General features: G+C 36.5%; 2 protein-coding genes and 1 long non-coding RNA gene across 4 annotated transcripts; all 3 read left to right on the top strand.

The window, feature by feature from the left end:
* Positions 1–6,181: 6,181 nt before the first annotated feature.
* LOC137851498 (uncharacterized) lies at positions 6,182–7,966 on the top strand. The gene is made up of 3 exons (XR_011093245.1): positions 6,182–6,347; positions 6,481–6,560; positions 7,909–7,966. It is a non-coding gene; the product is annotated as an uncharacterized lncRNA (long non-coding RNA).
* Positions 7,967–7,970: 4 nt separating this feature from the next.
* Positions 7,971–18,609, top strand: TMEM71 (transmembrane protein 71). Its single transcript, XM_068672834.1, has 11 exons — positions 7,971–7,994; positions 8,534–8,552; positions 9,501–9,558; positions 10,272–10,484; positions 11,261–11,430; positions 11,937–12,116; positions 12,647–12,722; positions 13,235–13,284; positions 13,468–13,540; positions 14,799–14,823; positions 16,240–18,609. Exons 1-10 carry the CDS (start codon positions 7,971–7,973, stop codon positions 14,806–14,808), a joined length of 873 nt encoding a protein of 290 aa, XP_068528935.1. The 3' UTR covers positions 14,809–14,823; positions 16,240–18,609.
* A 4,455-nt stretch (positions 18,610–23,064) lies between these two features.
* Positions 23,065–54,017, top strand: DNAAF11 (dynein axonemal assembly factor 11). 2 transcript variants are annotated; one of them, XM_068672678.1, is made up of 12 exons: positions 23,066–23,493; positions 27,057–27,224; positions 31,377–31,454; positions 33,840–34,012; positions 34,927–35,126; positions 36,262–36,450; positions 36,555–36,632; positions 39,091–39,156; positions 39,995–40,064; positions 40,906–41,001; positions 46,494–46,573; positions 53,497–54,017. In XM_068672678.1, exons 1-12 carry the CDS (start codon positions 23,151–23,153, stop codon positions 53,681–53,683), a joined length of 1,728 nt encoding a protein of 575 aa, XP_068528779.1. In that variant the 5' UTR covers positions 23,066–23,150; the 3' UTR covers positions 53,684–54,017. The 2 variants fall into 2 exon arrangements, with proteins under 2 accessions (XP_068528781.1, XP_068528779.1); XM_068672680.1 differs by lacking the exon at positions 40,906–41,001 and having other exon boundaries at positions 23,065–23,493.
* Positions 54,018–54,695: the final 678 nt, after the last annotated feature.

Raw genomic sequence — 54,695 nt, 5'->3', positions numbered from 1 at the left:
CTTTGTTTTTACCCTTATTATTTTACCTAAGATGTGTTTAAAGTGTCTGCTGGTGCTTCTGTTTTAATGGTGCTTGCATGGCTCCAGTCTAGCAAACATGCAGCAATACCGCTGCCCCCTCTATCCATTTGTGTAGGTGGCTTAGTTGTAGCCTAGCTCTGCGCTGTCATCATCTGTCCCTTTTCTGCCACTTCTTTTGCCCATTTTAATACCATCTGTAATTAGTTACTCTGTTGTCTTCAATTTCTCTGTCATTTTTATTTCATCCCAGAGGCGCCCCCCTCTCCAGAAATTCCTCCTTCATTTTGTGAAGATTTCCACTATCTCATCAACCATATCTTCTTTTTTTCCTCTTAAAGCCCTAATTTTTCCAGATGCTAGGAAGTAGGTGGCTGTTTTGGAGCACCTGACCTTGTATGAGAAAAGAAAGTTGCCAGCAGCCATTGCCATGGACACCAAACAAAATAGTAACTCCATGAGTCTGGACACCAAACCCAGTCTTTTCCATTTTTTCAAGACATTGAAGCTGGAATTATTTATTTATTTCTCTCCTCAATTGCTCTCTTGTTCTTTGCAGAACATATGTAATTCAATAAATTATTTCTCCCAGAGATCTGGCTATTTGCTGTACAGGTATTGAAGCCACAACACTGTATTTTTGTGCATGTTGGAGTGAAGCTATAAGCCAGGAATCATGTTCCCTTGTAGTAATACTGTATGTGAAATATGGTAAAGATGAGGATGCTCAGGAGCGAGTACTGCTAAGGCCAGGTTAGTAACAAAATTTGAGGTCATGCAAGTAGTAGTAATGTGAGTGAGAGTCCCAAATCCACAGAAAGAAAGAAAAGAAAGAACAAACACTGGCTGTTGGTGGAGGATAAGGGAAAACCTGGGAGGCAGGTGTGGGTGGAAGGGAGCAGCTCTGGGTGATGGCAGCTTTGCTGAGGCACATTACATCCCAGCTGAAGCACTCTCTGTGCATCCGTTTGATGTTTCTTGTGGGCACACTCGACATTCGCTGTGCTCTGAATATTGTTTTGCAGTGAATGTTAGACCTCTCGAGATTTAATTGTGTTTGTGCCTGGGAAGCAGTGCTGTGCAATGTGTTGCTTACTTCTGCCTTACATATTGCAGCCATATGTTTGGGGCTCTGTTATGGTTTTGGCGGGGCCTATAGATTGGAACACATCAATAAATATTGTATTGAACTTTGTGAAAGCTTTGGTAAGAACTGTACTTAATGGAAACTGTGCTAATACCTGCTCTGATTGTACATTGATTTCCTAGGTTATTTCGCTGTGAGATTGAAATTCAGCGTATAATTTGTGGTGGATGAGCAGAGCACTTGACTCACAAGCATATCCCAGTGGTAAATTTGTCATGGTCTGCCATTTCTGAGAGTTGACCTCATGGTGGGTGAGGGAAAGGGACAGAAGGAATGTCCTGCCAGGACAATGACTGTATTGGAGTCACTGAGGCCTCAGCAGCTGGATTTTTATCTCAGTCATGAAGACACTGGGGAGTGCTGTAAGAGAAAAGGAGAGATGGCTAAGTCACAGCAAAACATGTGTAGAGAGAATTTGCAAGTTGGAGCAAAGGAAGGTATAACTCCAAAACTCACATCCGTCCAACCAGGTGGAGGCTGGCACTGAGAATGAAAACAAATATGCCACATCTGCCAGCATGCACTACTGGTCGCTTTGTAACACTGATGGGATGTTTTCCTCTCTCCTTTGTAGTCCTGGGGTGTCTGTAGGGGCTGAAGGATGGTTGCCAACCCAACGACTAGCCCAGAGTGTCCAACTCTGCCTGTAAATTCTTGCAAAACATTTGTTTATGGGAGAATTTTCTTGATACTTGGCCATTAGGGCTATTCTGGCATCCCATGGACATGTTCCTGGAAGTTCTGGTCTCTGTCCTCAGTTGCCCAGTTGCCTACTAGGTCACATTCAAATTCTTGATTTTATGCAGTGCTGGAAAGCTTCCAACCTGTAAACCCACTTCACCTTTAGTGTACTATAATCCTCCATGGCATACCAAGCCTGCATGTACCTTTTCCTCTCCCTAGCACTCCAGGATAGCACTTTGAATTCAGCTGGAAATGTGACAAGTAAGTACGGCACAGCTGGAAAGACTGCAGACAGTTCCAGAAAGTCCTGTATGTTCTCTGTACAAGCTTCACAAATTTAGATTTTGCTTAAATACAGGCAAAAAGGGACTCCGTCACCATCATTCTAGAGTGGTTATTTACATATAAATAGACAACTGGTAAGGGTGCTGTGTAAGCCACCATGTAAGACAGGCATTTTAAAGAACATTATTAGAGTAACACTGCCAGTTGCTATCTGTCTTCATTTGAGCATTCACCAGTACAATTTGTTATTGAAAGGACCATGACATCAGTAATGTGAGTAATTTGTCAGTGTCCATGCCTTAAGAACCAGTGGTACTGATACCTTCTCAACTACATATTTTCAATATACACTGAGATTACTAAATCCTTTTGAATTATATGATGTCCAGAAGACTTCACTGCACAGCAGTGACCTTCCCCTATTATTCTGTTCCGATCACATTTTTGTGACAAGACTGTCACAAAAAACAGCCAGGAGCTCAGGTACACAGATCAGCAATACATCACCACCTCCAGAGAAACATTTGTTTTCACTGTGGGACTCGTCAAGCAGCAAGGAAACTCCCTACCAAAGGTTCAGAGTGTATCTGTCTAGATAGAGCACCTAGGTGGTACTCTAAAGCTGTGCTTATCTAGGTAACATTTGGTCTGTCCACCATTACCCAAGGAGATGTGGAAAACAAGGAATGAAGGCAATCGAGCCTTAACCACCTCTCTAGGTTTCTTCCTACTTTATGTACTTTCATAATCCTCAATAAAATTAAATCAGCCAAATGTTAGCAAAGATTTGTTTGTTCATTACCTGCCTGTTCAGCAACGGTCACTGCTCTTGGTAGATGGTACCCTTCTTGTAAGGAAGTTTACAAAGAAGTCTAATGAGGAACTGTAACTTCTTTTAGGGATGTCGACTAAACTCTGCTTTGACTGATGGATTTGAGTATTAGCCTTTCTCTGTTAAAATAGTTGTTAAAGAATCAGTATTTTTGGTTGCAAGGGGAGTTGCAGATGCTTACGGAAGAGCTTCTCTTCTCCCCATGTATGCTTTTCCACTGCTCTTGTATATTGAAGTGATATTGTAATAAGTTCCTCTCAATAGTATTTCTGCATCTGCATCAAGTTACATATCAACTAAACTTACTTGTGATACCATAAAATCAAAGAGCAAGGAGATGCAGCACGGACTAGTCATGGCTTTGTACAGAGAAGTATTATTGTGCATTAAAGGTTTGATAGATTTGAATCCTTTGTAATCCTTTTTTTTTTTTTTTTTTTTTTTTTTTTTTTTTTCTACCTGGACTTTTTGTGTAGGATAATACAAAAGTAACTGGCAGGTAAGCACATGTTGAGATCCAAGCAGTGTGGATGTATCAGCAAGCTCAGAGCAAATGTATGCGTTGTACTCCACCATGAAAATAGGAATGCTCTTTTTTGCATGTGTAGCAGAAGTGACTAAGCTAAAAGAACTAAGTTGGAAAAAAAAAGAAGAAAAAAAAATCAAGCCTGAAATTTTTTATTTAGGTGGTGTGGGATTTCCATCTGATAAAACTAAAAATGAATTTGTTCCTCTTTTCAAGCAAATTACTAAAGTCATATATAATGTGACATTTCTGTAAACTGCAGTGAAACTCTGGTTATATGAAGGAACAGCCTTCTCTTAAAACTGAAATAAGATAGCTGGATTTGTGAGAATTAGGTTTTTCAATTACCAGGACAGTTCAGACGTTGCTAATTGGTTCTACTGCATAAAGCAATACACTTAGCTTAAAAGGTGATGATTTACAAAGGTGAATTAAAATGAGTCTCAGTTTTCTCTGCAGCAAGCATACAGACAGGAGGAGTTTCAGGGAAAGGTGTAAATTCTCATCCTGCTCCTTACGCTGCATGTCTGCTTTTGGTGCCCATGGGTGACAGGATAGTAAGCAAGATTGATCTTCAGTTGGACCCCATGCAGCTGGTCTGTGATTTTCTTTTCCACCCAATTCTCTCCTAGTTTTCTGAATGTTTCAATTAGTTCTTAGATATCTCAGAATCTTTTTTGCTTGTTGAATGCTCTATAAAGGGCATTATCGAAGAGCTGTGATTTGGGACAAATGGTTTGATATGAGGGTCACTGAAGCTGGAAAATCTGAACATTGTGAACTTTACATTAAATCAGTAAGCACCCTCCACCCTCCACGACATTTACTTAATTCACTCTATTGGGCACTTCACTGCTAAAATACCCTTTCTGAGAGGAGGGCAGGTGAGAACATGAAGTGAGGACTCAGAAGAAGGGGCACCCTGTCTGGGCCCCAGGTGAGCCTCAGCCCCAGTGTCCAGGTATGAAACCCACCCAGATGGGTCAACGCCAGAGCATCTTTGGGACTGAGGGGGCTTGCTGCCTGGCAGCATGGGACACGGTAAGGGGTGCAAGGGGAGATCATTTGGGTATGGCACAAGGTTTATTATGTGATTTTTAGGTGAGAGAAGAAAGGTGTGGAAAGGTACGAATTTAGGTGATTTGGGGAGGAAGAAATGTAGGAAAATGCAATGGTAAAGATATTAGAAGGGCTGTCTGATAGTAAACTCTCTGCTGGTCAGTATGCTGGTCTGACCATGCCCTGCGTCTGATCAGCATGGTCTGTTCTGTCTCCTTAATAAATTCTTTCCTCGAAAAGGGACTTGACTCTGTGTGCAGGTATGTGGGGTGTGAGTATAGCAACAGCAACTGGGGAGACTGGGACCCAGGGGCAGCTACTGAGTAGACTGAGGGCCTGAGCCCTGCAGGTGGAGGCCTCCCACGGGCTGTCAGACCCAGCGTGATGTGTTTTCTGCTGGCAGTATGTTTCATACTGTATTTGTAGTGTTGTTAAAGGTACAGTAAGTGTAGGAGAAGAGTAGAAATGTATGTGGTACTTAGTGTTGTAATTTCTCGTTTCCTTCCTTTTGTGGGTTAAACTTGCAATGTATGCAACTGACCTGAAACTACTGCACTGAAACTACTGCACTGCAGACTGTTGGCATATTCATTTCCTTATAATTTATACTTACAAGGCTGAGATGCAGCTGGGGTGGGGTAGGTATTTTGAGGAACAACAGGGAGGGCAATAAATAAACTATATATAAAGTTATATACCATATAACCATAAACCATAAACCATAGGCTAGCACCTACCTGTAAAATATTCACCAGTGCACGAAGTGCGTGCATCAAAAGCCTGTGGGATAGTGGCTTTCAGATATGAATGCTACTGAGAATTCTCCATTACTTTGCTATCAGTGGAAATATTTTTCCTTCTCCAAAGAGAAAGCGGTCATTAAAGCACATCAGTCATTCTTTACTAGATTTATGGTTTCTTTTTGTCAGTGATGCATGCACACATCAGGAGAGATGCATACCAGCATCTTTGTTTTTCTGCAGATGAAGTTTTTCTCCCTACAGCTGTATAGTTCATAGGTGTAGAGCAGTCTGGTTTAAATTACTTCTGTATGTAACAGTTCTGCAGCCAATCATTTTGAGTGCCAGGCCATCTTAGAAAATTCCCTTTTTCAAAGGAATTTATCTTAACATTGCATGATCTATATTTGCAATAATGTTTTTGACCATGGAACTTAAACAACTGTGAACTCTTACTAAATGCTTCTTCTGTACAATAACACTTTTGCAACGTATCTTGTTACTGTGCATGGATTTTGTGGCAGTTGTCTCACTTTCCTACATCAAACAAAGCCCGTCAGGCTCACAAGTGAGCTCACTGGCTCTTTCACTGGTCTGACTTGGTTATACCACTGAAGTTTTCTGAGTACGATAGAAAAGTAAAGCTGAAATTAAAATCTGTGCCACTTTGCTGTATGAGAAAAGGTTTTGTCTTTCTTCTCCATGTCATAACTGGAAAGAAATGTTATTTATCATCCGTCTGCCTGTGTTTCACAACGGTCTGCAAGTGTGTTCCCCCAGCTAATCTTAATCTTCAGTTTGCTCTTCAAAATGAATGCTTCTGGTGTGAGGCTACTTTACAGGAAGCATGACCTCATTCTGCCTCTGTGCTGCTGATTGCACGGGCTGTTTTCAAAAGGAAACAAGGGACTTCATAGACCTGCCTTTCCGAAGACCCAGTGCCATTCTGCGCCAGGAAGCTGCAGAAAGAGCACCCTACACTTACGTCTCAGAGGCTCTGGTGTTGATGAGAAACTTTTTTGCATGCATTTGTTAATAGTGAAATGGATTTTCCAGGTTTGGAAGATTTTACAAGTATTTATCTCTTAATACTTTTGTCAGCTGAGAAATAATTAAGCTTCAGAATCATTTATATGCTGCTCTTCGGGAAGTTTTGTATTTTTCTGAATGTTTTTATCATTACTTGCAGGGAGAGAAGACTAAAATGCTCTTCAGTAATGACTGATTTGTGTGAACAAATAAAAATATTTTTGTAGACACTTATCTTTGGTAGGTACTACAGAATAAAACTGGTTGCCTGGACTTCAACTATTCTACTAGTTAGCTCTATATTTTGGTACATCCTAATGTAAATATTTACAGTGTAAACATGCACAAGGGCTTGGTGGCTATCAGTTCAGGACATAGTTGGTTTAAAGATTAATTTAATTTGGGGAGGGAAAGGTTTGGTTTGCACAGTGACTTTTTCTTTATATTATGACACGCGCTTGCAGGTGTTTTGAAATTCAAGAGGGTGTTGCCTTAAACTTCGGTTTGGATTCTTGCCATTGTTTATTGCTATGTTCATCTTAGATTCACTTTCAGTGAATTTTCTTAAAGCTGTTGGCCTTTTCTCATGCTGCTAAAGGTTCTATATGGATGCTTATTTTGTGATTTACATATACTGCTCTTAATTGTACAGTGGTGGTTCAAATGCTGTGTTTCGGCTTGCTTGTGTTGTTACTCTAGCTGCTCACGCTGTTAATAGCCCACAAATGGAACTGAATATTAAATACAGCTAGGACTCTGTGCAGCATTGCCTACAACATGATGTTTACGTGCTTTCTCCAGCATTGAGCTAATTATGACATTCAAGAGCCCTCTTCACTAATGCATAAGCCACAGATTTTCATGATAGTGAGTGGAGAAAAAAATTGTTGGACTCCCTTTTACATGACTGTTTATAGAAGCTTGACATTATCATAACTTAAAATGGGTTAAAAGCAAATTACAATTGCTCAGAAACTGTTCTTTAAAAGAGAGAAAGTCATCACCTCCCCAGTAATGTATTTACATGTGTATAGCTCTCACACTATGTTATAAGCATATATTTATACACTATATTTTACCTGAAGATTGCCTTCAGTGGAAGCTTGCAGTCCTGCAGAGCCATACCTCACACACCTCACAAATTTATGAAGTAATCCAAATTAGCAGCAGCAGAATTGTGGTTTGCTCTGCTGCTTTCTTCAGTTTGTGTCAAAGCTTTCTAATGACAGCACTATCCGTATGTAAGCCACTATCCTTACAGTTGTTCTTTGTTAGTGGCTGCTACTCTGTGTTAGCATAAGTGAGAAAATCAAGTGCAATGCAACCGTGATATGGCTGTCAGTTGCTGGAAAGAAGTTTTGCTGTCAGATTATTAGAGAATTGTAATAGATTTAGTTGATGCAGTTATTCCTTTCTATCCCTTTTCAAACACATTTGCACTACAACCAATCAGTTTTGTCTTAGTGAGAATATTCAGTGGACTGTATTATAACTAATACTGTGATATAGGTTCATGATGGTATCCTTCCTGATTTTAAAACAAAGTAAAACAAAACATTCCTCTCTTTCTTTTTAAACTCTTTAACAGATAATCTATATTACCTGTTATCCCAAGGTGTATGAACTTTTCCAAGATGTATGGAATATCACATGTTGCATCAACACCAAGAGCAAGTAAGTTTGTGCATATTTGCCTGTGTTTTTAATAAAAACAACCTGGTGTGGAGGGAATCCTGGGAGACTGACAAAATTTGGGATTTAGTCTTTTTTAGTTTACATCCAGGTCTACTAACCACCTGTTGATTTTTTTTTTCCTTTTTTTTTTTTTCCTTTTAGTGTTCAGACACATTTCTTTTTTTTTTTTTAGTACAATATTTTTGCATAATTGAGTATCATGATTGTAAGCATGATTTTACCTAAAATAAGAGAAGTTCTTTCAGACGCTGGTTGTGTGTGAAAAAGTAGGTCTACAACATGTAAGTCAGTAAAACACACATAACATTCATTTTGGGACTTTTTGCTGTGTGACAGTCTGACTGATGTTGCTTGACATCTTGTACCTCCACCACGTTTCTACCAGTTGTCTCTCTGCAAGTTGTTTTTGCCAGGGTTAGAGCATAATTTTCCCCACAGTAAAGTGAAATGTGTTTGTTGGTTGTTTTTTGTTTGTTTGTTTGTTTTTGTTTTTGTTTTTTCTGTTTTTTTAATGTCAGAGAAACAGTATCTATGGGAGTAGGATAATAGGATTAATTTGCAAAAAATACCCCAGAAAGTTTTACTTCCCTCTTTGGCAACTCTGCTGGCTCCCAAGGCTCAGTATCCAGGCTGTGACTGACAACCCAGCTCCAAATGAGGGTAAACAAGACTACCAAAGTAGGAACACTGACCTTAATGTCTTTCCCTTGCTTCAGCTCAAAATTGAACATTAAAAAAAAAGAAAAAAAAATCCTCTTAGGCCTATCTTCTCTCATAGGTGAGTGACAGGCATTTAATAACAGTGTTGTAAGAATGATGCTCTAAAGACACTTTTAGGTAAGGTTCTATAGGGAAAGGTCATATCTTTTATGATTCTATGTAACAACGGATATAAATTCTCCCTATGGATAACCATTGCTTGCATTTCATAAGATTGATTCTGGCAGCTGCTGAACATCTGGCAGTACTTTGCAAACTTCAGCCGTAATAATCCAGACAAATCCTATTTATTTCCTTAATTTTCTGCCACAGTATTATTGTCATTTTTTTTGGCCATGGTCTCTTTCCCCATGCCTGCTGTGCCATGTCTGCAAATTTTATCCAAAAAATGTGTTGCAATGATAATGGTGGCCTTTCCTTTCTACTCTGTAATGCATACTATTTTCAGCATGAACCAGATTTATGGAAAAATACCATTAAAATTACTAATAACCTGTGCAAGTGTTTGATTATGGTTGTCTCTGATTCTATGTTGTCCTGGTTGACGTGATATTAAACAGTATTCCTGTAGTCACCTCATCTTTCCTATGCTCTTTTATTTTATTTTTTTTTAACCTCTTTCAACCTCTCTCTTAATTAATTTTTCATTTTGTTTAACTTCTTTTCTGATTTACACAAAATACCTGTCAGTGACGACCTGTCAGCTGTTTAAGCTGTCAGTGGATACGATAACAACTCCTTCTTACTTGGCCTTTGCCTCTGCAGGTTCAACAGCGTTTGATGGAGAACACAGACGCAGCCTCTCAGAACATATTTTGCGGAGGTATTGAGGAAAATTATACTTGTTTAATTTTGTTTTTATTTTGTTGGAGATTTTGTAAAATCCCCCTTGGCCAGACAGGATTCAAATGCTGATACTAATTTAATTACTAATTTAAAGAGAAATTAGAAGTACTGCAATGGAGCATTAGAAGCAATAGCTTTGCAATTATGAGGTTTTAGAACACCTCCAGTCCACCTTCTTCCCCCTCCTAATGAAATCATTCTCCCTTTTTGTCACATTCTGTATGGGATACTGAAACCTGCTGCTGAAGCCTATTTCAACCACTCAGTCAATACAATGTCTTTCTTTTCTTTCATGGATGTCACTGCATGGCCACTTGGAAAGTCAAGTTGTTGAGGAGAAAGGGCTCACCATAAGTAAAAATAAAAAAAAAAAGAGTAAATTTCCTACCACAGAAAAACCTCTACAACATTTTGATTCTTCTACCCATGTCACTACTCACTCCATACTTAAAAGATTTTATTTCCTGTAATCTGAAGCTCTGGAAAGCGTGAGGCAGTCACACCGTAGTTGGCTGAAGCCTCCTAGGTCCAGAAGTAAAAGCATTATCTGCGTATTTTAAATCCATCTCTCATTGCCAGCTCCCATTAACTGAGAGTTGATGGCATATGTAAATTTGCTATTATTAAATCATGCTTTTGCACTGTCTAGACATTCACTTAATTGGGGGTTTGGGTTTCTCTCCTTTTCAGTTATGCTTGTGCCTTTCTGGCTGATGACACTGCCTGCGGGTATTGTTCCACCGACCCTCTCAGAGGCTCCCTTTTCACATGTCGCCGCAGCCCCCGACTGCTTTCTAACGGTTATTACGTTTTGACAGAAGACAGTTTTCTGTCTGATGAAGAGGGCAACATAACATTGACACCATCCCAGACAAGTGTTACATACAAAGAGAACTTAGTTCGGTAAGTGAACTACAGGCAGGTTTTACTCCAGGCTGGCAGTTGGCTCAACATCTCTGCGCTTATCTGGAGATACCTGCATGGCTGCCTACGTTTTGGTTGGCTTAAGATTTCTTATTTTTTTCCTCTATTTATGTATATTAGTGTTGTTTCTTAATGGGAGTATCTAAATTGATCTAGTTTGCAGAGTGCAGTGATTAAAATCCTTTAATTTTCAGTCATAACTAATTTTACTACCCCAAAACTGTTCAGTGTACAGTTGCTATAATTGGAGTTGTGTGAAATAAAGAAAAATGAGGGTTACAACTGATTTTGCCAATGGGGTGTTATCATGATAAGGAATAAAATAATTAAAAAATAATAATAATAAAAACGTCTGGTCCTAGCATTCCTCATTGGGAAAACTCCCTCTCAATTTCAGAAGAAGCATTAATCTAGGATGGGATATAAAATGCAGTCCAAAAAAGTACAAAGTACGGTGGATCTGGGGATCCAGGCTATATCACATGAAACTTATGGGGAGCATGAGAACACTGGGAGTACTATCAAAGTCTGTCAACAGTAGTACCATTTGGCACCACAATACCCAACATCACAGTAGCCCAATACATTACCATGCTGCTGATACATCCTTGGTGACATGCCCAGGGTCAACAACGGAGCTGGGAACCATTTCCAAACCTGGTTCTTGCATCTCAGTTCTGCAAGCTTCAGAGCTCTGTCCCTGTTCATTAAGACTAATTAATTCTATCCCTCGACAATGTGTCTTTTCTTTCTAGCATATTCAGGCGGAGGAAGAAAATCCGCCGCTCTCTTGCCAGCTTGTTCAGTCTCAGTGCCTCCAGCTCATGGCTCAGCAGCACCGTCCTCAGCAATACAGAGTCCTCCCATGGGGATGATCCCTGGCCTGATGGATGCGGTAAACTAGAGGCCAGTCAGGCTGATATTGGTAAGCTCTGACCAGTTACAATATTATAGCCTATATTTTCTGGGAATTTCTTAGCTCCTTCTATGGGTTTTGTTTAGGTTGTCTCCCAAAATGTGCAGGTAAAGGTTAGATGAACAATGGAATTATAAGTGGTGAGTTGAGCTCTTGGCATTAAAGTTCATGGAATGTGAGTCCACAAAGACCTTTGTGTCAAAAGGACATTTTTAGACTGAGCTTGAATACAAAGACATCACCAGTGACATTTATCCCGGTGCAATTAATATCTGGAGCTGGCTGCTTTCACCTGGCTCTTTTAATAACATCATTGTGTTATGCTCTATGCAGCCTTGTCTTTGCTCTGAATATTTTCTTTTGCATACATTGAACCTGCCAATTGCCTACTCCTAAGAATCTGAAAACCTCCCTATGATTAAGTATTTTGTGTGTGTGTGTGTATAAAATCTATTACCACAAATTCTCAAAGCTCATCTTTTGTGTGGTCTCATTTATACATGCACTTTTGGCAGGCGATTCAGACTTTTCCTCTGAATATGATAGTCATGTTCCACAAGGGCAAACTCCAGCATCTCTTGGAGCTTCTCTCACCAAAGATGAGGAGTTTATTCAGCCTGGGAAACCATTTTGTGCTTCAGCGTCCTGCTCTCAGTTCATGATAAATGCAAATGAAGAAACATTGATCAAGGCAGGTATGTTACACTCTTATCCTAAGATACTGCATTTTTAGAGTAAACCAAAAATACACACATTAAAAATGTTGATATAGATTCTTGAAGAACAAAATTTATTCCAAAAACATGCATTTTAAATGACTCCTTAATAAAATCTTGAAATCAGCATTGTTCACTTCTCCCTGCTCACATCTTTTCCCCTCCTATTTTCAGTGACAAATGTAAAAAGAAAAAAAAAGTGAAGAGGAAAATAGAGGAAAGGGCATGGGAATAAAAACTGAAAAGGGCAATTATTCCGAAACGTTTGTTTCCTGCAAGCATTGAAGGGCACAGTGTCTCTATGGTCGTGGGGGAGAAAGACTCCTGAGAGACACCCAGAGCATGAAAATTAGGTTTCTGCTTTGAATCACTCTAAGTGAACTCTTAAAAACAGAGAGAAACTGAAGAGACTGCCCTTATGGGCTGAAAACAGTCTTTGCAAACACCTCCTACCATGTATTTATTTTCCTTAAAACTCATGAGAATTATTTTCCATACTTTTGTTTTAGAATCCAGCACAGTGCGAAATGTTCTTGCTCAGATGGCTGCACTGATCTTGTGTTTAATCATTTCAATATGTACAAGGTAATTCTTTTTTGGTTATTATTATGTGTTGTTTATGTTAATGCTTACTCCATTTTCCTGGTTAATAAAAGATAAAATAAGGGTCTATTTTTCAAAGCTAAATGTATCTTACTGTGAAAATGTATTTTCACATGATAGCTGATGCAGACAAGCATCTCAGCTATGTAGGTATGCAACAAAATGAGAAATATGTATGCAGATGAGGCACCTACTTTGTCAAGTGTGTTTGGACAAGGGTCATGGAAGCCTGAGAAGAACCAGAATGGATCCATGTCTTTCCAAATGACCAATATGGGTGTTTCTCTCAGTCAGGGAATGTTGAGATCTTTATTTCTAGGACATTATCCACAATAGCTTAAGTAACTTAAAGTTTCAAATTGCAGTTCACCTAGGATAGTTTTGTTGGTTCATCTGCAAGAACCTTCTGTTCTCCTCGCACCCAGTCTTCACCTCTGTTACCCCAATATGCGTTCCCTGCCTATTTCTAAACTTTATGGGTATTATATTCTCAGGTATTTTCTGGGAGGATTGTCTGCCACTTTGTTGCTGATAATTTTAGTTTGTAAGTACAAACTTTCTTTCTACTTAACACATAATCTTTTACTAAGTCACATATGAGGACAAAAAAGTGTCCTTAGATGTAAATCTGCGGCTCTTATTGATGCTGATAAGAGCAATATGTGGGCATATGGGGACAGAATGTAGCCTTCAATCAATTACAGGATTTTGCATTTAAACTTCACAGTTCTTTTGTCCCAAGATGCTGCTCTGTCATCTTTTTTCGGTCTTGTCACATCTTTCAAAACAGCTAAGTTTTGGTAAGTAGCAATAACATCATGTGATAAATAGAAAAATTTAGGAATTTTATATTGAGAGGAAGGAGAGATTCCTTCTGTTGTTTTCATGTCAAAAGATAGAAGGCATGATACGAATTTTTTGATAGGGATTTGGCTTCTCCTGTTACTGATTTGTATTCACAGAAAATTTCCATTTATTTTGAAAAACTGAGTTTTAATAATGTGCAATAAATTTTGTAACAGTTAACTGTTCACAGAAAAGGAAGATGAACCTAATACGCTATAATATGAACATGCAGAGACATGAACATAAGACATGCCCCACTAACGCAATGCACCATTAGGTTCAGCACAGAGCTTTGCCTTTGGCTCATACTTTAGTCTGATAAATGTTTTAGAAATATTAAATCTGATGAGTTGAAGAATGGTGCTAATGTGGCTCTGTTTCAGACTGCTTTATTTAAAAGTTTTGCACAGAGTTGTAGCTTCTAAATCCTTCTGGAGAAAAATACTTGCAGCATCATAGATCTGAATTACTACTTCAGAACAGCTCATGCATAGGCCTCTGTACTGCAAGCACGTGCTTGATTGATGAATTATTATTCTTTCACCTTCTATGAAGCAGAAAATTCTTCTGAATGTGTCTAAAATGCTGCTAATACTAAAAATATTTGGGCTTATCTGAATACGTGGTGAAAGTGAAGCTCAAAAGGACACTGTTTGTTTCTGATACTGTGTCAGAGTTCAAGATTTTAATGTATCCCAAGGGCAACAGGACAAATCTGGCAGATTTGCAGCATTTGAATTGAGTAAATGGGAAGCTAGGAAGTAGGCAAAGCCTGGAGAGCGATATTGCAGTGATAGCCTCAGAGTTTGATCAACCAAGGGTCTTAGCACAACACTTCAAGTACCCAAGGATAGTATATTACACTTTGTCACTATGTCCTTATTCCAAATAAAATCAAGGCCACCAAGTTAGGACTAGCATGTTGCAAAGTACAGTTTTCAGACTTCCTGAATAGTTTAGTCCTGAGTCATAAACAAAGCTGTTCCTCACAAGAGGCAAACAAACACACTCTGAGAGCTTTCCATTTACTGGGGTACAAAGAATACCTCTTTTACCCTCAACACAAAAGAAAATATACCTGTTCAAACAAGTAATCCAACAGCATAAGGAAATGTGGCAAAGCAGAACCTACACAATATATTGAACATAATGAACTGTTTGAATCAGGACATACAAAAACATACACATTTTATTTTTATTTCCCCCCCACAGGAACAACTGAAAAGCAGGAATATTGGTGAGTATATGTTTAAGTTTGAAAGAATTCCACACATTTCTGGGAGAGCACCATTATGAAATAGGGTTCAAGCACAACAGAAGAGTTCCCTGAGCTTTTCATTAAAAGCAGGTTTAGCTGTAGGACTTTTGCCAGTTTCCACAGTGAATTATTCCACTTTGCTGTCTAAAACTCCTCTTTGATTTTATGTGGATGAAATATTTGTTATTGTTTGACAATAGGTGTTAAGCTGTTAAACAGCCACTTTGCTTTATCCCAGGGGAAAAAAAAAAAAAAAAAGTATATATTTTCAATAGTGGGCAAAGTAAGTCCTCTTCAGTTTAAACTGAACAGTAGGGCCAGGTGCTGTACTGCTCTAGTCTGATACCACTCAACGAGTGAAGCAGCATCAACCTGTATCTGTCCAAAACATTTGAAAAACCCGTATAGTTTCTTCTCTTCCTTAATATTTTTCAGTCAAGTTTTTTTCTCAGTCCCCAGTTTTTGTTTATCAAGCATTTCAAAGTCTTGGTATAGCTCTGAGCCCTTAAAACAGGAGCACTCACTTACTTCTACTGTAAGTTGGCCATCCCAGTCCTGGTTCATTGTTTCTTTCATTTCTCTAAGTTGAAAAGCAAAAAATGAAAAGAAGAACCTAAGTCGAGCTGTGCCCAGGAGCTGTGTTCCTTGTAGAGTGGATAAAACAGCCTTGTTCATCAGTTCTTGGATGAGTGCAGCTCAGCTTCTGAGATCTAAGGGCAGCTGCACAGCTGCAGGTGCAACCTTGGAGTCATTCCTCAGAAAGAGGTTGTTCATCCTGAGAACAAAGCATTTTAGAACTGCGTGTAGGCATTTGATCACTTTGCAGAGTGTGAAAGCCTATGATGAAAAATGCATACTGCTCATCCACAGCCAAGCAGTGGACACTAGATAAGGCACTTCCTACAGTCAGTGGGACTATTTATCCATGGCTACAACTCCAGAGGTTTAAAGCTGACTGATTTTGAAAGCCAGCATCAATATTAACCAAAGCAGGTACTACAGGATGGAATGGAGAACTTGGGACTTGTTGCCTAGCAGAAGTGAAATACAGGTTGGTCCAGGACACTGGAGATAGCATGCCAGCATTTCAAAACAAGCTCTTCTCCTGCCTTCCACAGGAACTTAAAGTCAGAGTGTTTACTTCTATATATTTCACGATCAGTTCACTAGCAGTTTTCATTTTTCTTCCTCCTCAAATTTGTTTTCCTCAGCATCAAACTACTAGATACCTCCTTGTGGCCACTGTTACACATTTTCCCAAGGAAACAAACAAACAAAAACAAACAAACAACAACAACAACAACAACAACAAAATCAAGACAATCAGAATTATTGGTGTTCTTCCTTTAGAATACAATTCATTTTAGCTTTATTTTTGTTCTGGTCAAACTACAGGTGATGCCATACTTCTTGGTGAACTTCTGCAAGCAGTAATGCAAAAAGATTGTGGTACCTCCAGTCTCATGTCAAGGAAGTCCTGCGTAAGCATAAGTCTTACAAGCACTTTGATAGTAAACCAACGGTGAAAGTGTTTAGCAATCCCCATTAATTTTGCTTTTGGTAAATAGCTGATGTCTTCAAATACTTTATATGTATTAATTTCTTGTAATGATATGCTGTCAACAATAATTGGTTTGGATAATGAGTACATGTGGTAATATTTCAGAAGCATTATTGTATCATGTGTGCACATTGTTTTTTGGCAGTTATACCTAGCACTGTAAAAAGAGAAAAAAGGAAGAAAGAAACATCACAAAAAGTATAAATAAATGATGACAAATCAGTGCCCAATTATTAGAAGGAAGGGATTGTTCAGAAAATCATCAGTCAGTATGTGGAAAAGCAATAATTACTCTGAATTACCTGGGTTATGATACAAAACAAAACAAAGAAACAAAAACAAACAAACAAAAAACACCCTGCAGCTAGTAACTCTAATTTGGAAACATTAAGCCTTATTTTTCAACTTGTATCTTTGCTACCACAGAGACTATATTACACATGGATCCTGTGGGTAACCAAAAACTGCTGTCTTGTGACTCCAAGCATTTAATAATCTGCTACTTTAAATATCTCCCTATATGCCAGTTTAGCTAGGACAGAATGCATTTCATCTTCCTGTGCAACAAAATGATGATAATGTGCAAGCAAGCACACTCTTGACCACCAAATCATTCTATAACTAGTGCTCCTTCTAGTCTACTTGTCCCCTGTTGTGCTAAAAGTGATGTTAGCACAGCCCCAGCTGGTAAATCAGATGTGAAATACTGGCTGTGGGAGAGCTAGGTCTGCTGACGGGATACAAACAGGCTGGCAGGCATAATGACTGGGATTTCAAAACTGCAATGAAAGCACATACATTAAAGGTTCTGGTGGAAAAAAGAATCTACAAAACTGAAACACCACTGTCTGTCCAATTCTATGTCCAAGACAAGATCAAGCACATTATAGCCATATTTCTAGCATCAAAAATCCAAAGAAATGAGGCAATGAAGTAAAGTGTACTTACAGCAATTTAATATGTATGTTTCTCTTTCAAAGGGTAAATAAATATATGCTAGTAATATTTTGAAGCGAAGCATCAATAGCTCAACATTAAGAGCTCAAACAGGGAAATTTCACCCAAATTAGCAATTTATGATAGTAATTTACATTTGCTCAGATCATTACATTGGTCTTACATGAAGGCAGACTATCCGATGTAACAAAACTTGGGTTTGCAGTTTCAGTAAAAGGTGACAAGGGAATGTTCTTTTTCATAAAACTTGTTTAGTTGTAGTTAATGCACTTGAGTATTTTTGTCAGTATTATTCTGCTTTATTTTGTTAAACTATAGAGAGCACTGAGAGTCTCATAGTGTAATATTTATAAATATGCTGTGTTATCTATTTTATTGGTAGTTATACCAGATCCTTTACTAAACAATTTTTTTATTTTTTATTTTTTTAAGAGGATTAAAAGATCTTTAGTATTTAAATAATTTCCTGGAAGAATAATCTGGAAGAATAATATCCTGTACTGAGACAAAAGTCTAAGACTGCAATTACTCTGCAGTTACAGAAGTGATACACTGAAAAGCAAGAAAGCTTAAATTCACTGTAAGCTAGTTGGTCAACATACAACAGCAAGTTAAGAAGAAGCTGATTTAGCTTGCTAAAAGTTTAGTGTAATATGAATTGCTTTAATCTGTCTATGAAAAAATAAAAGCTGTAAATTATGAGTGTTCTTATCAGGAGAGGGCGAAGCTCTGGAACAATTTTGTAATTGGAGTTCAAGGCTAAAAATAAGATGCGTGGGATCTGCTAAGAGATGCCCTCTGTGATATTCATTAACGTTGAATTAACTAAGTTCTCTTCAGTTACCAGACTGATTGCCTTTGACAGTTCCCTGCAGTATATTCCAATGGACAGGAAAGCAAACCTTATATTGTTTCCCTGAAAAGAGGCACAATACTGTGCTAAGTTCAATCCCATCAGAAGAAAAATTGAAGTCAAAATCTATCTGATGAAAAACTGAAGACAACATTTTCTAATCTAAATGATTAAATCTGGACTGTCAGATGTAATTAGTATTTGCAATTTCTGTTAACTAGGGAATAAAGCCTAGAATAATTTTGAACAGTAATTCTCATCAAGTAAAATCATTTGTTGGGCAGTGATTAACCAACGCATCTACAAAGAGTGAGGATTCCTAGAATTTTCTTTCTGTCCTCAGCGATTAAAGTGATTAAACTCAGTTCTAATATAGCACATTATATATATATATATATATCAAAAAAAAAGGAAATCAAAGAAGAAATTCAAGATAGAGATTTATAAATCCCTGTACATTATCTGATACCTTTCCTTACAATTATTTTTTATCATTATGACTTGTCTTATATTTCTTGGTGTGTTCAGCAGAATTTCAAGGTCATTCTTGATTATATATCACATAGTGCTTAATAGTGTGGATGTTCATGTTGAAGTGAACAGCAGCAAGCAGAATTATAATAGTTATGGAGTCCCTTAGCTTATAATGTTCCTAATGTGTGATCAAGTCTGTTTTGTATTTCTCCTGGAAGTATTACAAATAGAACTCAAACCATATGGACTAAGATTAACATTTTGACTTAAATGGTATTGAATAAACCATGGTGATACAGGAAATAGGTATCGCCATTCAGCCTAGTTGTTCCTTTGTGTATTTTTTTGTGAATTAGCTGCAGAGTTTTGTAAACATCTTTGTATATTTTAATATATTCTGAGCAAAACTGCTAGTTCATTTCATATTATTCTTTTTGTACGATTTCTTATGCTGCCTTTTGCTTGTCCTCTTTATCATTTACTTTTATAGTTAAGTTGTTCTTGTTTACATTTTTCCTATATTTATGAGTGTCATCAGTACTGAAATTGTTTATTAGGAATTGCATATATTATGATTAATTTGTTATTTGCCTTTTTCTGTCTTGCCCTGTAGGTTATGTGCTCTTTGGACAGGATTTATTGGTACTTTGGTATGAAAATGAAAGCCTAATTTCATTACAGTTAGTTACTAAGTAACTGTTAACACCATAGAATATAATGATAATGATAATAGTAACAACAAAACTAACAACAGTAGAATCAAAGAATCATAGAATCACAGAATGTTTTGGGTTAGAAGGGACCTTAAAGATCATCTAATTCCAACCCTCTACCATGGGCAGGGGTGCCACCCACTAGAGCAGGTTGCCCAGGGCCTCAATTAAATAAGAAATAAATAGAAAGACATAGTTCCAGATTCTGAGTGCGTATCAGTCAGTTGATTTCCATCTATACTTCTGATTTGCAGAATTCTAGCAGCTAAAATTTATCCATGGACATCAATTCTCTAGGGCTATAGCACCTTACATGAGTATATTCTCATGGAGTGAGCACATATTCAAGATATTTCTTATGCACTGTGATGATAATGCTGTAAAACTTATTTTGTTATGACACAGAATGGTATTTTATATTGTACTGTTTTATGCATTTAACAAATAAACATGTAATGTATTAAAGCAGTAAAGTGAGTTTATCCAGGGAATTAATTCCAGATGGGACTCTTGTTCTTACTCAAGTCCATTCTCCTGTTTGTAATGTGGTTTATTACATTATTTGTGCCATGGACATTGTCTCACGCTAAGAATGCAGATTTGCATTACTTGAAGCTCTTAGTACATAATTAGAGTAAAAAATAACTCATAAAATAATGAACACAATAAGTGCTGTAACCTCCAAATTACATTTTTAAAAATATGTACATTGTGTTAATGTCCTACAGATGGCAAATATTTTGTTGCATGAAGCATATAGTAAGATGTAATCCTTGTTCTGAAGAGCCTGCAGTTTTAATGAAGACAAGAAAGTCCCCAGTGTGATTATCCTAGTTCAGCATCTAGAATTAACCTATGTGTGCTAAGTAACATAGTAGTCAAAAAAGCCAATGTTCTGTGCAGTTAAGCAATCCTTTCAGGTTATGGGATACAAAGCTGACCTCCACAACAAAGAAGCTTGGAGGCAGGAGGCACAAGAACAGTGCCAGAGCCCCATTAACAGAGACACGAGTCCTTGCCCCAACCCCTGCCAGGGCTGTCCCAGAAGAGCTTTGGTCCTGGGGACTGTGCATCATCAGAGCAATCTTCTCATTAAATCCCATTTCTAACTCCTTCTGGTTGAAGGCCTCTCTATTGGTAAGCATATGCGTGTATGGGGAGTCCGAGTGCAGCAACTGGAGTGAGACCAGGGGTCACACGACAACTGGAGCGAATGAGGGTGCTCCAGCATCAGCAGGAGTCTCAAGGCAGACCAGCCAGCAAGAAATTGAAATGTCTCCCAGGAGCTGGGCGTGCATGTGTGATTCTCTCTGAGAGCGAGATTCTCTGAGAGCTTCACTTGTGCATGGAGGAGTTGGCTCCTGGAGGGACCTGCTTGGTCCTCTGTGCCTGCTGGAAATATATGCTCAGCCTCACTATTGGTTGGACAGGGGGGCTGTAGCAGCCTTGCAATGTCCCCTCTGTAAAACTGACAAAGTTGGCAACCTCCCAAAAAAATTACAAGATAACTGCATTAATGGAAAAGTAACAGAAAATCAAAATGAAAAACAACGTGGTATAGACAGAGGAAAGCATCTTCTGTAATTTTACCCTAACTCACAAAGTCACCTCTTTGGATCCATTTCTGCCTTATTTACTGGTGAGTTACTTCAGGATTTGAAATACTCTCAAGAAATCCACTTCAGCACTTCTACTTCCACAAAGATCTTGCTAGACCACCTCTTTGCAATCCCCCATTTCTATTTGCTGCTGTGCCCTGGCTAGCAGCTGGACTCCCACCCAGACAATCTCTCACGCCTCCTCCCCAGCAGGACAGGAGGATAAAATAGCATGAGAAAGCCTATGTAAGATAAAGACACTTACTAAGTAGTGTCTTACAAACACTTACTAAGTGATAAAGATCACTTACTACTTATTGTCAGAGGCAAAACAGATTCAAACTGGGCAAAAATGAATTTATTGACAATTGAAATTCATTCACGTATAAGAAACAATGACAAAAAACATCCATAGGTAGCATTTCAGAGCATGGTCATCTCTGGTTATTACTCTCATTTACAGGAAGACACACACCCATCTAGTGCTCAACATTTATTGATAACATAAGAAGATAGTAGAGACCAGTTCTAGAGCTGCATAGATCTGCTTTGATATAGGGTATTTAACTAGCGTTCATATAGACAATTAAAATATTGGAAATGAAAGGAATTAAAGGATCCATCAGACTACTAACAAAGTGAAAAAATTGCTGTCTACATCAGCTTCAGGTAAAACAGGCCTCACCATTTCAGCAGTGGAAATAAAGGTGCTGGCCTGGTTGGTCACCAGCTGGGGCCTCCCAGGTGTGTCACCACCACACAGCCCAAAACCTGACCTAGCAATCCAGCACAGATTTGGCAGAGTTTTAATCACATCTGCATGTAATTCACTCTCCTCTCCTCTGCAAAGACAGACTTTCTGGTCCTAGGCTTATTAAGCAGTGAGCATCCTTTGATCTCTGTTGAAGCCATTTAATTTTGCATAAAATGAGTACATTTTCATTGCTAAGAATGACTGAACTTGGATATTCTTTTCCTTAAATGAATACATGAACTTTAAAGCTTTTAAACCAAAGCAATATTAATCACTTAGACATATGGAACAAGGGGTGCAGGAGATGCTAAACTGTCCTGATATGATTTCTCCTTCCTACACCTATGTAGCTTGTAAAAGACTACTTGAGGTCTTCCTCCAGGGCACGAAGGTATTTATTCTGAATCTTTAGGCTCTGGATGAAGCTTGTATCTTGCTGCTTCCTTTCAGATCTGGCTTTAACCAGGTACTGAGAGTACAGAAGCCAACCTGCTTTCCCAATGTATCAGCTGATAATTGAAGAGATAACAACTATTTAAAAAAAAACAAAAAAAAAAACAAAAAAAAAACTTGTTTCCATGTTAAAAAAGGATTGAAATTTCACAAATCCTGTTTTTCTTTTAGGGTAGAACTTGACCTGGCATTGATCAAACCGTCTTTAATTTTCTGCACAGAGATCATGAAATAAATGTTTCCCTTCAGTATATTGCAATTGAATCCATTGCACATTTTAATTTCATTTATTCAGAACTATCAGATAGACTCTCTGCAAAAGGATGAAAGAACAGGATTTCAGCATAACAAAATAATGGGTATTTCTGGGCAGTACAATGAAGACAGTACTTAAAATATTGAACATAGCAAGAATGAGCTATCTCTTCTTGACATTGATTAGCTTGATTGTGAGTTGTACCCTCAAGTCAGAAATTAATAGTCCTAGTAAAAGGATCATCTATAAAAGTCATCATTTGAAGGGGCCTTCAATTTAATACAAAATAAATGAGTAGATAGCAGAAGGCCTCGCCCCCAGCCTCTTCTCTGTGGCTTTGTAGTGCGGGTTTGAGCCACACGGTGGTGCCGTGCAACCAGCTCTGTCAGCATCTTTGTCCTCAGCGTGGGCTGGTGACTGCCACAGCCAGATAGGACAAATACAGGGGGGTTATAAAGTGCATAAACTACTTCGTGTCTCGTTATTGCCACAGAATTTATTAGTTTTAACTCAATGATACATTCTTACTCCTATCCCCTAAACAGCAAGAACATTAGAAAGCTACACAGTGTTCTATATTTTAATGAATTACATCCTAGGTAAACGACTTAGTAAATCAACATTTCCAATAGATTCCCACGGTCTTTTTTTATTCTTATAAAATACGTGTGAATTTTCTGATAGTAGATGACCTTTAGGTTTGATCGAGCCTTGAAACACACAAACAACCTCCCCAAACCCTTTATAGCATGCTTCCCAGTGGAACAGGACAGCAGCCGGCATCTTTGGTGGAAGGGGGAATCCCCAGCCCTGTGCGTGGCAGCCCCTGGCCGTGCTGAGGGGAGCAGGGCAGGAACCTGGCAGCACCCTGGGGTGCGGGGACCACCCCTCGGGGACCCGGAGCCCCTCAGCCTGGAGCTGGGCTTAGGGGCACCCTGGCTGCCATGTCCCTCCAGGCCCCGTTGCCATGGCAGAGCAGCAGCGTCCTGTAATGGCGGCGGCGTGAAGCAGAGGGCAGCCATGGTGCGGAGTGAGTGTCACCAAGAGCCGCTTTGCTTCGCTTCCCTTCCCTTCCCTCCCCAGGACCCCGTCCCTCCTCTCCACGACTTGACCCGCTCCCCAGCTCCCATATTTCCCCTCCCCATGCTTGCCACCCCTTCCCCATCACCTTCTCCATGCCCTGGCAGCCAGCTTCTCCCCACACGTCCCTCGCTCTTATTTACCCAGCTGCATTAATTAGCTCCCTGGGAGTAACAACCCATATTATTTTACCAAGCACAGCACAGCCTCGTCCCCCTGAGAAGCCCGGCAGCTGCACAGCCCAGGCAGGGACCCCTCCATGTTAGGGATGTCCTGCTGCAAGGGGAGATGCTTGGCGGGATGGTTTGTGTTAGGAGTTAGAGCTGTAAGCCCAGTTCTTACCCTGTAATTACAAATTTTCAATTCTGCATTGAATTTTTTTTAAAATATTTTTTTAGGTAGAGGTAGCCAAAGCAAGTACTTTATCAAAGTTGTAAAACAAAACAAAACAGAAGTGTTGAATAAGGTTAATATCTACCATACCGTTACTTACAAATCTGTAATCTTTTAGAGGTAAAGCGGTGTGACCTAAAAGACCGTGTGCTCGTACGTATCACTCAGGAAAAAAGCTACTGAGGAATTCCGTTCCTCTGTGATTTTCCCTGTGATCTATTTTGATTGTATACCATCACAGGACCGCCAGTCCCTTGCTGGGCTAAAATAATGCTTTGGAAAGCAAATCCTTATCTCTGCATGAAGTTGGCAGATGCCTGCTTTGAGCAGGCACTGCCTGAAGGAGAATGGCTTTATCTCCTCAGCAGCATGGTATGAAATGAGTCTTAAAATAATGGTTGAATACTTCACTTCTCTGAAATGCCGTTTTCCCACATTATTTCTTAATATAACTGCTTATTCTATCAATTTATTTGAAGCTTTCCTTTTTATCTGCTAAATCTTGAACCAGAAGCCCAGCTGCAAGATCTTCAAGATCTGTTTTATCTCCTTTCTACTGATGCCCTCCTCTTAATTCCTCCTGTGTTCATGGGAATGTGAGAGTAGCTGTGATCTCTCAGGTCTCTGGTCCACTCTTCTGTTATAGCACACAGCAACATCAGATAATCTAGTTAATATAATTTTCATCAAAAACTGTTGTTGCAATGTGATTTGTCAGTGCCTGGAAAAAAATCAGATTAATTGTTTTCTCTTGCAAGTTTGTTTCCCTCATTCCTCTTAAATGCAGTAGGTAGCATACAAAATGTCAAACGTTCGCTCATTTCCCTACAGCAGCCCCAAAACAGGTCAATAAAACCCCACTGTAGCTTCTATTGGGAATTATTGTCTCTACCTTACAAACCATCTGGTAATGAAAATTAGCATCTTTGCATAATCATTGCAACAATCAGTTCAAGTTTCTTTTCATCAGCAAATGGAAATCTGACTGTAATAAAACTGTCAAGAATAGTTCATATGAATTCCTTTTGTATAAAGAAAGGGCATAAAGCATAATGCTGTCTCCAAAGTGTAAGTCTGCAGATTGTGGAATATTGTGCTCTTGCTCAGAAATACCAGTTTGCACTGGAAATACGGTCACTAAAAGATCTGTCACTAAAAACATTAGTAAGTATTCTTACTTAAGAATGCTTCTTACTTAATAATACTTACTAAACACATTACTAAGTCATTATTTCTGTTATACCAGCATATTTGCAAAGTACTTTATTAGAAATGGTGATTTTTTTTTTTTTCATATTTTCTGTGAAGACTAAATTATTTAGTCGTGGTTATTGCCATAGTTCTATTTTCTCTAATAATTTATTCAGGTTTAATCAGTAGCCTGTTAAAGAGAAGATGGTTGTTCAGATATAGGAAACCAACCCACAATGACTGAGAAATAAAAAGACACCTTTCCCAATATGCTTTGTATGCAGACAGGATCTACACTCCATCAGTATCAGTACCACTATTACATAATTCTGTTAATCAGACAAAACTTGGGTGAACAATTTATGGTGAACAATTGGTTATGAACAATTGGTTATTATGGTTATGAACAATTTAAAATTTATTCCTGTTCATCTGAAAATAATATAACATACATATAAAGCCTGTTTCACACCTTTCCCAGAGGCTGTGGATTGACAAACTACACTGACATGCACATGTATGGACTGTATTGGTGTGTGGATTACCCAGCTTTTACCAGCCCAGACCACAAGAATACATGCAGCAATTCCAGGACCAGTAACAAAAAACAGATGATTTGAGAAAATCTCCCTGAGATAAAGGAGCAATTAAATATATCTTTCATTATTGCATGTCAGGACCAACTTCTTTTCATAGCATCATAGAATGGCTTGGGTTGGAAGGAACCTTAAAGATCACCTAGTTCCAACCCCCCCTGCCATAGGCAGAGTTGCCACCCACTAGATCAGGTTGCTTAGGGCCCCATCCTACCTGGTCTTGAACACCTCCAGGGATGTTTTCATAGATCTCTGCATTTATTTTATTTATTCATTTTTTAATTATTTTTCTTCAGAGAATTTTTGAAAAGCTTGCTATGCTTCTTTAGGTTTTTGCAGCCATGAAAATACCTATGCTTATTTGATAAAATGCAATTTTTTAATCAGTACTTCACTGTAGTTCACTGCTTATCAAGGAGATGAGAATGCCAGTGTTTTTTTGGTGCAGTGGGCTGGAAACAAATAAAAACATCTAGCTCAAGAGTACTGGTTCTCATAGAATTTCTTTACCTTCATTATACAGAGCCTTTTCACTGTTTGAAAGATTGCCTGGAATTAAATATTAGTACATGAAAATCTTTAACCCCAGATTCTGGTGAGTTTCAGCCACTGAAACTCTTTCGCTTGCTTCTGATGAACTGTTAGTGCCTAATAAATACCCAGGATTAATTTCATCCCACCATAAACATTTATAAGCATGCATTAGTTATGGATTTGCCTCAAGCATGGAAAAAGTAGAAAATATCTGTCCACTTTCAACATTGATCCTGCATATTTCTCAGCACACTGTGCTGGCAGAAGAATATGATGAGAGTGTAGCTAGTTTACTTTTATTTTTTATTTTTATTTTTATTTTAATTTTATTTTTATTTTTTTTTCTTGGTACCTCTGATGTGAACAAGTGTCACCAGGAAATAAGAGTATAAAACACTCCATTGCTTGTCTTCATGAATCACTTTGCAATCTAAGCTATGCCAAAAACAATGCATGATGGATTCATTTTTGCAAGGTTTGCATTACACTTTTACGAAAGACTCAGCAGTTTTTGTATGTATTTTTCTAAATGTTACAGGTGATGTGACTGTGTTTTACAAATCATGTTTACAGTGGCAGAGCGAGCTGATGTTACTTGGCATTTGTTGTCTTTTGTAGCAGATTCTCTTTTTGTTGCTGTTCATACTAGATACCTATTTTGTACGGTGGAACAAAAGACTTTAATGATTCTCTAAGTTGTTCATAAACCAGGTGGAGAATATCTTGAAGGTCTTTTCCAACCTTAATGATTCTATGATTCTGTGATATATTTTCCAATGACTTCAAATATTTCTTTCAGTCACCGAAGATCTTGTTCGAAGACGTGCAGAACATAATAACTGTGAAATTTTTTCACTGGAAGAAATCTCTTTACATCAGCAAGAAATAGAAAAACTAGAATATCTTGACAAATGGTGTCGAGATTTGAAAATTCTCTATCTTCAGAATAATCTAATTCCCAAAATTGGTAAGTGTTTTCTGGATATGTTTCTTATTACATGGAATTGCATGCGTAATCAGAAACAAAAATAAACAAACAAACAAAATAAATCTTTTGTATTATACTTTTGGGGAATGTGGAGTAAGTAACCACAGAACAGTTCTTTGTGAATCTGATCCTACAAGCTTTTCTTTCCCTCTTATGGAAGTAGATTTCTAAAAAGCTCAGAAATTTGTAAGATAAATTTTAAATGAAAAACATAGATAGTGCTGAGATACAAGATGTGAGATACACTCACTAGAATATGAGTGCAGAACACCTTTTTATTGATTTAAATCTCCTGTGTCAAGATACAACTCATATATCGTGTTTTCATGGTATAAGACAGTTTAACAGTTCAAACAGAGAGATAGTTTAATGCATACCATGGACTGTGACATGAGAAGACTAGCTATCCTCATGCTTGCTTTTCAATTCAATTTTTATAAGGTAGCTTTTAACAGTAGCTTTTTTAACATTGAAATAATTTTCATTCATACACAATTATTGCTTTTGTGCATAAAGACAAGTTTTTACAGAGGAATCTCAATGATCTTGTACCACAGGAGAAGATATAATTCCATATGATCTATGTTTTGTGGTGTTACGGTGTAGCTTTAAGTTTGCTAGGTACACAGAAAGACATGACATCAGGCCTTGGGCTGGAAAAGCTTAGACGCTATGGATACTGTGTAGGATAGGATAGGATAGGATAGGATAGGATAGGATAGGATAGGATAGGATAGGATAGGATAGGATAGGATAGGATAGGATAGGATAGTTTGGTTAGGACTCCTTCAAAGATCATCTAGTCCAACTACCTGACCTCTTCAGAGCTAACCAAAGGTTAAAACATATTATTAAGGGCTTTATAAAGGCTGGAAAATCAGAAATGCTCAGGAATGATATTAGCATATTCTTTGAAGTTCCTTGAAAGGTAGAAAAAAATCTAAGGTTTTAGGATGAAATAATGTGCTTAGGATCTGTAGGCAATGGCTTTAAGTCCTTTCAACTCTGTCCTACCCTGAAGGGTCTTGTCAGGGATTTCCCAGGGAGTATTTGTATCGATAAAATCTGCATTTCTTAGAGAGGATAAATATTTTCTAAGAGAGAATACTTTTTTTTTTTTTTTTTAACAAAAACAAAAACTTCTTTATGCTGATCTATTCCATCAAAATTGTACCAAAATAAGTTGTTTTTCTCACTGCTATTGTGTCCTTAAGGCAAAAGATTTCATCCCATTTTTTGTCAGCTGTCATTAAAGAAATACCTTAGGAGAAATGTACAGCCATAACTAAACTGCATGAGTCCTTGCTGAGAAATTCATTTCATCATCTATTTGTGAATTACAAAACTCTCTCTCCAAGGTCTTAGTAAGCTAAGTGGTAGAATTGATGTCACATAACTTTTAGACATTCATATCTTAGCCAGTTACTGTAGCCTCCCTTATGAAGAAAGAATATTTGAGCATGATTTAGTTCACTGGTTTTAGACAGCCAATTTAAGGTAAGACAAATTGCACCTTGAAGAACCTATTTCTGTTTATTGATTATAGAGGAGCCTAGACAAGTAGCTCAGCCGTAGACATGATCTGTGTGTGTTAGATGAATGCTTGAATTTTCTTGTTTGTCTCTGCAGGGAGAGTATGTACAACAGTTAATCAGTGCAGCTTGTAAATTAGACTGTGAGGTAAACTTTTTGACTTCATCAGATAGGTTTCCCAGTCAAATCTTCAAAAAATGTGGTGAATGGGGAAAATTTGGTGAACTGTATCATGAGTTACACTGTGTATCTTGTATCATATTTGTGTCTCAGTCACATCTCAAATGACATTTGCATTTTCCAGTCACTTTTGGGACAGCTGAAGTTTGTTTACTGCCCTATTCCCTCTTCATCTCCTTTGTGTATTCAAAGGAAGAAATGCTAGCCGTTCTGACAGAACAAACCCAGTCACTGTGGACATGCACATTTCAATAGATCATGGTGAAAATAAAACATTTTAGATCCTAGATTATAGAATGTTCCTATCCTTGGCTGAGAGCTGCCTGCTATCTTTTGTTTGGCCTATACAGTCTAGTAGTGTTCTTGGCCTAGAACAGTCTAGTAGATTTAAATAAGTCATTTTAGGTATTCTGGTTACATCACGGTGATATTAAGGGTAAATTTGGATCACTGTATTTTAAAAAAGAGAATCCTCACTCATTTTTTTCTTTCAAATGGTCTTAACTGATCAGAGATTATTCCTGAAAATATTATCTACTAAATTTATTCCTACCTTGAAGCAAAACAATGTAGTTCCTCCCCTTGTGCTCTGTGTACTACTCCATTTTAACCATTCTTCTCTCTGGCACATTTTCTATGATTAAAGCAAATTTCTAGTTCTGTTCTCCTCTTAGAATAAACATCAAGCAGTATTGCACTCCTTCCATGATTTACACTCTGAAAAAAAAGTGCATTAGTTAACATTAGGTGATGTTTAGATTTTACATAATGCTTTCCTGTAAAGAAAGCCCAAAACTAGTACAAAATTATATAAAAGAAAGCCTAAAATTAGTGTAAATTGATTCTTGCCTAATATTTCAGAAACCAGGAAAGAAATTCTCCCACACAGCAACAGTAACAGCGCTGTGAATACTTTTGACACAAAGCGTGATCATCTCAGAGACCCTTGTGTCTTCATGGTTTGCCAGCACCATTTAGCTGGGTGAGCTAGGCCTCTCTGAAGAAGTAGGCAAACATTTAGGATCTTGACCCTTCAGCGTTGCAGATGTTTTGTTCCTCTGCAAATGGCTTTACCTTCCAGCTCCCAAGCCACTAGCCATCTATACAATCGTGTGACTTTTTCGTTATTTACTTACCTCTACTGTGCCTCTGTAGTATGCGAACTAATGTTACCTACTATGGCACTTCCACTCAGTACACGGACATATAACACCACTAAGCTTGAACAATGTATTATGGGAGGAAGAGCTGCAGTGAAGGACAGTGTGACTGGCACAAACACAGCACTACCAAACTTTCTAGTGCAGAAACATGAGCTCTGAGGAATGAAACTGGTAGATAAATTTTGTATCCCAGAATGCTAGTGCACGCCTCAAGGTTGTTTTTCACTTTTACGGCACAAAAACAGATTAATTTGAAGTTGCTTATTATTGCACCATTACTTTTGTTACAATTGTGTGTTCATATATTCACTATGACACTAGTAAAAAAGAAAAAACACAAAAGGTAATAACTAACCCATAACTGTGGGCCATCCCGCTCCTGCTTTCTCAACTGATCATGTATATTTGAAAATTCTGGTTGAAAATGACATTTTCACATCTGATTTCTTAATTTCTCCTTTACTTCCTAATATTAGAAATTTAAATAAATCTTAAGGTTGGTTTGTTTTTGTTGTTGTTGTTTTTTAAAACAATTTTCAGAAAAAGTCAGTTACCACAAAAATTCCAGAAGAAAAGGAAGTTTCGTAGACCACATTTGTGCCAGAATACACCCATACCATTTTATAGACAACGCATACATTGTGTACATTGCTTACATTGTGTAAGCAAGTCTGTGTTACATAAAAGAATAGTTCTAGGCTTTATTTCAAAACAGCATAAATTCTGCCAAATGTAATACAGTATGGATTTATTGATTATTTAAGTTTCTTGTATTAACCCTGTAGATAGAATATCTTTAAAAATTGAATATATACTAAAAGTATACTAAAAATATATACCCAAAACCCACCAACGAGCTTTTCTATATAAGTGAGTGTAAAACTCAAATTTTATAAAGCTTGACAAAGTATGGTCTGAGCATTCATGACTTTCATGATGAAAGGAATATTTCACCATGCTTTTTGGCCAGTCCTCTTGCATTTTATATTTTTGTTATGGAACTTTTGATAAAATGTGTTTATAGCCTTCCCTATTTGACTATACTATTTTCATTTCAATTTATGCTTTGCAGAGAATTTCTGTTTTAATCTTTTTATTAGTATTAAAATATTAATGTCTGATAGTCTATTACATATTCAGGTTTGTCCTTCCAATTTTTCTGCTTTATTGTTTGTTCATAGTCAAGTGAGCAAGTAAAATAATAATGCCCTTCCCATGAGGGAAACTGAAATAATGGATCTGTGTTTTGTTACAGAGAATGTGGGTAAGTTAAAGAAGCTGGAATATTTAAATTTAGCTTTGAACAACATTGAAAAAATTGAAAATCTGGAAGGTAAGGTTTTTAAATGAACGATTTTGCCTTTTCTTATTGCAACACTTGAGTTGTAAATGAATATAGATTAAGTATAAGGGTGGAAGCTATTGATTATGCCCACCAATAAATGTCGATCTGCTTGAGGGTAGGAAGGCTCTGCAGAAGGATCTGGATAGGCTGCACCGATGGGCTGAGGTCAACTGTATGAAGTTCAACAAGGCCAAGTGCCGGGTCCTGCACCTGGGGCGCAATAACCCCAAGCAGAGCTACAGGCTGGGAGATGAGTGGTTGGAGAGCTGCCTGGCGGAGAAGGACCTGGGAGTGATGGTGGACAGTCGGCTGAATATGAGCCAGCAGTGTGCTCAGGTGGCCAAGAAGGCCAACAGCATCCTGGCTTGCATAAGAAGCAGTGTGGCCAGCAGGGCTAGGGAAGTGATCATCCCCCTGTACTTGGCTCTGCTGAGGCCGCACCTGGAGTACTGTGTTCAGTTTTGGGCCCCTCGCTACAAGAAGGACATCGAGGTGCTTGAGCGGGTCCAGAGAAGGGCGATGAAGCTGGTGAGGGGCCTGGAGAAAAAAGTCCTACGAGGAGCGGCTGAGGGAGCTGGGCTTGTTCAGCCTGGAGAAAAGGAGGCTCAGGGGTGACCTTATTGCTCTTTACAGATACCTTAAAGGAGGCTGTAATGAGGTGGGGGTTGGTCTGTTCTCCCACGTGCCTGGTGACAGGACGAGGGGTAATGGGCTTAAGTTGCGCCAGGGGAGGTTTAGGTTGGATATTAGGAAGAACTTCTTTACCGAAATGGTTGTTAGGCATTGGAATAGGCTGCCCAGGGAGGTGGTGGGGTCACCATCCCTGGAAGTCTTTAAAAGACGTTTAGATGTAGAGCTTAAGGATATGGTTTAGTGGGGACTGTTAGCGTTAGGTCAGAGGTTGGACTTGAGGTCTCTTCCAACCTAGAAATTCTGTGATTCTGTACTTTATTGATTGTCAGAAGAAGGAGCCAACTTCTGTGCAGTGTTTCAAGTGGTTCCTACTGCTGAAGTTCTGTCACTGCAGTTTCTTAAGTGCATTTTAACTTGATTTTTACATATTCTCTTACCAGTGTTGTCAGCTATGACAGCTCTATTCTTTAATATTTTGCAAAATAGGAGATCGAAATTTTCAGGAAACCCATAGAGAATTGGTATTTCCTCACTGTAAAGTTAAGATGATCTGCTAGGTAGGTTAGCCAGAGCAATGCAATATTTTTTGATGCTGATGCTATGCGGAATGTAAAGAGTGTCTCTTGTAATGGTTCAGCAGTCATCTTCAGCAATCAAAAGTCTCACAAAGAAGGCTCTCCACTGTGAACAAGTTGCATTGTCAGTCTGGAGTATTTTTATAGTTTTTCAGGTGATTCTTTTTTCTGTCATTACATGAAGTCTTGTCTATCTTATCTATGTTTAACCATTTATCTTGACATGATAATTGCATGTGCAAAGATCAAATCCTAAGACTTAAAGCCATGCATAAACACGTTCCATATTTTCTGAATAAAATCTGACTTTTGACTTATTTCATTATTTTTCTCGCGTAGGCAAGTTGCTGAATATATAAAATGTCCACCTTGGCAACAGAACAATAAAAAAAAGCTGATTTGTTTTGTTTAAACAGTGTGCAAGATGTTTCAGGAGGATGGTTTAAATCAAACAGAAAAATAAACAAATAGGCTAAACAGAAATTTGTAAAAGTTGAAGAAATATGTAGTACATTACCTATTTGGCAATTTGCTAAGAAACTTACATCTGTTTTCATGCCAGTAAATTTTAAGTTCCTCTATCAGGCTGCATTATTTATTACTGTGATTTGTCATTTACTTAGAAGTCAGAACCTTTGGGAATTAGCCGTGCAAAAATTGAGGTTATTTAAATCCCCTAATAAATCATTTTGCGTTGTTTATGCTCTTTCAGTTCCATTATGAATAAACTACTTGCCAAATAGACCTGCAAAGGAAAAGAAGCGATTAAAATGATGAGCACAGAAGTTGAGCTTGCTCTTATCTGAACTTTTTTACTCTTGGAATCAAGGTTATGACTCATGGATATATTATGATAAAAAGAGTGGCTAATGAATTCTGGATCCAAATTTCCCAGAGCATTTTCTTAGCAAATTTAGTGTTTCTGTTTATATTGAATTCTTCTGGTGAACATACAATTTTCTCATCAATATTAACAATTTAACCAGTAATAAAATCAATGTTAGTGAAGATTTAAGTTACAAAGAAATGAAATCCATCAGGATTCTGCTCTCCTGAAGCAATTAGACACTCTTTAGCCACATGGAGTACCCACATTGAATGATGTTTGTTTGTTTGTTTGTTTTCTTTTGTTTTATTTATTTATTTATTTATTTATTTCAAACAGGCTGTGAAGATCTGAAGAAACTTGACCTGACAGCAAATTTCATTGGTGAACTTTCCAGTATTGAAACCCTAAAATATAATATACATCTGAAGGAACTGTTTCTAGTGGGTAACCCATGTACTGAATTTCAAGGTTATAGACAATTTGTAGTGGCAACACTTCATCAATTGAAAGTAAGATTTTTAATGTTAAATTAATGTCCAAATCAATAACCAGCTTTGTTGACTGAACATAGTAATTCAAAACAATTAAGTGCTTGTGGTAGGAAAATTAGGAATATTTTTCTTACTGTTCACAGAAAATTAAATTCTGTTCTGAATAGGTGACTGTATTAAGTAACGTGATAATAAATAATTATAGTAAGCCACATGCATTTGTTAACTTTTCTGTCATTTTCATTGGAGATCCTTAAACAAAGTTCTGAAAAGATAAATACATGGTACAGTTCTGGCTTTTAGCTTTATATATGTGTGTGTATATATATATGCACAGTGTATTTTTAAATTATTACTATGATTTTAGAAAGTTACCAGGTCATTGGTAATGTACCAACAATATGTACCATACCAACAACACAAGGCAGGAAAACAGTAGAAATTGATGTGAAAATGCTCTATATTGTAAATAGATACTCTGAGATGGAGGTTTTGTACAGTGACTGATCTAATGATTTTCTGTCATTGAAAGAGGTAGTCAGAATCCTTAAATATGCTCTTCCAATTTCTCTTGGAGAAGCACAGACACTTGCTTAACTTCTTAAGAGTAATTTAACTCATTTTTGAGTTAAATGAACATATCTAAAGAAATATTTTTGTAATAGTTTTATGAGCTTAATAAAAGGCAGACAAATATCAGAAATGGCTGAAGGGACTCTTTCTACTACATAGCAATATGACTAACTAAAATCCCAGGAAAATGCAAAAGGCAGCTCTCAGACACACAAACATTTTCAGATCTGAATAGCAACTTACTGTTAATTATTTTAATGCAGTACAACTTATGTTATGCTTTAATTGATGTATTGATTTGAATATGTTTTACATTTCTCATATATTTAATTTTTTTTTTATTTTTTCGTTTTGGGAAGTATTTGGATAGTAAAGAAATAGAACGTTCAGAGAGGATTCAAGCTCTTCAAAACTATCCAGAAGTGAAACAGAAAATTAAAGAACAGGAACAATCTTACCTTCTCAAAAGAGCCAAAGAAAAAGAAGAGGCTCAAAGAAGGATGCATGAAAGAAAGGATAGGAAAGAGAAACAAGTGGAAGCTAAGCTTGGATTTGATAGGTAAGAGTAGGCAGCAGCAGTTTGTAAGTAAGTATCACTCGTCTCTTTCTTCACTAAGAATTTTGTTTTTCCTTGTTCAATGTTGTTAATATAATTCCACTTAAAGTCTTCTGTTTGTCTTCATTGCTGATTCTAGCAGGATTCTAGCATTTCAGCTATGGTCTCTAATGAAAAACATACTTAATTATAAACGTTATTAACTACTAACCTGTAGTCAGTACAACAGAAGTTCTGTCCAAGAACTCCAAACTAAATTTTCTAGGTTCCAAAGTGGTGTGATTGATAGCTTCTTTCAGGACAGCTGGAAATTGTTATTTAAGGTAGTACAGTGGTTTCAGAGACAGCAGATGTTCATATATCATTTCTTTTGCTTCAGACGCAATATATATTAAGAAAGACATAGTATTTGCAGATCTTTTGAGATGTAAATGGCTAAGGAATGTTAACTCCTACACTTCTTCTACCTAATACTACTAAGATTATTTAGTTAGCAGAAGCATTTTTCCCTTATGTCATCTTATACTGTACATGTCATTTAACAATTTTTTAGATCAATAGAGTCCAAGTTCCATGGAGAACGTGGTTATAGAACTTTTTTCCACACAGATCACAGCTGTATAACAAATCTAGTTTTCATTTTATATAGCTAGAGACTTTCTGAACATTACAGAAGTTTAGGTCTAGGGGAAAATTTATTTGGGTTCTAAAATGGCACTTGAGGATATGTGTAAGTAAAAAGTTGCTATCTTAAAATTTCTAACCTGCTGCTCTCTGACTTTGGGAATACTTAAACTTAAGAGGGACTGAAGGTTTTCTTTCACCTGAAGGTTGTAAGGGCATTTGAAAATTCTGCTCCTGAAATTAAATCTGTCAGGGTTTTCAGACAGCTAAGCAAAACCATAGTATAACTTCTTAGTTAAATAAATGAAAAGTATTCTGTTGAAAAATGTTTTAATGATTGATGAAAGTTGCAGAACAGACTAAATTATTCAAATCTGTAAATTATTATTCTCTGTAGGAATTACGCAACTATTGGTATTGAAGTAAAAAAAATAAATTATTGCAAGAATACATTTTCAATACAGTTACTCTTCATTCATTTCATTAAAATAACATTTCTTGTGATCTTGTGTAGCCCAGGCTCCCTACAGAACAAAGAAAACCATCAGTCAGAAGGAGAAACAGAAAAAGAAACATGGAGGACAGTTGAAGATGATGAAGAAGACAGAAGATTTTGGGAGGAGCCTACACCTTATACTCCAGAATCTAGATTAGAAGCTCACAGGTATATTGAAGAAAAACGGAAAGCAAAAGACAATATAAGGTATACTTAACTTCTTGCCATCTTCTTTCTTTTTTATTTTACCTATACAACAGAAAATATGAGAATGACAAATTATAAAACATTTTTCTTTCTGTCTTGTTAAGGGAGCCAAAAAAGAGAGAGAAGCTTCTTCCAACACTGGTGACTGCAGAAGGAAAAGTTCTAAATGTCAATGTGCCAAAGTATGTAAGGAAGCAATGTTGCGGTTAACTTCTTTATAGTTGATTTGAGCCACTGTTTGGATATACAGGATGATAATAAGAGAACTGACAAGTTCTCATGTGTAGTATTATATTCCTGATGGTGAAACTGACTCCTGAAATTATATTCTGATGCTGGAAAAATAATTAATTACTTTTCAGTAAGTTAAGTGTTGAAAGTTGTATAACTTAATATCTTGGTGTTTGATGATAGAAGAATTTGTTTTTCAGTAAATGACATAAGATACTTTACTCTTATTACCTTCCATGGTAAGACTCTTTCTTAGAGCATCTTGCTAATAGTGGAAAACAAATAGTGAAAGCTTGACTGCTGAAGATAAATGTGTACAAGTATCTACTTTAAATGTGGGAAAATATGTCCAAGTAATATTTCCAGTCAAAATCATTCTGTCCTCTCATAACAGATGTAAACCTGGCAGAACTGACAAAGTGACAGAAAAGCAAAAGAATGATTTTTTAGTTCAAAGAAGACAAGCCTTAAATAGTTTAAATCTTATATTAATAGAATGTAATTATGCCTCTAAAAAGCAGAGACATTCAGAACAAAGCTCTAGCTATCTTTGTTTAAGCAGTATAGTCACCTTGAGTTCACTGTTTGTAGCAATCCTGTTCATATCACCTGAGTTTTCTGGATTAGAATTTACTGTGTGGATGTGCTCAAGTAAAGTCAGATCACTGAGCAGTTTTTGTCATTATGGCTTCAGCAAGAATATCATAGCTCTTCACTGAAAAGAGTTGCTCTTCACTGAAAGAGTTGCTAATAGACAGGTGGTGCTCTCCAAAGTTACTGTTTTATTGCAAAACTCTAGTATCTAATGCAATGTCCAAATTTATCTAAGGTTCTTTTTGAACATTGGTTATTGAGAGGAATAGCAACATACTGCTGAGAAAAGACTATTTCTGCTCCTTGATTCTGTTCAAGCTTTCACCTAGAAAATTTTACAATTCTCTTTTTTACTGTTAATGTTTTAGTGAATTCTCAAATTTTGTGGTGTAGTAAAATAAAGAAGTGTGTACAGGAAAGAAAGCTGTTTTGTATCATTTGTAGTTTACCATTCAAAAATATCCATTAACCTAAAGTTCTCTAAGCTTTCTTCCAAGTTGATGGTATCAGAAAACAAGAGAGCAAGGAGTTATAAAATGTATCTGACAGATGTTTTTATTGCTGAAAGAATGTATACAAATTTGAGCTTCTTTCTATTATATAAAATATTCTATTCTATTCTTTCTATTATATAAAATATCTAGGTGTTTTAATGTCACTGAAAGGTGACACCTAGGTGTTTTAATGTACCAGATAAATTAAATGAAGCCAAACCCTCTCATTTTAAACTTATACCTAATTTATAAAATCATCTCATTTATAGGTGGGTTTTATTTTGTCTTTTCTCTACTTTAATACTTGGGAATATTTGAGAGTATGAGTAGGGCTAGTAAGTCTAGAATAGATCTCCTTATTCAAGATTTGTTCAAAAATTTTAGAACTCAGCCACCAGATCACAAACACACAGCTAATGCACTCTCATTTTTAATAAATATTACAGAATCACAGAATCATCTAGGCTGGAAGGGTCCTCCAAGATCACTGAGTCCTACCTCAGACCTAACACTAACAAGCCCTCCACTAAACCATATCCCTAAGCTCTACATCTAAATGTCTTTTAAAGACCTCCAGGGATGGTGACTCCACCACCTCCCTGGGCAGCCTGTTCCAGTGCCTAACAACCCTTTCAGTAAAGAAGTTCTTCCTAATATCCAACCTAAACCTCCCCTGGCGCAACTTAAGCCCATTCTTCCTCTTCCTGTCACCAGGCACATGGGAGAATAGACCAACCCCCACCTCACTACAGCATTGAATCAAGGATATTAAGCAAATCTTTATCTTTTTTTTTTTTTTTTTCTTTTTTACTTTGGAAATGCACATGTAGATATTTATGCTACAGGGAACTTAATTGCTGTGAACAAGCATGCATTTTTTTTTCTTTTTTTTTTTTATACAAATGATGAAGTTAGAACCACTGTTTTTCAGGCCATCTGTGCTTTTCATGTACTGTTTTTCTTAACTGCGAAGACATCAACAGATCAGACACTTTGCCAGCAGATGTCTCTCTCTCTGCACTGACAGACTGATCTTAATTTTAACTGACCTTCAGCACTATTTTTAATTCTGTTTCTTGAGTGTTGGGTGGAGAGAATAGAAAACAAATGTTGAATGACTCTAGCTCAAACGTTAGTAATTTTTCCTGTTCATGAGGAAAAGTGCAACTGTTTCTAAAATGATCATGTGATTTTGTCTAAAGGGTATTTGTGTTAAATCTAAAATTGCTAGCAGTTGAATTTGAAATATGCCATAATGTTTGTTTTTTTTTTTCACCCCAATTATGTTGATCCTGGAGATGTTTCTTGTCCTTATTATTAGGCTTCATTTCTCCTTGAAAGACGATGAAGAAAACAACCAGTTCATTTTGGATCTTTCTGTTTACAGGTCAGAAATATTATTTATTTTTCCACTTCATTTTTGCCATTCAGAAGTTCTAATATGCAGAATTTCAATTGTTTTCCTCCTTGTAAATGGGGAGTTTTCAAGTGGAAGAAAAATAATGTAGGGATTGATATAATAAATCTTGAAGCCTCTGCCAAAGAAACGGAAATGTATAAAATAAAGATACTTTGGGTTGTTCTGTTACTCCTAAACAAGCAGCGTGTCTCAGTAGTCCTTTTTTGAATTGATGATTTCTGCAGTCCACAGGCAGGTTTCTTCCAGTGCTGTCCCCGTATATTTACATAAAATATTTTCCATTCTTCATTAGTTGGTTAGGATTGTAGGGAGTGGGGTTTTATGTCTATTCTCTGTCCCTAGAAGTGCTCCAGTACAATTCATATCCTTGTATAGTTAAATTCTTCTTGAAACAGAGTAGGGCAACCTTGTCCATAGTGCTTAATGGAAGGAGTCTATGATCTGTCCTATTTCCTAAACTACAACAGAGCATTACCTGGAAGAAATGTGGATGAAACATGCCAAAAAATGACAAGAAGATTTTATAACTCTTATAAGTTAAATTATAACTTAATTTGTAACTACTAAGCACAACAGTGCCCTTGCTCGTGGTTCGAAAAGGGGTTAGAAATCCACAAGCTTTTTCAGCTCTGATAGGAATTAGTTAAAGTTGGAATGCTAATAATATTTCATTTAACTTAATACCTGAAATTGAAGCTGTATTTTACAAACTGTGAAGTCATAATAAAATAATTGAGTAGTCTTAACTGTTTATATACTGGACTGTATAATAGATTGATTCATTTATTCATATTTTGTTTCAAAGACATCTGGACACATCTCTGCTTGATGTTGATGTTCAGACGACTTACATACGAGTACTGGTGAAGGGAAAGGTTAGTGTTTTCCTAATACATTAATTTCAAATCAAGACTAAAAGTTTACGATGGTTATTCAGTGAACACTGGAGCTTTCACAGATTATGAAATTCCATGCACCCATGCAGAAAAACCATTATTTCATACTTGCATTATTCTGAACCACATATATGCTGTTGAAGTCCTAACCAGAAGAGGTGTAAAGCCTGAAATGAAATTCCATTCTCTGTTTCACTCCTTATTTCTTCTTATTCCCTCAAAACAATGTACAATAAATCACTGAGGAAAGGAACTTGTTAGTTACCCTAGGCTAGAACTTAGTAATTTCACAATCTGGAATTCATAGTAGACAGAAACAAGTGGATGTATAGTCTTTTGAAAGGGTGTTTAAAATTCAAGTTTACTTCTTTCTCAGTGGTTATAATTTTATCATCAAATTTTTGAAAAATTCTTAGTACTTAAATGGTAAACCAAAATCTGCATTTATGACTGTAACAACTGCATAAATAAAACTTGAAAATTATGTTTAAAATAGACTAGATAATCTTTCTCATTTAATTGCTAATATAAGTCAAGCATCATTTTATAACCTTCTTTAGAAATGTCACTTCAGAAATGACAGCAATTCAGGAATATACATATAACCATACTTCTAAGTAAAAGCTGTTTAGCATGTTAATCATTTATTAGGATTAGTAATACTGTATTTATAGTGATAGGATTTAGACGCATACTGTTCTATAGATCAAAGGAAGTGATAGTGATATTTCTGCATGTGTTCTGTCTAGGTCAAATAAATAAATAAATAAATAGATAGATATTTTATCATGATATACTTCAACTCCTTATTTTGTCATAGCCATTCCAGCTTGTGCTCCCTGAGGAAGTGAAGCCAGATAGCAGCTCTGCTAAAAGATCACAAACAACCGGTCATTTAGTTGTCAGCATGCCAAAGGTATGTTAAATAATCTGAGGAGGCATTATAGAAAGGTATTTAAAATATTGTGAGTACTGTGAGAATATTTCTGAGTTACAGGTAACACTTGACTAGCTAGTTATTCAGGCTAGCCTTTCCCATTAGGATGTATTTCTCAAAGAAAGAAGGAACATTCCAGAATGACAATTTAATCATAGAGCCAAACCATTGGATTTAGGATTCCTTTAAAGGAACACTATGGAAAACAATATTAATGGAACTGTTTCTATTTCCTATATTTTCAATAGAAACAGCTTTTTATACATGAAAATATCCTCTGCGAAACCTGCCATATTGTGCAACAATATAAGATGTACTTTTAAAAGAACTGAAAATAAACAGTTTTTCTATCTATAACAGAAACAAATCAGTTTTTCAAAATTGGTGTGGCACACACCTGTATGAAAATTATATTATGGTTCAAGGATAGGCATTATGTACTACTACTCTCACATCTCAGGTGATCAGAACAAGAGTTGCTTAAATCACTTTCCCTTCATGCTTTCCCTAGATGGAAATGATACACTGATCAACTCTACCAAGTATGTGTAGTCACAGGGTAAGAGGGTTGTGGCAACATGGTGCTTCAACTGAGAAATGCTACACAGCAGGCCTCAGTACTTAAAGAAGCCTGGTCAGAAGTCATATTCCCCTAATATTCCTAACTCTGTGTTCTGTCTCACTTGTGCTCTGATTGCCTGCATGGAGTCATGCTGTCCTTTGTGGCACTAAGGGATGTGGTGGTTTAGTGGCGGGACTCAGTAGGTCCCTGCAGGGACAACCTCTGATCAAATCACAAGCTGTCATTTTAGCATCAAGCATACAGTTTCACCAGGAGTTTGAGGAATGCTGAAAACTGTACTCATTTGATTAAGATCCATATTTAATTAATATTCAAAATTTACTGATACGAGAATTTACACTTTCCTACACTTATTTATTTGAAACTGAGGCCTTGACATTTGCCATTTTGGATAATGTTATTTTAAAATGCTTTTGAACAGAGTTTCTATTAGACTTTAATAGCATTTTTGTGGATGAGCAGCACCCTAGAAAACATAAATATTTCAAGGAGCCTCTGTGTACATTCAAATCTGCTGGCTTCCAAGAAAGCAGTACCTACATGAGCAACATGAATATTTCCTCTTTCTATTGTGATTAAGAATTGCCTTTATTCCATGATTAAATTCATTTTTTACCCATGTTTCACCTATCTTGATATTTTACCTACACCTATATATTTTACCTAGACTGAGGGTCTTGAGCCTGCCTCATCTCAGAATGTCATGGTTCAGAGATACTTGTGAGACCTGAGGAGGTCTCTACAGAATAACCAAGGTCATGTTGTTCAACCTAGAGAAGAGAAAGCTCAAAAGGGTCTTAATTGACTGGGGTGGGGTTGTGGTGGTGAAGGGGGAGTAATGATGGAGCCAAGCTCTTTCCATAGGTGCGTAATGACAGGGCAAGAGGCAATAAGTACAAAGAGAAACACCAGAATGCTCTGTCTAACATAAGGAAACATATTTTAATGGTGAGAGTGATCAAACACTGGCACAGGTTGCTCAAAGAGGTCATGGATTCTTCACCCTTGACGATCTTCAAAAGCCACCTGGATGTGGTCCTGGGCAACTGGCTCCAGGTGGCAGTGCCTGAGCAGGGGTTTGGACTAAATAACCTGCAGAGGTCCATTCCAACTTCAACTGTTTTATGATTCTGAGATATGTCAAGTTTTGTGGATTTGTTGAGCAAAGATGGATCTGTGCTACTTTGCAGCAATTCCACTTGGCAGGTACAAAAGAATTGTTCTGTGTTACAGTCATGCAATCTCTTCCCTTCCTTCAGAACTAAATTGGAGTGCACAAGCTATATTTTGAGGGATACATATCATTTTCAGATGTCCTCTATCCATACATATTGTATTGATATTAACAGGATGTATTCTAGGAAGCTAAGTATAATGAATAAAGGTTAGCAGTAAGTGGAATGCCAATAGTTATTTTTCCTTGAGAACATTATGGCTGAAGTTATCAACAATATTTGAGATTATTAATTTTATATCATCAACTTAATATAAATTCCTTTTTATAAGATGATAGGAATAACAGAATTCATGCAACTTCTTTTCAGTTTATATCAGTGATAAGACAAACCTAATGACTATATTGTGCTGTTTAACCTTTGTGTTCCTGATAAATAATTATTCTCAAAATAAAATTATTTGCAACTAGATAAATGACTTAGCACATTCTTTAAGTAACTGACATTCTAAGAATACTATTAACCAAAAAAGTAAACTTCTGCAGTAGGGTTCTTGCAATAGTGTCCTGAAAATACCTCTGTCTTCTCAGGAAGGGAACAGAAAACAAACTGAATTCAGTGTTTTTCATTTGCTTTAGGGAGTTTCTGATCAGGTTGCTAAACTTTTCAGCATATATCTTCCAGCCTGTTCATAGTTCCCTAGCCTTTAAAATGAAAAGTAAAACCTCTTCAGTTGCATCTCTGATAGCCTTGCCATACCACAGATGTTAGAGATAGTAAATTCCACATAAAGGAAAGAAAGTAAATCATTTTCACCATCTTTTCAGATTTTTTTTTTTAAATGTACTGTTTATTGCACAGCAAATCATTGTAAAAAGGGTGTCTTTCTAAGGCACTGTCTACCAACAGATTTGGAAGGTCATCAAAACAAATTTGAAGGACACAACATTCAGTGAATTGTGACACTTTTCAAGTGTGGTGTTTATACTGTAATAACCTTAATCGTCTGTACAGAGATTCTGTATGAGTAAGGGGTTGATAGCAAGTACATTGTAATGCTTCATTTTCTGGGAAAAATATTTGTGACACGAAGCTTTTCAACCTTTCAGCCTCTATGCTCTGGCAGTGTCATCTTTGCAGATGATGCAGGAAAGTAAAAAACTGAATGTTTCTTTATTGGCTTTGACCAAAATTGGCATATTAAATCAGTGATCTTGCAAAATGCCATCCATAGATTACACCAGTAGCATGTTAATTACTGTCTGAGAAACAGCATCAAAACCAGTGTTATTACCAAACAGTTTTTATTTAGGGTTCTGAGACATTCTGTGTCATGTTTTAATAGTTGACTTTCCTTATTTTAGTGAATCAGAGAAGAAAATTTTGACTTTTTGATTAATCCTTTATTATATAAGCAGTAAAAAATTAATTCTGACAGCTTTTTATAGCCTGGGTCTTCGAAATCATTTAGAAACTTTAAGATCAATGAGAGTTAGATTCCTTAATTAATTTAAAAATAGAGGGGTATACATTATGCATGTCAGTGTAAGGGTTATTTGATGGAATTTCATTATAAAATTCTCACTTTTCTAGGTGTGGCAAATGCAGTAATATTTCATTACTGTCAAAGGCATATGGAGACATACAGCTGTGAAACCCCAGAAATCTTTTTTTCCTTCAAAATAAATGTGTTTCAGGGAAACTCTGTTACTCAGTGGAATTCATGTTGCAGAAGAAGAAAGCCATGGCAGGAATAAATTGTAGGCTGAAAAGATGACTCAGCTTAAAAATATTGTTTTCACAAATTCCATCTGTTTTCTCAAATATATTCCAGATTCTATTTAACACATCAATTTCTAGACTTCTCTGCTGTCTGTGCTTCTCTGTTCCTTTCTTTTCTGATTTCTGATTACACTAATTACTAGCAATAGGTTCATAGAATTACTTGCAGAAAGCTTTGTTATATTCAATTAGTCCCTCTTCCTGTATATTATAGAGTTTAAATTTCATTCAATGAACTTGCTACTGAGCCCAAAGTCTTATATTTGTCCACAGCTGAAGCAGTGGCTGTTCCATTTTCCAGATCGCTTGTCCTAACTTGATTGGCATCTCTGAGAGATCAATATGTGATCACTGTCCTGGTGAAGTTCATGTGTCATTGTTACACATTGTTTCAAAAAAAAGAAAAAAGAGAATATCACTTAAGATTTTTCTTGAACAGAGGTAGGAGGATGTCTTTTGAGCGAAGGAGCTTTTGAGTCAAATGATATTTGACAATAATAGATGCTCCAGTACACAATTCCTAACCCTTCCCTAATTTGAAAGCCCCTTGACAGAATCACAACCCATCAAGGAGACATTTCTGTTGATTGCAGAATCAGCAATTTTCCTCACCATCCTTGATGATATGCTGTGAGGGCAAAGCAAGGAACCTTAGCTTCAGATGGATCAACAGATTGAATTACTGAAGAACAGAACACTGTACAGCCTACTGAGAAGAGGGAAAGTTCAAAGAAAAAGACTTTTCTTCACTAGAGGATGTATAGAGTCAGAAAGGATCAGCCCTTTGACAATGCATTTCAGAAATGAATGATAGAAGCAACGAGATCTGTCTTATTTATTGAACATTTTAGAGCAGGTCTGGAACAGCATGTTTTCAAACCAATGTCACTAGAAAATACTTGATACTCTTTGTCATAGTTCCTGTTCATCTCCTTCCTTTCAAACTTTAAGGAGTCCCTCTCCCTTGATGTCACTAAGTAGGGAATGAGGAATTTCTTTTGCCATAAGAAATAACATACATGTCCTCCAAAAAATGGTATTTTCCTTGAGAAAGGGAATTTACCTTGTCTTCAATCTTGAGATTCTGTTTTCAGCAAAGTTGCTGAGGGAGTTTGTGGGCATTTGTCCCTTTTAAAAAGAGTGAGAAGTCCAGAGGGCAGCAGATTCTTTAATAAAAATATCTGAACTAGCACATGGACACTGAGACTGAAATATAAGGAGACATATCATGAACAAGTTCATTAGCAACAGAGAAAATCAGTAATGTGCATTATTAGCATTGTACTAAAAAAATACAGCACATACATATATATATATTTAAATATTTAAAGATATATAAACTCATATATATAATTGAATATAATTCCATTCAGATCATTTGGTTAAAATGGTTTTATGCATGTTTCACGCTGAGTGAAGAGTGATAAAATCTAACGTAAGTCACATAGAATCATAGAATCATAGAATATCCTGAGTTGGAAGGGACCCTTAAGGATCATCAAGTCCAACTCTTGACACCGCACAGGTCTACCCAAAAGTTCAGACCATGTGACTAAGTGCACAGTCCAATCTCTTCTTAAATTCAGTCAGGCTCGGTGCAGTGACCACTTCCCTGGGGAGCCTGTTCCAGTGTGCAACCACTCTCTCTGTGAAGAACCCCCTCCTGATGTCAAGCCTAAACTTCCCCTGCCTCAGCTTAACCCCGTTCCCGCAGGTCCTGTCACTGGTGTTAATGGAGAAAAGGTCTCCTGCCTCTCAACACCCCCTTACGAGGAAGTTGTAGACTGCGATGAGGTCTCCCCTCAGCCTCCTCTTCTCCACATGAGAAAATTTATTTACACCTTCTTAATTTTTTTTTGATAGATTATTTAGATGCTTTTTAGCATAAATAACTTTTGTGGGACTTATTTTTCTGTATATTTGTATTTTAGGCTAAAGAAATAATCCTGGCTAAGCAAAAATTACAAACTTCAATCAAACCTTCTGACACAATGCAAAAAAATGCAAGAAGGTAATTCTTTTTTTATTTCACATTAGCGTTTTTTATTTATTTATTTATTTGATACATTAGTTATTCACTTGTCAGAATATATGTTTTTTATTGAGTATCTTATTGTGGAAAGTATGAAAATATTGATTTGTATAGAGTAAAACTATGTATGAAAGCTTTAGACTAATGGCCTGTCTGGTGCTGTTTATAAAGTGATCTGCTCCACTGGCAGAGCCAAAAAAGCACTTATTTCCGCAGATCGGTTCTGTTTCATCAGCTCATTCAGATATTGATCTAGTATACACTAAAACCAAATCACCTACTGAGAATTGCCTCTGCAGAGCTCCTTGCTACATAGTCTAGGTCTCAAAACCATTTAGAAAGCAATGATTTTGAACATCTCATGAATGTATTTGCACAGTGATACAGTATACATATTGAGCTACTGCACCAATAAGTAGTTTCAAAAAGCAGTTCTTCAAGGTTTTATAACATAGCTCCATCCTGTTACATGTGATGTAAACTCCAGCTCTTAAACTCTTTCAGTTAGTGACTGCCAGTAAGAAGTAAATACCAGGGCTGTACTATTTTTTGTTTTTCCTCTTACCAAGTGTTACTAGCCATTATGGTAGGCAGACAGTAGGGCTCATAGCCACTTGGACTTACTAAGTGATGCCACAATATGTATTAAACTATTTTGCTTTTCCTCTTGTTATAGGCAGCAATATTCACACCATTATGAGATATGGTAACAGCAAAGTTTGTTAAGCATCTTACCTGTTTGTATTTTAATTGTTATATTTGTTTCCTTGTGTGTTTTCATTGTGATAACATGTTGATGGAAACACTAAGCAGTTAGTAAAAATTAGCATTATTGATCACAACTGCTCTTCTTGCTCTCGATATTTCGGACATTGTTCAAATGGCACCACAAGAGTTACTGATGTCATTATTTCTGCTTTTTATTTGGTAATTTTAATAAGGATCTGTTGTGTCTTTTCTTGAGTGGCCTGCCTAATGAGAAGACAATAGGGTGACTGCAAAACTTTGTTAAGATTCCTAATGAGCCACAACCACTGCACCCTTACTTTAGGCAGCAGTGCATCTTCTTAATTACTGAGTATTTCCATAATTTTTCTTTAAAAGGTCCAAGCCAAATGGCGCAAAAGTGATGGTTCTTGGCAGCAGAAGCACAGCTAAAGCCTTAGAAACATTAAAAGAAATCAGTTAAAAGAAATGTCTGAACTTTTCTCCGGGATAAAACTAGATCTTCCTTCTGTAGATACCTGATGTTATCTCTCATCCTGATTCTGCCAAGCAGCAAAAGAGCTAGCAACTATGGGGTTAATAATACATATGTACTTAGAGCTCTCTGTGTGTATTTAGTTTTGGCTACACACTAAGTGATTAAATTGCCATAATGGGGAGTTGTCCCCTTCCCTGCCAGTTGATGAACTAAAGGTACCCCATGGCATAACAAATGTTTAAGAAGTTGTGTTTGATTTCGTACAGCTTTAAGTAATTATGAAAATGCTTACTGAATATTTTGAAGGAAAAATACAAATTTTACTGTTAATATATTACCGGAATATGTATTGCAAAAACAGAAGTAGGAAAGAAGTGTTCTGAATTACAGCTCTTACTACAAATAGTAAATTTTGACCTCTTTGGTTGAAAAATTGCTGACTAGCCAGATGTTAAAAATTTGCTGAATAGTTCTCTTAGATTACAGAAGAACATTCATTACAGTGATTACACTTGACAGCTACAGATGTCTTAGCTAAATTCTGTCAGACAATCTTCTACACTGTGGTATAGTGCTTTAAATCTCTTAACTTGTTAGCTAGATTGCATGATGATACTATTATTACTTCTGCCACACAGGAGAAATTTCTTCTGTGACTGTATACAAAACTATACTTCAAACCTTTTAAGAGATAAGTTTCCATAGCAGGAATTTGACATATTTATTTATTATGCATCCAAAATATCTTTTAATATAGTAGCTGAGTATGTCAGTCTTTACTGTGACTGACCTCATTCATCTATGAGAAACAGAAGTTGTGTTTTTTGCAATTGCATAAATAAGTATATATATAGGTAGAAATAAAGTCATACGATAATTTTTAAGAGTAACAGTTACAAAAGTAACATATGCTCAGCTTGAGACTGTTCCTCCTATGTCATTGTAAAAGAGAAAAAAAAAAAAAATAAAATAAAATAAAAGAAAACTCAAAATGTCTCTAAATGTTAATATACACATACCTGAAATCTTCCGGTAAAGGATGGAGGAATACATGGAAGATTCCCTATTCTTTGATTTGTACTGTAGTTCTTTATGTACAGAAGTAGAGAAATACAGCCAGAGAATAGGTCCATTTAAAGAGGCGAAGGAACGGAGCATCAAATTCTATAATACTTATCATAGAATCATAGAATATCCTGAGTTGGAAGGGACCCTTAAGGATCATCAAGTCCAACTCTTGACACCGCACAGGTCTACCCAAGTTCAGACCATGTGACTACTCACAACATAGAATTAAAAACAAATCAACAAATTCAAACATTAAAATATCAAATACATCTTTCACAATGAAATAAGGAATGTGAAGAAAAGGTTACCTTTTCTACCTAACTAGTTCAAACATTGCAAATCCTACTACCTTTTAGCTAAGTACAATTGCACTATTGCACTGGTTAACTAAGTATTATTTGTTTTTCTCATCTGGATTCTTGAGAGGAAAAACAAAAGAAAAGCATATGCTGCTGGAGTATCCACCACTATTTGCTAGTGCACTCATAAATGCTTTTGAACAGGTTATCTAATGCCAGCCAAATTTGACTTGTTGGCAGATACATCAGATGCATAAAATGTTTGTAAGTTTTGTTGAACTATAGGCCAAGAGATCTTGGATATTTTAAATCACTGCATTGTATTTTAATTCCACCCTTTTTCTAGCAAACGTTATCATAAGTAAGGAGTCCTAATTTGAATCCTTGAAAGAATCCTTGCAACACCCTCTCCTTTCCACAGACTTAATGGCTGAAGATCTCTCACAATAAATTTCTAAAGTTCACAGAGAGACATAGAGGTGTGACAACTTGGAAAGGAAAGAAATTCATGTTGCAAAGAGAAATACAGTAGAACAAAATTAATTTCCAGTCTGGGAATGTGAGGTAAGATGAGGCCTGAAGTTGAATGGATCCATAGACAAACTAACCTGAAGGAATTGCAAGAGGATTTATGCGTTTTTTCAAAACCCAGATTCACTATCATTTCTGCTCCTAAACCAAGAACAAATATTTTAGCTAAGAGATAGGTAAGTGCAGCTCTGGTCTGGCTTGCATAAGAGATGAATATATGTATGAAAAGATCAAACATAGCAAATCAGGTATCAGTTCTACCAAGATGTCATGTGTGCCATCTACAGAGACCTAGAAGTAGATCACAAATTTAGAGTTGAATAGATTTGCAGAAATAATATTTTCAGGCTACATAGTTTGATAGCTTTTATGTAGATATTGAGAATTCTTGCTCTCACTTCAAGTTATGTTGTCTGGAATAGGAAGAATTACAGGAGTTCAATTGACTTTTTAAACAGAATATAGATCAGGTATGACTAAGCAATATTAAAAACAAAAGAAAACAAAACAAAACAAAACAAACAAACAAAATAAAACAAAACAAAAACAACAACAAAAACCACAAAAACAAACAAACAAACAAACAAAAAACAACACTTTTTATCCCAGATAAGGTTAAAGTATGGATTGAATTGCGTTCTCATGAAGACCTGGAGCTAGAAGACTGGAAAAAGTGGCTCCTCAAAGCTGTTGCTCATACCTTGTAAATATCTTTGGACATGTTGATGCCAAAAAGGAAACTTTCAACCATGTTAGAATGTCAGAGAGTGCATTTTCTGGATAAGAAGTATGAGAAATGTTTGGCAATCAATTTTTATTGATTTTTTATTGAAATTCAAAAGTTGAAACAAGGAAATGTAACTGTCATACCATTAAAATATCAAATATGGGGAATTAAGAATTGTGTGAACAAAAGTGTAAATTATAAAAAAATATCAAATTATCAGATAAGTATTCTGTCACACACCAGATTGTTCAGCAGGCTGCTATAGTTATGCAAAATTGAAGGACTGACTATCATTTTTTTTTATAGTGAACTCTTTATTTTCTTTTTTTTAAAACATTGTTGAACTATGTAGAGATAGAAGTAGCCTTTCTAAGGGAAAGGAATGTCAGAAAAAAATAATAGCTTTTTTTAAAAAAAAAAAAAACAAGCAAACAAAAAACAAAACAAAACAAAACAAACAAACAAACAAACAAACAAAAAATTAATTCAATATTATCTATTTTGTATAGTCATCTAATCTTTACACCATAATTTTCCCCTGAGTAGAGACTGCTCAGCAGCAGGTAGCAGTGCCCAAAACAGTGAACTTATTTATTTATTTATTTTACCTGAATTTGAAATCATTTGCAATTATTGGGGTTTCCAGATGTGCTGTAGTTGGTCCTGCAATTGTCTTCATCACTATTGTTTTACTATTGCTCATGGAACTGCATTAGCAACAAGATTATTTTTATTCCTCTAAGTAGATTTACAGGGAAAAAAATCTTTAGGTGACCTAAAACTCTAATTTTCTTATTATTATTTCTTCTCTAATTTTCTTCCAAAACTCTAATTTTTCTTCCAAAAAATTTTAGGTAGTTAGTCTTGACATCATCAATGCTCAGCTCTTTTTGCACAGATTACATGATCAGAAGAGCATATTCCCACGAGATTAATGCATGATAGCTACACTGACTATCACAACTGTCTTGTCACCGGCCAAATACATGTATCATAGTAGTTGAGATAGTACCATGAGGTTTACTGAACAAATATAGAATATTGCACCATGCATATTTAAGTACATAAAAATCTACTTCTTTTTTGGAAAGAAAAAAAACATCTGTACTTGATTCTATTTTCCCTATTGTTCATTGCTAATAGATACTTGTAGATAGCATGTGCTGATTAATTTTTGAGAATGACTGATGTTTATAATCCCTTCATAGCTTGCTGATGTGGACAGTTAATTATGACACTCACTGTTAATTAGTTAGTGTATTGAAGTTTATTCTGCTACTAAGCAATAAATTATTCAAACTCCGTAGAATTTACTATATTTTCATGACTAGTAATTTGTACAATTTTAGAGCTGTTGAACAAATGTAAATTACCACTACTAATTAAAATACATCAAATCAAGGAAAATCTTTTCTACTATGTGAACAAAGCACATGCTGAGGTTAATTAATTTTCATACTTATGATTTTTAGCTTTTTCTGAGGTACTTCAAATCAGTGATTAGTCATTAGCAATTAGATTAGGATTCTGGACAGGTGGTGCTCTTTTTGGAATCTCCCCAGTGGCTACAAATAGAATCACTCAAGGTCACAGCACATTTCACAAATCACAAAAGAGATAAAAATGTTTCTTACCTCTTGGGGATGAACATTTTCTGAAGTGTTGCCACACAGCACACCACTTTTGTTTCAAAAAAATGTGTAATATCATTAAAAATCTAGCCTTATAAAGTGAAGAACGTTAAAGGTGAAGAAATAAAAGTTTTCTTGTATGATCCCTCATTATCCATAAAATTCTCTTCTGAGTAGTTTTTGATTGTGTCACTTGCAGGGAAAGTTTTTTTTGGATTCTTAAGGCAGCAGAAAATGAGCTCAGGAAAATGAGCAAATAATTCCTAAGAAACTCCCAAGAAAAACCTAGAGGCATAAGGCTGAAAGAAGTGGGTAAGCTGACTAACACCTCTTCTGTTATTGCTTTCCTCAGCAGAGGAGAGGAAGAAACCTGCCATGAATCCCTCTGCACTTCTCCTTTACACGTACAGAGATCTTACACAAAGAAGTGAGCTGGGATGTCTGCTCAGGCCCCTCAGGAGCCTTGATGGCGAAACAGGCTTTGGCAGCTCATTGGCCAAATGAGCTGTATTTTTAACAAGTAAAAATGGTGTATTTTCAGTTTAAAATCATCTAATGTACTTTATTTACATATTTTCATTACCTACATTGTCATCAAAACAATGCATTCTTTCATCCAGTGGCTTTATTACTTTTTCCTTTGTTCTAGTCCTAATAAGTCTTTCTGATCTCCTGGGTAAGCAGGTAGTTTTCTCACATCTTTGAAGACTGATGTACTGTCATCTGTAATGCTGAGCTTGGAACTTAGACCCAAAGTACCATTCAGTTTAAAAGGAAAATTTGTTCAAAGACGTAAAAATCATGTTGGAATATGCAGAAATTAGAACATCATTGAACAATTACATTTCCGTTTTGCCTTTTTTTTTGCTGTAAACTGTTACAAATTACTTGAAAACAAGCTAGATTTTTTCCAGTTAAATATTTAGTTTCTTTAGTAGAAAAACAAACAAACAAACAAAAATCAACAAAATGCCTTCCAATGCTGCAAGACAGAAATTATAGGAGTATTTCAAATCTTTGATCATCATGTCATTGCTTGGTTGCCTTAATGCATGGATTGTACACATTTCTAAGCGTGATCTAAAAGAATTACCTTAATAGTGAATGAATCTGGAAATTCTGTTATACCCCAGACATTTCTTGTATATCTTTTTTTTTTTTTTTCTTTTCATAATACAAACATGGTTAGGATTCATATTGACAAAACATGAGTTAGGTGATATAAGCTGATATAAGCAAATATGTTATTACAAATAACAAGAACTCAATCTTCATTTAATTGTAAATTGTAAATGAATTTTAAAAAAAGTGAAATAAATAAATAAATTTAGTACCGAGTCTCACTTAGAAGTCAACAGGTTTATAAACAGTGTCCCTGAATTGTGGTATTTGACACTGAAATGATTTTTTTTTTTTTTTCATTTGCTTTCTTCTTGTTTCAGGAGTGGACAAGTTGAGAAATTAGAAGTGGATCCTAGTAAATATTCATTCCCTGATGTGACAAAAATAATCCAAGAAAAGGAACGAATTGGACAGGGACCTATTAGGCTACAAGCAGAGAAGATTACAGAGACTAAGAAGAATTATATTGATTTTGAAGATAATGAAGATGTTCCTCCCTTAATTTGAAATGTTCTTAAGTAGTCCCTCTATATGTGGCTTGTATATCTGAGTGGTTTTCATGAACCTATGTGTAAAGTAAATATAATATAGCTGAAGTTGGAAATATTATTTACAGTTCTTATCATAAACTTTGTTATGCCTCTGTTTTCTGCTGTGTTTTCTGTTAGAATATTGCTTCTATAAATTCTTTCTTTTTCTGGATTTTTTATGCAGTAAATCCCAAATCAGAATGGGAGCCATATAAGTGAAATACTGTCATTTCTTCAAATGATGTATTGTTTAGCTTAAAAGAAGTCATATTACTGAAAAAAAAAGAAAAGAGAAGGAAGGAGAAAAAGCATTTGTACAAGATTTGTGATTATTCTAACTGACCTAAAGATAACAGAAATCTCTATGTATTATTCCAATGTTTTCTTTTTCATGAAGGACAACAGTAAAAGAAAGCAATGCATTCTGGAGATGAGAGACACTGCTGTAATCTACCATAAGTGACTGAATTTTTAAGCATAAGGCAGAGCTCCATGATTCTGGAGCTGGTATAGCAATACCACTCCTTGAAAATGTTGTGAGAGGATATCACTGAACAAGTTATCTCATACATGTGGCACTGTGGGGCAGCTGAGAGAAATCACTAAGGCCATTCTTGGTCCTCTAAATGCAGCTGCTCTAGACAGTTCCAAGTTTTTCAGAGTCCCTTACAAATACCAAGGTTAATTTTTAGCTGTGATTAACCTTGGGATCAAAGAAGGGTGGACAGGAGGAATAGGACGAGCTATTCCTTCCCTATGTTTTAGCCCATTTTTAGCAACCAGAGACTCCATTATCTTATTTTCCCTCAGCTTTTCAATTGCCCTAGAAGTGCAACAGGCAGCATCAAAGAACAAATGTATGCTAGGTTACCATTTCATTATTGAAAATTATTGCACTTTGGTAAGACCAAATTTGCTTTCCTCCCCCTGGTTTCCTAGGAAAACAAGGCTCATGTTATTGTTATCTAAGTTCTGCTTTCAAAAGTCAT

This window comes from Anas acuta, chromosome 2, assembly GCF_963932015.1.
Source record: "Anas acuta chromosome 2, bAnaAcu1.1, whole genome shotgun sequence".
Taxonomy (NCBI): Eukaryota; Metazoa; Chordata; class Aves; order Anseriformes; family Anatidae; genus Anas; species Anas acuta.
Note: the sequence above shows the minus strand (reverse complement) of the source record. Positions and strands in the feature narration are given on the sequence as shown.

Bases quoted from the DNA above. Each gene is read 5' to 3' on its own strand.
- TMEM71 (XM_068672834.1), top strand. From the start codon at position 7,971: ATGTTGCATCAACACCAAGAGCAA. The intron at 11,431-11,936 runs GTAAGCTCTGAC...CACTTTTGGCAG, and splicing joins GGCCAGTCAGGCTGATATTG to GCGATTCAGACTTTTCCTCT. The intron at 13,285-13,467 runs GTAAGTACAAAC...TAAACTTCACAG, and splicing joins GTTGCTGATAATTTTAGTTT to TTCTTTTGTCCCAAGATGCT.
- DNAAF11 (XM_068672678.1), top strand. From the start codon at position 23,151: ATGACCTTTAGGTTTGATCGAGCCTTGAAACACACAAACAACCTCCCC. The intron at 36,451-36,554 runs GTATACTTAACT...TGTCTTGTTAAG, and splicing joins AAAGCAAAAGACAATATAAG to GGAGCCAAAAAAGAGAGAGA. The intron at 39,157-39,994 runs GTCAGAAATATT...TTTGTTTCAAAG, and splicing joins TTGGATCTTTCTGTTTACAG to ACATCTGGACACATCTCTGC.